Genomic DNA, 72,089 nt, shown 5'->3' with positions numbered 1-72,089 from the left:
TTTTTTTTATCTAAATTCCACAAAATTCAATTGAAGATGATGTGTTTCCATAATGTCATTTTCCATTTAATTTCTGATCAAAGTTTCCACTGATGCCAACACTAGCCATCTACCTGCCCTGTAGAGGGTATTCAATAGTTTTTCAAAAGTATGAGAGTACAGCAATACTGCTTATGCGTGTGAAATTCATGTCAGTAGTGAACAATAGCTGTATATTCTCTTATGTGTGGAATATTTTAAACAATATTCAAAAAGGTTCCATTAAATTTTCAACTTCTGACATATATATTTAGAGGAAAAATATAGCAAAAATATTCACTCAAACATAGGACATATCTGTGTCATAGAAGCATAGTAAACATTTAAAAATTTCTTTGATGATAGGTAATCATGTCATTGCACATGACAAGACAGTGTGCCATTTTTGATAGTTCCCTGGCCTGTAGGTAGTACTTAATTTAAAGAAACACAGCAAAGGTATGATTAAAAGCTCACTCATTCAACCATCACTTCATTTTCTGCCACATAAAAAACACACAAAAAAATACTGAAATTTTCAATGCAGCAAATGTGATCTGTGATCATTCTCTCTCCTGTAGCGTAGTTTGTAATACATACCTGTGACAATGCATCCATAACTGAAGTGACCGGTGACATCCCACAGGTCATACACGCCAACATAAAGCCATCCAAACCTATCCAACTCTGGAACCGTCCTCTCTGAAGCAAACAGTATCATCTGATACATCACTTTCTTACAATGGTAAAAGCTTAACTAAGAAGAAGAAAACATTTTGATATGAAATGATACTTATCAATTTTCTTTGTTTCTGCAGATAAAATGTAAGCCAGAGGGTGGCGATGAGAAAAATATATACATACATGGCATAAACATGAGTAATTGATTTAAAAAGTTGTAAATAAAAATACATTATACATGTAAAATGAACCTTTAAATATTTTCATCAATTACTTTTTTAAGGGCTGCTTTACAATAAACATAATTGCACAAAAGATTCCAGCAGGAAAATATATTACCAAGACAATTTAGTAAACAAGGACATAACGTGAACAAGAATGTTGCATCAACCATGATATTAACAAAACATTACATTAAACAGGAAATTACATTAAACAATATAATTCTAACATCATATGTGACATTACATTAAACAGGACATTACATTAAACAATATAATTCTAACATCATATGTGACATTACATTAAACAGGATGTTACATTAAACAGCATATTACATTAAACAGTATAATTCTAACATCAAATGTGACATTACATTAAACAGGATATTACATTAAAAAGGACTCAAATATGATATAATCAAGAATACTAGTACTGTGTTCAGACATCACATACCAAGCTGTCTTCCACAATTGTTTTGGCCACTACATCTGCTTGGAATACTCCTGAGGTCTCTGATATTAGGACAGTTTCTCTTGGCTGTATGGATCCAAAAATAAAAATATCTCTGATTTTTAAAGTATTTGAACAGAAAGTTGCAAGAAATTGATATTTCAATGATTTTTCACAAATTTATTTTTGGAGATAATTTCTATCATGTTGAAAGAATAACAACCGCAGTTATCATTATTGAGAAAAGCATTGAAAGAGAGTTTACAAAATGAAGTATATGGAAAGATGAAATGATTTAAAATAGAGGTAATGTGACATTACTCTCATTTTTCTTGTAATGTTATTGAAGTAATAACAGTATTTCCTCACCATAGATTTTTTTGGTGTGTATTTTCAAAATATCTATCAACCATGAGGTTAGGATCACAACTTCACAATGTAGGATATGTAGGATTGTCTTCTCTACAGAGAACTTCACACTCCATTAGGTCTTGTTGTGAATATTGATAGTATGAATAGTAAATATACTAACTATTTAAAGTGGAAAAATATTGTTTTCTCAAATAATACAGTGCCAACACTGATATGGAAACTGAATGGTGCTAAGCTGTATTGATTTTCAAAATCCTACCTTCCCCTCCAATTCAGCTTTATATCCAGGAGTCTCTGTGTCAGGAGGAAAGGATAATGTCACATGGATATTGTACGGCTTCACCTAAAAATAATCATCTCATTGACAATCAAACATAGTAAATGCTAACAATTTACATCTCCAAACATTGGCCAAACACTGACCTTATATTTTTATACAAATCTATCAAAATCAAAGGGGCATAACTCATAACTGTATGTGTAGTTACATGTATTTCCGATTTCAGTACATATGCATTCTTAGTGGGTCTCCAATGTAAAATTTCCATCGCAGAATATACAGTTCTTAACTTATGCCCAACAAAGTCCCACCAGGTCAACAGAGATCATATTATGGAATAGAAGCACGTATAATTTTATTTATTCAGTAAAGAAAATCATTCCAAATAGTGCTCCCTTGCAAAATGTATCACTTCATTATATATTTTATTCATACTTGCAGTAAAAATTGACTGTAGAAATACAATGTATATTTTGATAGGAACACTGTTTTATGAAAATCACAACATTTCAGAAATAAAGTTGGTCAAAACACTTGGAAAACTGAAATGTCCAAAGCAGTGTACCAGTGAAATGCATGTGTTTACTCAAAGAATCAAAGCTGCATTCAAGCACATTAGAAACAAATTCTAATGTGATTTATCTTACCTCCATTTGAAGAGCCTGTGCCAGCCCTGTGAGAGCAAACTTAGCAGGAGAGTAGCTGGTGTAACCAAACAGTCCTATCTGACCAGCCTGAGAGGAGAGAAAGACGATGCGGCCACAGCCAAGTGTCTTCATGGACTCCATCACAGCTTTGGTAGCGTAAACAGTCCCAAGATAGTTCACATCCATTTGGTTCTGTTAAAAATGTCATAGTATTTTAATCAGGCTAATTGATCATGCTGATGCCATATGATGTACAAGTATCGCAACATAATAAATGTCACACACTTTCACATTTGATTGTGATTTCACACTGGAGATCACAGATACAGAGGTCACCTTAAAATATTTTCTTTTTTTTTTACAAATTAGCTCCACAGCAAACAGGTGCTTTTCAAGAATAAGTAATAACTCAGACTCATTTCATAAATATCATGTGAAACAAAAACTCTCATCAGTTCCTCCTGATATAAGACAAATTATTAATTTTCACATTTAAAGATAATTGTATGGTTAATGGTTTGGTTGGGGTATTATAGTGAAGTTTCAAATTTTATGTTAAACAAGAGGCCCAATGGGTGTGTAGCACTTATCTGGTATACAGCCAAATATTATGCATCTAGGCTTATCAGTTCATGAACAATAGTTGTTTAGAGGTTTTAACAAATTTGACCCCTGTGACCTTGAATAAAAGTCAAGGTCATGTCTTTTTTGCAAACTTTGCCAAATATGCCAAAACATTTAAAGGTTTCAACAAATTTGATCCCTTAACCTTGAATATAGGTCAAGGTCATTTCTTTTCATAAACTTCATCCTGGGAACATACCAGCAAAATACCAAAACATTTGGTCCATTGGTTATTGAGAAGAAGTTGTTTAAAGGAAAAATTTGGCGAACAGGCCAGGTGAGCTAAAAATTCAGCTTGATGTATCATCAGTCATGAACATCATTCATTTTCACATTAAGGTGATAGAACTTTCATTTCATGGCTGATTATGAATATAAATATGATGGCAATAGGCATTAATTCAAAATGTTTCAATAAAACAATAGATTACAATAATGAAAGAAATTCAGAAATTTATGCCATGATTCAAATCTATTTTATCAGAAATATTTGAGCTTCCATTTGATAATCTCCATAGAGAACATTTGTACACTGGTAATAGATATATGTGATCCAAACTTACCTTAAAATCACTTGGTTTCAGATCATCAAATCTTCCACTGATGGAAAATCCAGCACAGTTTACCAACATCTGGACAGGCCCATTTTGCCTTTCTGCCTATGTAAATATTAAATTTTAACAGTTGGCATTATCAAACTACTGGAATTGTACACCCCTGTTGTAATGTTTGTTTATTGTCAAATTATGTCTTACTGACTGTAGTAACCATGCAGTTCTGAGTAATGAAAGTAGACAGAACTGATTAATGTAAAGTATCAAACTACCCAGTAAAACTGATTGAAATGTTGACAGAACACTGAGACATAACTCGCATGAAGCCGAAGACAGCTTGCCATGAACATAGATACTAGGTTTCTTCAAGAATAATCATATTTCATAAAGAGAAATTTATGGCTATAAAGAAAACACAAGCAAACAAGAGGCTTACAGGCCTTATCGGTCATTTGACTATTTAGATCTATTAATGACAGAGGTCAAACAGGTCTAAATAAATTGACCTTTATGTTATTGAGAAGAAGTTGTCTTAAGATTTTAACACATCTGATCTTTAAAAAAGAAAAAAAATGATCACATGAACAAATTGGTAACCCTTCATTCCAGTATGCTATGGACTGATTATCAGCACTCTGAGCCTTTTGGTTATTGAGAAGAAGTCGTTTAAAGATTTTAACGCATTTGAATCTTGTGACCTTGAAAATAGGTCAAGGTCATTCATTTGAATAAACTTGGTAGCCCTTTATCCCAGCATGCCAAACATGACTCTGGGCCATTTGGTTATTGAAAATAAGTTGAAAATATAAATTGTTTTCGACGCACAACAAGAGATGATGCACAGCACCAGAAAAAAGACAATCACAATAGGTCACATGAGACTTCGTTTCAGGTGACCTAAAAAGTTGTTCAAATATTTCAACTCATTTGACCCCTGTGACCTTGAAAGTTGGTCAAGGTCATCCATATAATTAAACTTGGTAGCCCTCAATCCCAACATCATACAGGTCCAATATCAGCACCCTGGGTCTTTTAGTTATCACAAAGAAGTTGTTTAAATATTTTGACATATTTGATCCCTGTGACCTTAAAAGCAAGTACAGCTTATTCATTTAACAAATCCATCCCATCATGCAACAGGACCATATTTGACCCTTGATCATACAGACCAATATCATCACCCAGGGCCTTATGTTTATTGATAAAAAGTGACTTTAGGTCATCCTGACTCTTCAGGTCAGATGATCTGAAAATGACTTGTCCATATTGCCTACCTCACAAACAGCATTTTCTACAAGTTCAGCATCTTTTGCCACATCTGCTACCACACAGACAACTTCCTGAAGAAGAAAATATTGGAAGGTTCACAAAAGGTCACAAAACTGATACAACTCAATGGGATATTTGGCTAAATATCATATTGGTCAATCTACATAGATGTATGCCTTATTTTTATTGCCAAAATGGGGGTCTAAGGTTATCTTTCAGGTTTAGTGTCAACAGAACAAAGACAACTAAAAATGGAAATTTCTATTTTACAAGATAAATATTCGAAATATTTTGATTTGAATTTTTGAACATATATTTAATATAATTTTGTACATATATATAATAAAGTTTTCTGAATAGGTAAGAATTTTATTTTCTATTTTCCATTATCAATTTTTTTTCAGAGAAAGAGATTGAAATATTAAAACAAAAGTTGGTAATATAAACTTATACTGAATGAGACGAAAATTTGAATGGCAATTTCTATCAAATCTTATTCATAAAAATAATCATGAGATTGTCTCAATATCTCTAGAGATTTACACATTGAAGTATATACTTGCCTCTGTACTCTCAGACTTCCTACATCTTTCAATTTCTTCCTTGGCTTCAGTAAGCTTTTTCTAAATGGAAATAAAAGCAATGAACTTAAAGTAGAAACAAATTTAATAAGATAAATTTTCCAATTTTTTCTGTTTCTGATAGACGTCTAAATTTGATTGATGGATGACCATAAGAAAACTTTCTGGACTCAAAATATAGTAGTGTTTGTACCTGATTGCGTGCCATTATGCTCACTTTAGCACCTCGACTGATCACCAACTTGGCTATCTCCTTCCCAATCCCACTGGAACCTCCTGTTATCTGAAATGAAATTCAAAATTTGATTAACAGAAATTTTAAGCAGGTTGATGCTCACAATTTTCACATCAGATATACATGTACAGTAATTAGATGAAATTGAATGCATCAGTCTTGAAATCATTTTAATGATCAACACATTTTAAGTATTGATTAGGTCAAATAAGTTAATGCCTAGTATAGCTAACACAGCATAATCCTGATTGGTTGACTTTCCAACCCTGCTGTTCAACTTTGATCTTGACAATGGAAGATTGACAGATGACAACAAAACACTGGCATCCGAGGATGGATTGATAGATTATTTCATCACATATATCTTGAAGGATGTTTGACATGCAAAAATGTATTAAGAAGAAATACATGTGTGTGTCGAGGAAATATTTACACATGATATTTTATGATGGATGGATCGAATCACAATTTTCCTTCTTCCTGAAAGCAACAAAAATCATGCACTTGCAAAGTCATGCATGTCAATAGTTTATGTGACATATTTCAACAAAAAAGGTCAGTCTGAAGTACAGAATGGTCCAGAACGGATGTTGAGAAGATACTGTATATGTTGCCATGTGCTGTGTGGGAGTAAATACCCGATACCTGTACTAGGAAATTAAGAAAGAGTTCATATCTCAAGAACAAATAATCAAATAAATCTACATAAATCTACTTAAATGATTTAAAGATCTGGCACATAGAATGAATTAATACAGATATCAAGATTTTTTCAATTGAGGATTAGTATTTCTCAGGGGGTGAAAACTTGTATGCTGCTTTTAACTGTGGAATTTTTTAAATTTTTTGCTGGTTACAGCTATTAAATAGTTTGATTTAAGATTTTTTTGAAATTCCAAACAATATTTATACCTATCTGATTGTAAATACATTAGTTTCACCCAGAAGCAGGGTGTTATTCATATCTAACCTTGCATTTATTATGATTGTGGGTCGTTTGTTTACACTTGACCCCCGGACCCATGCTAGGGGGAGGTCACTCCTCAAGTCTGATGCATGTTTGTTATAACGTGAAAAAATGTATGCAGGGCAACTAAAATTGTGGAAACAAACTTTTTACATAAGTGTGGGGAAGGGTGATACGAAAGGGCCAAAGAATTTTTAAAGTAGGATGTAAGTGTTAAAACAGGGGTCATTTATGTATAATCTTGTTCAGTATATAAGTGATGAAACTATTTTTGTTCCTAGAGTTCAGGGAAACGGTATATATCAGCATGATTACTTATTAGAGGATGATAGACAGCTTTTGCGATTGTGAAGGTGAGTTTAACAAATGGGGTTGATTGTGGGGTTTTTGCTATTGCTTACTTGGTAGAATTTCATTTCAATGGGGTTAATGGGAGACAAGAGTTGTATTTTGATAAAGATTGTATGAGACAGCATCTTGCTGAATGTATTTCAAAGGTATTTTTACAAAATTTCTTAAGAAAAAAATGAGTAAGTTTAAGAAAAAGAAAACTATTCAGAATTTACATTTCGATATTTTAATTGATTGTGAAGCAGAGGGATGTCATATTTCGAACTATTTTAGCGACATGGTAACACAGAATTACCAAACGTATCTAATAAATAATTATAAAAAAACGGACTTCGTGTAGAACTGTGTCCGCTTCGCTAAGCCCGGTAACATTCTTATTTCTTATACTATGAATAGGAAGGTTCTACACATTTTGCACATTATTCACGGGTCCGGAGATCGAGTGTCAACAAACGACCCACGATCATAATAAATGCAAGATTAGATGTAAATTATGCCTCTTTTCTGGGTCAAACTGGTTTGTTAACAATCTTAAATCAAACCGTATGATAGCTGTAATTTGACAAAAGTCGAAAAATGTCACGGTTGTGTGCTGCGTTTAAGTTTTCACTCCCTGAAAAAACAAATCGTCGATTTAAAATAATTTCAACGTTAACCTTATTTCATTCAATTTAAAAATTTTGAGAATATTAACGTACATTTATGTGCAAATTTTGAGATTTACTGTATTTTTTGTTCTCGAGATATTAATTATTTCTTAATTAACGGGTACGGGTATCTAGGCCGGGACCGGCCGGTGTACACAAATTCACCCCATCCATGTGCAGTGCCGTTTTCAGCAAGTGTTTATCATGTTGAGAGACTTACCAGCACGTGCGTTCCGTCAAGCTTCATTTTCTTTGGACATCTGATGTTCCAAATAAAGGTCAGTGTAAAAACTGACACGACAACGATTAAACTTATAGTACAGCAATCCATTCCTGTCATAAGTAATCTTACACCGGATGTTTAATTCAGAGATGTAAAATATGAAACGGTAACCGGAAGCCGTATTCAGAAATAAGCATACAAAGTTTAACATCAAGTAGATAATCAAAACTATAGTCATATGAACTGATGAATATGTAGAAGATTAATACAATGCACTACTTCTTCTTCAATAACGTCCATTTACCGTATCAGTATCGTTATGCTTTGGCCCGTAATCAAAATATTATTTATCGAACGCACCCAAATGAGTTTGGATCTTCTAAATGTTTATGGCAATGTGTATTACTTTATTATCAAAATATTTCATTAACGCTGATTCGTATATTGTTAAGACAAGGAAGATGAAACATGAACTGCGAGGGGAAATACCATCGAAATCTGGAAAGTACACTTGGATGTAGATGCTGATGTGTTCGAAATCTAAACATCAACAGAAGATGTGAAACAAATGGCATTTCTTTCAGAAACATACAAACTTGACAAAGATGACAAACCGGCCACAAAAAATCCGGTTCAACGATTGACAGAGGATTCCGAAATCGAAAATCAGCTTCCTGTGTTAGTGGTTGAAGAACCATCACCACATCTGAACTGTACTGTGTGTAAACGTTTGTACCACGATCCTGTGATTAGTGTTAAATGTGGTCACACTTTCTGTAGAAAATGTGCCTTCAAAGTCACCCGCTGTCCAATAGACAGTCAACTGTGCGACATAAAACAGCTTGTTGTCAACAGGTGAATTATTAGAACTTTATTTGTATACAGTACCGGCCAAAGAATTTCAGTTTACAAAACAACAGTGCCTTTGAGACTCGTATATTAATTTCCTGCACATTAGGCATACCCGCACGGCGCGATAGCCAGGCGGATGTACAGAAAAAAAAATTAAGTGTTTTGTAGAAAAATTTAATGTTACATGCACTGGTATATTATCCGAAGATAATACTTTGAATATATTCATGTAATGTAAGGGTATATATATGCACATATGCACTACATATATACATTAGTCTGAAGACTAAGATAAAAACAAAATAGCAGAGATAGAAATCTTCAGACTATATTTAGTTCTAAATTCGTCTGATGTTCTGTCATGATGAACTTTTTATATTCTCTGGAATCTATCAACATCAGAACTTGCAATCCTTTTGTATAAAAATAATTAAGAAAAAAAATCAGCATTCCAACAATGATATTAGAAATAGTCACTTTTTTTCAGAATGATGTCAAGACATTAAGAGTGCTTTGTTTAAAAATGAGAAAAAAAATAGCTATACAGGAAAATATTTATTTTTACCTTTTTTGTGACGTGAAACTTTTTTCCCCCAGAATTGTGGTTGGACAGATTGAAGACTTGTTAATCCATTGCCGATATGGGGTGACAGAAACTAATGGTGGTCACCATACTTTAGACCCAAGTGGCTGTCAGGAACACATTTTATTAGGTCAGTCTGTGTTAACTTTCTGCAGCTAGATACACTGTAATACACTTAATAGTGATTGGAAATTGATTAAAATCCATTATCAATTATTGGTAAAGATTGAATAGACTTTCCAATGAGGTGAACACAACTGCTCATTCAATAATGTATGTAGTCTACAGTATCCCATCTCTCTCGGCACACAGAAATGGTGAAAGCAGAATCTGCCCCCTTTAGCATAGTATTGTGAATGCGCATATTTTTAATTACTAGGCTCATAGCCATACTCTTATTTACATACTAAGAAACACTGCACAGAGATGTCTCTGTCCAAACAATCCCCTCCAGATAGATGACAGCAAAAATGAATGAAGATTATAACTTGCCGGGATACTGTTTGGCCTTTGTGTATGTAGTTAACCACAGGTGTTAAATGGCTGTTTTTTCTTTCATGAACTTGTTGTAACCACAATGTTAACAAAACAGAACATGTTACTTTTTTTAATATTTACAGCATGCCCCACTTCTGCACACACCCATACTATATCCATCTATATCAGCTGTATCATCCTGCTTCGGAGACAATCTTAATATTGTAAATTATGCATTAAAAATTCTTTCTTGTACTCTGACAAGTTCATGTACACCTAAATATCTGGACTTTTGTATGCAAATATTACTATTGCATCATTCCTGTACCACATATGGCCAATCAAAGCACATACTTGACATATACATGTACTTTCATATTGAAAAATTAAAGGAATCTCGAGGCTCAGAATCCCTCAAGTCAGTAATTTTATATGCTTTTACTGCTGAAGTGTTGCTGGGATTCATATATTTCATTAATTAGACAGGGATATTTGCATAATTCTCTTGCATATGTTATGATTCTTGACGCATTTACACATAGAGTAGAAATTCTTTATAACACAACCAGTAGGAGATTAAATGTGACGTTTCAACAACTAAATAGTAATCTTCATCAGACATTATGTCATTCACATTTAGTCTGATGAAAGTGACTGTGTAGTCATCGAAACGTCACACTCTAATCTACCAAATACTTCTAGTTGTGTTATAAGAATTTCTATTCTGTTGACATTACCAACCTGACGAAAATGTTCCAAAACATGTACATGTGTCATGTGTACGTGGGTAAATAGCTCTGTCGCAAAACAGTTTCATACCTCCAAAACTGAGGAGCCAAAATCATGAAAAATCTTGAGCACCTGTATAATCACATTCCATGTTATATACAAAAATGTTATAGAATAGCAGTAACAGCTGCTCTTACCACAATCATGTATTCTGAGATATACATCCATGTACAATTGAATATTTCTAACTCAAGATCCTTCAATACAGATTTTCCACTGATTTTATTTACTTTAAACAGTTTTATTTGCCCAAGTTTTTGTATATAGACATGTAGTGTTAAGTTAAAGTAGAATATCTTATTTTCAATCAAGGATATCATGAAAAAATGGGTTCATATGAAAAATGTCTGCCATCTTAGCTACTGTTTATGTGGCCAAATCATGGCCAAAACTCTTTAAATGGCCTGCCTATTTATAGGATGTAAAGTAACTATAAACTAAACCAATTTAATACAGATTAAATAATGTTATGTCTTTCATCAAGAAACTTGACAGTTGCGATCATTTTCTCTGCAAAGCATGTTGCATGTATTTACATACCAGGGTATGCATAATAAATGTACCTGAATTGAAAATTTTGCTGTCTGCATAGACTCCTGTATACTCCTTTTTCAGGTACAAAGTTGACTTGATCAACATACAATACACATATTTAATGGTAACTCCCAGCTGGTAAATCATGTTTAATGTGAAATGAAATTCATTCTAGATTTTTTAGTGTTTATTTCAAAGGATTCCTTCAAAGTGGCCAGACCATAGTGACAAGAGAAATATGTTGTTTAGGTTCCTCATTGTTTTGAAGTTTGAGTTATATAATTTCAAAGTTTTACAATTTTAATTTGTAGGTAAAAGAGAAGAACATGAGGCTAACTGTGTGTATGCCCCGGTACCATGTCCAAATAATTCTGGTCGATGTGGCAGATTTAGAAAGTCGGAACTTGATCAACATCTAGAGGTGTGTCATTTCACACCTTGTGGACACTGTAATAAAGGTACACTCTGTAATTATTAAGTCATCAAAAATAAACAAATATACTGTGTTAGTTATTTACATGCTGTTGCAGTATAATTTGATAAATATAGAAGTTGACACTATAGGTAAAAATGTATCCTTTAGGTTAAAATCAATCTGATATGGAATGGAATGGTTACATGTATAACTATTTTATTCACAATAAAGACAGCCTACATATTTGGTCATTAACCCACGTATCAATATTATTGCATTGTAATGTTGCCTTTGAGTGTGACCGTGAATTACATCATCCTGTATATACACTTTTTAGGCAATTGTTTAGCCCTAAATGATTCTCATTGACAATTGTCTATAAAATAATACAAACACATGGTAAAGTATGTTTGGTTTTGCAGGATGTGAGTTTGTGGGGACTGCTGAAGAAGTTCGTAATCATGAGGACACCACATGTGGATACCGAGGCCTCCAGAAAAGTGTTAGCATTAAAGATTTCCATCAACAGGTAAACAGTTCACTCTAAAAATAGTGATGAGCTGATATTGGAAAATAATTGAAATCAATATGAGGAAATTGTACCAATTAATTGATTCTAAAATTGAGCATACATTTAATTAGTTGAGATCAGGAATTAATCAGAGATTTCATATCTAAAGACAAGAGTTTTTCTTTGTGAATTTTTTAAAATTTAGAGTTAATTTACAATAAGCATTCTTGAAAGTTTGTATCACTTATATTCCATAGGTAGAAAATTGTATGCCTCTATCTAGAGAGAGGTTCAAAGCTTTTAACAACCATTGATTTCAAAAGGATGAGTGTCTATAACCCATTTTTCTTGGCCCTAGTATATTAAGATCACATCCTTATTTGTTGAAAATTGCCATACTAGAACTTAGTGAAAGTCTGACCGAAAATTAGTTTTAGGGTAACAGAAAGGGCAGGGAAAGTAGGTTTTAGGTGTACAAGAAAGGGCAGGAAATGTAGGTTTTAGGGGTACCAGAAAGGATGGGAAAAGTAGGTTTTAGGGGTACCAGAAAGGGCAGGGAAAGTAGGTTTTAGGGTACCAGAAAGGGTAGGTAAAGTAGGTTTTAGGGTACCAGAAAGGGCAGGTAAAGTAGGTTTTAGGGGTACCAGGTAAAGTAGGTTTTAGGTTTTAGGGTACCAGAAAGGGTAGGTAAAGTAGGTTTTAGGGTACCAGAAAGGGTAGGTAAAGTAGGTTTTAGGGTACCAGAAAGGATAGGAAAAGTAGGTTTAAGGGTACCAGAAAGGGCAGGGAAAAAAGTTTGTGGGGTAACAAAAAGGGCAGGGAAAGTAGGTTTTAGGGGTACCAGAAAGGTTAGGTAAAGTATGTTTTAGGGGTAACAGAAAGGGCAGGGAAAGTAGGTTTTAGGGTACCAGAAAGGGTAGGTAAAGTAGGTTTTAGGGTACCAGAAAGGGTAGGTAAAGTAGGTTTTAGGGTACCAGAAAGGGCAGGAAAAGTAGGTTTTAGGGTACCAGAAAGGATAGGAAAAGTAGGTTTAAGGGTACCAGAAAGGGCAGGGAAAAAAGTTTTTGGGGTAACAAAAAGGGCAGGGAAAGTAGGTTTTAGGGTACCAGAAAGGGCAGGGAAAGTAGGTTTTAGGGGTACCAGAAAGAGCAGGGAAAGTAGGTTTTAGGGTACCAGAAAGGGCAGGGAAAGAAGGTTTTAGGGTACCAGAAAGGGAAGGGAAAGTAGATTTTAGGGGTACCAGAAAGGGCAGGTAACGTAGGTTTTAGGTATACCAGAAAGAGCAGGGAAAGTAGGTTTTAGGGTACCAGAAAGGGCAGGGAAAGAAGGTTTTAGGGTACCGGGCAGGGAAAGTAGGTTTTAGGGGTACCAGAAAGAGCAGGGAAAGTAGGTTTTAGGGTACCAGAAAGGGCAGGGAAAGAAGGTTTTAGGGTACCAGAAAGGGAAGGGAAAGTAGGTTTTAGGATACCAGAAACGGCAGGGAAAGTAGGTTTTAGGATACCAGAAACGGCAGGGAAAGGAGGTTTTAGAGTACCAGAAAGGGCAGGGAAAGAAGGTTTTAGGGTACCAGAAAGGGAAGGGAAAGTAGGTTTTAGGATACCAGAAACGGCAGGGAAAGGAGGTTTTAGGGTACCAGAAACGGCAGGGAAAGAAGGTTTTAGGGGTACCAGAAAGGACATAGTAAATCACAAATGTAATTTTCAGTTTTCAAAATGAGCTAAAACAATTGTGATGATACAATTTGTATTTATGAAAACATATATGAATTAAACAGGAACATGTAAAAGAATGGAAATTTACAGAAATTCTTACTAAAAGTATCAATTTTAGTTGTTAAAGCTAATACATTTGCCTGTTTTTTTAAAACTCTCTGTATCTGTCATATCAATCTTATTATCATTTATATTTCTTATATTTATATTTCCAAAAAATAAATAAAGTAAATGATGATAGCTGAAGATGTTCTTGGAAACTGTTTTAGAGATAGGCTGAAGATTGCCTTTTATAGAATAGCTTATGTTTTGAGAATTTGGAAGGAAAAAGTTTATATACTGAATGTACTTCAAGTAAGTATCTGTAGTTTCTGGTAATTACTATTATAGGATACCCTCTATTGTCTTTTGATAAAGTCATTCTGTGTCATGGATTAGGATTTTAGACATTTTTTTTTCCAATGCTGCAGAACCGTATATTAGAGGAGAATAACAAAGAATTGAAGGAAGAAGTAGGTTTGCTGACACAGCGGATTGAGTTATTAGAAGGAGGAAGAGAAAATATGCAGAAACAGCTCTCAGCCTGCACAAGGTCTGTATATAATAGTTTGATGATTTCAGTCACATAAATAAATCAAAGTGCGTATTGTTCTTTAAATAGTTAAGGCTTTAACAGTTGGAACTATTATGCTTTTTCTTGTTCCGTTTCAAGATTGTCACAGTCCAATACAACGAACTATGTAAATAAATATAGTGGTAAGAACCAGAAGGTGTAATGACAAATTAAGTCATGAGATTGTTTAAATTCCAAGTCATACTTCAAATATTGGATTTGTTTATGTACAGTAATCTGCTGGCCCTACAGCAAAAGTATGAACAACTCCAAGGTCTGGTGGAACAGATGCTGAGTGGGGGACGAAATCGAAGGTCAACAGGGTCACCTGGTAACTCTCAGGAGGCAGCAGTCAGGCACCGCTTCAGTAGTTCAAGTAGGTCATTGTAGATAAAAGACATGATAATTATGTATTTGTTATGAACAGTTAAAGTCATGAAGATTAGAAATTAGGTAACACAGAGGATGTACTACTGAATTGCAAAATATAGACAATTCATTGCAAAATACAACATATATTTAGAAATTGTTTGCTGGTGTCTTATTTCTGTATTTTGAAATTTATTTTTACCACAACATGACAAATGAATAACATGTGAATGATGATTATTATGTTACAGATTCAGAGAAGGTTAGAAAGGTAATAACTGCATAATTGTATACTGGGATATTTTCTATTAAATGTCTAGGTGCTGCTCCCGTGATCAAATCCCCACCAGGGTCTCCGTTGAAGGCGGAGGATTGGGAGATGCCTTTCCAATTCAAGTGCATCGGGACCTTGAGGTAAGATTTGGTTCATATACCGATATACCCCACGACTATCAAAGTAACATGTTCTAAACCTGATCAGATTCTGGTTTGCATAAAAAAGAGTAAGGGCATTTTCAAAATTTTCCTGTTTTTAAAATTGAATGATGAACCATTTTGACGAGGAATTTAATACTTAATTACTGATGACTGATGATTGTATTGTGTTCCTTAAAGATTCTTTTCTAATGAAATACATAAGTTTGTTTTGATGCATAAACCATACATATACCAGGTATTAAGTTATTTCACTATATGTAGTAGGAAAAAGAGCTGATTTTGGTTTGAATTGCTATTATGCAGAGGACACAAGGATGTGGTATGGTGCCTTGCTACACAGCGACAGAAGTTGTGCAGCTCTGGAGCTGATGGTCTCGTGAAGGTTTGGGACATGGAGACTCTGTCCAAGGGCTGCATCAAAACCCTGGAGGGCCACAGCAAAGTGGTAAGGTTACTGAAAGTTAGAGTGATAGAAAATTTAGAAATTCCACAAATAGCTTCAAGATTGGCCTGCTCTTGAATCTAGTGGTCCATCAAATACATTAAAGTTTGGTTTTACTAGTTTATCACTGTGTTATTTTTGTAAATGAGGAAAAAAATCTTAATATTTGACCTAATCTGTTCAAATAAGTTAACTTAATATTAGTGATCTTAAATCAGAGAGAAACTTGTTAAGGTAGACTTATATACAGAGAATCTTTGGGTTACAGATAGATAGCTGATGTTGTATCACTAAAATCTTTTAGAATAATTCTTGTGATCCTCAATAAGATAGATTAGCCACATCCAAGGTTTTGTTTTCTGATGATTATGAATGACAAAAAAGAATTATTTACGCAAAATGCCAAATTCCCTTTCCCCACTCCAAACAAAATATAAAAACAATAAAAAGCTCCCAATTAATTCTAATATCTGTTTTTCTCAAATGAAAAAATAAGTAAAATGTTGACTTGATGATGTAATAAACTGTTGATGACAGGTCCACACTATGGTTGCTAGTGGAGACATGCTGTATACTGGTGGCAGTGACATGTCTATCAGGGCGTGGAATATGGAGTTACTCACAGAACATTCACATGTTGAGGTAAGAAAAAAAATCCAAACATGAGTTAATTATAGTGTAAATCATACCCACTAACCATTGTTTAACGATCATAACTGTTTATAGGATATTTAACAGTATACAACCAAAACCATATCCACCTAAGTAGGCCAGGAATGTTATTTAAATTTTTAGATTTAGATTTGAAGTATTGAGTCTCTCTAAGTATATCACTAATTTACTTTCGCTGTATACAATCAGGAGTATTATCACACTACAAATATGGTTACTCTTGCTATTCCAGAAAAGAGAAAAATCTATTTGGTCCCTTTTCAAATTAAATCAAATCTTCAAAATTAATGTCTTTGTTACTTTTGATAGAAAAAAACCTTTCAAAATGCTTGAAACATTGGATCATGAACCTTCAATTTAACATTGTGAATTATTGTCCTGAACTGAAGCTTGGATACAGTTTATCTTGAACTGCTTTGGAACCTATAGAATGTAGAACCAGTTCTCACCATAGCACTGATCTTGTTTAGGATTCTTGAAATGTCCAGACTATAGCCATCTACATGCTGGAAAATGAACAGCTTCTAGCTTCTCTTAAGGATAGACAGAAATGTTCTGAATTTAGTCAGAGAATGAAAAAGAAGTTGAGATGATCAGACCTTGGTATGCCAGGTATAAATGCTTTGTTTTTGTTTCACACACATGCGTACATGCCATATTCCCCAGCAGGGGACAAAACCTCACATATTTCCAATCCAGATTTTGTCCCATCGTGTGATAGCCCCATTACCGATATTTTACAATTACAAAAATGTACATAATTGTTTGTGTTATACATATGTAAACTGACCTAGTGGAGTACTGATTCACAGAAGGTTTCCATTACTTTCGTAATGATAGTGTAGCATCATGGTATTACATGCATCATGATGTCACCAAACAGAAAAGATATATAGCGTGAGAACAATAGACTTTGTGTAAGTTTCTTAAAATCTAAGATATATGATCAACAGAATGCTACATTTGTTTTCATTTTCTTTGAGATTTATGGAACTTGTCACCAGAGGCTTTGTAAAATGAAAATTCCAACTTGTTTCATAAATTTCATATGAAAGGAAACTACAATAAGATCGACTATATACACCCATAATTCCATACTATGATAGATATTTCTATTTCCAGAATGCTCATGATAATATTATCACAGCCATGGTACTGGTCGGTGACTACCTCTTCTCTTCATCACATTCTGTCATCAAGGTTTGTACATGTTTACTGACTCTGTAAAAATTATCACTCATAAAAGTTTTACCATTATCATGGTCAGCCAGAAAACTACCAGAAACACAATCTATATCAATATTATGCTATATTAAATGAAGCTGAGAAAATTAAGGCTCCTGGCTATTTCAACAGTGTACACAAAATGTAAAATCTATAGATAAGAATTGTTTCAGAAATAATTAAAGATTGGGGTTTTTTTTCATTGCATTAAAATTGAAATGCTACTCTGTGGTTGGTGGTAGAACCTTTAACAGACTGAAACGTACAGCTGTGGACTGGCAACAGGTTTCACAACATTATTCTCTATAATAATCTCACAACCTCAATTATTTGTATGTTGATTTGATATTGTTAGTAAACAATCTCTCCAGAATTATTTATTCTTCGCTTTGGTTCAAAGGAATTATTTACACTATTTCTTGTTGTTGTTGTTGTTGTATTATTATTATTTTCTGTTTGGACTCTTGTGTGCAGGTCTGGGAACCAAAGACACTGACTCATAAACACACAATATCAGGACTACACCACTGGGTGAGAGCTCTGTGCCTTAACAGGTCAAAGGTTAGTCATCCCCTTAAATATCTTGTACATGTAATACCACCAGTTTCACTCAAATATCTAAAGTCTTCTGATTTATGCCATATACAAAACACACCTTATGGTATGTTTAACACAATTGCAATTGTCAAAAAATTTGTAGTTTATTATGTTAGAAATAATGAAAACAGCAGAAATTCTTGGTCTCTCTTACGCTATATCTTCTTGTAATTCTTGAATTACTGTTTGTAGCGTGGCATCACAGAATAAAGAATGATAAAATGTATTTCTTGCCAAGGGAAATAATTCAGAAGTATAAAATCATTACACTTTTGTTAATTTATATACAGGATGAACTGATCCAAGTTAAAACAGATTTGTAGAGAATTTCTTCTCAGTGATTTTAACATTGTTAGTTTTATGTTTTGCCTTTAACAGATTTTATTTCTTTCGTTTGATTTACAAAACTCGATACAAATTCCTAACCCTGCTGTCTATATGCACGTATTATGACCTGTTGGACAAAGGGTCTGTGCCATGCCCGTATGTGACAAAGGCAAAAAAAGCAATATTATACACTGTAATATTTACATACTCACAGGACAGACTATACAGCGGGTCACACAACACAATAGATATATGGGACACAACTGGGACGTTTGATCTGAAGGGGAAGATTGACCACTCGTTTGGGTCAGTGTACTCTCTGGCCATCACACAGCAGTATGTTATAGCAGGTAAAGTCAGCACATAAACAGACATCTTTGTGAACATAGTCATTCTATATTTGTTTGTGTTACTTTCTGCTTAGTGGGACAGTATAGCTTTAAATGAACATAGGAATAAAGTCTCCTATGGCAAAATGTCTTGGGAAACAAAACACAAATATTTTGTTTCAATGATTTTGATAAAACTGTTGTGTCATGAAGTTTTTTGTGATGCTCAAAACTCATGGTTTTACAAAAAGCATGTATTTTCATTGGCACATGATTACATGGATATTTTACGAAATCCATTTGTACTTAAATTGATGTCAATTTTTATCTGGTTATTATCCTTATATATATGAATTTGTGGATGAAGATTAACCACAAAATTACAAACATAAATATCTCACAAAAGTTGATTATTTTACAGGATGTTAATGATTCACAATTATGTATTGATACATTTGTATTGATCTATAAAAAAACCATTTAGATACATATCTATTCATTTGTTGTTCTGTATGTTTGATACAAAAGAGTTTCACATTTTTAGTAAACTTGGCAAAATAGAAATGAAATTTGCAATTTATCTTGTTATCGTCATGGTTTAGTTATACATAATTTATAGCAGGATTTTTAACCTGTGTGTGTTTTATCATATCAATGTATTATAATCATTATATTAAGGTAAATATGATTCCTTATAACAGCTGGCTTTGAGGTTATGTTTACTTTGAAACATAATATTTTTACTGTCTCCTTATTATCAAAAATAGGATAAGGGTAAAGTTCATATCCTGGGGGTATATTAAAGACATACTGATGAGACATGTACAAAGAAAGCATTAATGTTAGGTTATGGTATAGTTGTTTCAAGGCAGTGCTTCAAAAGTACTGTTGTGTTTCTTTTACCAATATTTTTCATTAAAAATGCTTTGTTTTTTAATCAGATTTATTGATAACTTGTTTCATAAATCTTAACTTGACCACATCTACTGTAAGACAGATTACCTCCCTTACCTTGTTGTACTTGTGTAGAAGATTTTAATTTTCTTCTGATTTAATTATCTACTGTACAGTATTGGTGATCTAGACTCACGTATATATTCACTGCATTTTTTTAGTTTTTGAAAAATGACGATAAAACGTTAAATAAAATTGAAGAAATGAAAATTGCAGGTAAAACTGCTTTTTTAGACATATACAACCCCTGTTTACAAACATTCTACATCATCAGATGCCTGGGTAATGTCTTAAGAAACTGTTATGCTTTATGTTTTGTAGCTTTACTGCTTTTGAGACTAACAAGTGTTCTGTTTTCTATTAGCCCCAGTTTCCTTTATTGGAATATTGATTAGTGTTGGCATTTCATCAAATTTAAATCTTGTAAATTTAGATTAACATCAGTAAAATTGTTTTTTATTGATGACTCAGACCTTTTTATGATTTTACCAAAACTTTTTTCAAAAAGTGATGTCTATAAATTGGCTAATGTTTAACTTTAATTAATTTCCTTTTCTAGTTTACTGTTGAACATCGTTCAGTATCATCGTCAAAAATAATGAAAGATAGCACACCACCAAAATTGCCAACTTTTATAGTACTTGTACATCAGAATGGTCAGTACACTCTTCCTTATCAGCCAGACTACAGATACCGTCTGATATACCAGTTGGTCACGCAGTTTCTTAATTGAAACAACTTGTATAAAAACTTTAATTACTTGTACTTTTGAGTCCATATTAATGAGACAGTCCATATATACCAACTTTTCTTCAGGTACCTACAACCGGCTCATACAACTATTTCATATTGAGTCACATGACCATATAGGGTCGTTTAAAGGACACATTGGGACAATATGCAGTCTTTCAGCAACATCCTCGGGGAGATTTTTGTTTTCTTGCTCTACAGACCAGTCAATAATGGTGAGAGTTATCAGCATGCATCAATTGGCCAATCAGAATCACTTTGAGGGCTTGCCAATGGCTTCTTTGCTTTTCTGTGAGACAGCACTTCCTGAAATCTAACATATGACTAATAGTTTTATCTATGAGCACAAACTATTCATGTATGAACATATTTTAAAAACTTTTAGAAAATTTAATGTCTCTGTTTTAATTTTTGGTAGGGACTTACAACCACAACATTCAGGTGTTTGACATTGAAACCAAGCAGCATACGAGATCTTTCCAAGGTCACATCGGGACTATAAACAGTCTGATTTCCTCACGTTCAGGCCGTTTTCTCTTCTCGTGCTCCATTGATAAAGCCATACAGGTGATTCTGAGGCTACAGTTGAACATTCTATATCGATCATGTCTGATTTTCTTTCACAGTATAACACTGCAAGGAAATTTACATTTTAAAAGTCTTTGTTTGTTACAAAAATGTTAATTAAGAAATATGTCATAGAAAATAAAACCCATCACGCATAAATTTCTGATAAATGAATTGAATTTGAGTACTTAACAGAGTACATGGACTTACGATCATTATTGTGGCCACAGTTGAATTATTTCTGTTACAGATATGGAGTCTTGAGTTGATGCTGCCTATCCAGAACCTCAAACGTCATGAAGGCAGTGTTAACACCCTTACCCTGCTGGGGGACTACCTCATATCAGGCTCCGAGGACCACGAGATCAAGGTAGATATGTGTTACATTACAGACATATATTATACTTATTGATAACTTTAAAGACAACATAAACCAAAACTTCTGACTATCTGTTAGCTTTCTGATATATTTTTAATTTCTTTTTACAGGTTTTCAAATATTTCCAGATGCAGATGGGTTTTGCTTTGCAGACTTAAGAAAATAAAGGTCGTACAGTTCAAGGTCAAAACAGACTATATAATGATCAAAGTCTACTTATATTTATTATCAGAAGGTATGGTCTGTGTAATGTATCAGGGAACACTATTTGTGGACTTAAAAAAGTGTGTGGCTTGAATTTCATTTTGTTTGCTAGTTGAATGTTTGTAGTAGTGATACATGTATCATTTTCAGTCCCTGTAGGCTGGTAATGAGTAATAGAAATAATTCCAGGTGTGAGTGACTGCTAATGTATTATTATAACATGTATTTGGAGAGATTTTCTATGAAATAAATTTATTATCTACATCAGCATTGTTTTTCTGTACTAAGTACTTACAACTAAGTTTTTTATATATTCAGGGATATATTTCCATCTGAATACATTTCGTATTGTTAGTGTGATTTAGATATTATTATGATAACAAATCTAATATATGTTAATTCCTACATTAATAAAATGAGGTTTACTATCAAAGTGTTTCTTTATTATGAGATTTTTGCTATTTTCTCGATTTTTTATTCCATGCTTTAGTACAATCGTGGAAATTTTTTCACTGTATTTATTGTTGACACAGAAAATCAAAGGTTACAAATATGGTGGAACATACATGTATGTATAGGTATGTCCTGATTGTAGTATGATTGCACTTTCCTCAGATCAATCAAGATCTGATGATTGTTGAAACACATGGCTTTATTTATGGAATCATTGCATATTTGTCCTGTTCTTATGTCAATCTTTAAATTTGACATAAAATGTTAGTTTCACCAGATTGTTAGCAAATGGTATTTGACAATGTTTGAATCTTTTTTGTCTTCTGTGATATTCCAAATTTATTTGTCTCTTTGAAGATAATGAAGTTTATTTATGTGATCTATAACTACCAATTGTAGTTCATCTACTTATGATGACCTTATTTCCAGTTACTGTATAATGTGTAATTTTCATGAGTGTTTCCTTTAATGGTTGAAACGTTTCAAACGTAAAAACTATAAACTGTAAACACATATTTTAGCAGTACCAGGTATTGTTTATTTGTTGCAAATTTAGGTCACCTGAGACAAAGTCTCATGAAAGACATGAAATTTGGTCTGAAGCAAGCTTGGGTGAAGGAAAATCAGTTTTGTATAAATGGTTGGCCTTTGCCCTCTGGGGCTAAAGAGCAGAGCACAATAGCAAAAATCTATCGATTTCTTCAAAATCTATCATGTTTTCAGAAATTGTGGGATATTGTCCAAAATTGGTCTGAATGAAGCATGCTTGGGTGAAGAGAAATCAATTTTGTATAAATGATTGGTTTTGATGGTTTGTTGAAAGCCATAAAAACCAGAAAAAGACTTTTATGAAAAATTATTGATATTATACAACATAAGTGCAATATATATTGTTTGAGCTGTAGGTGTTGTTTGTCAGTAGTACTATATACATCAAACAATTGTCTGTAGTAGTGTAGGTCTAGGTTCAGCTGGGGGCAATTCCAGTGAAAGAGATTGCTGTCTCTTGGGTAAGATATGTCTTCCATCCATCAAATGTTAAGTTACTTATGTTAATGTCCAGGGTTTTAATGATGGACATGGTGCTTATGAAATGCGTGAAGACAAATCTAAATGAAAATGTTTTCTGTTGAAGAGTATCAACACAACTTACTCGGTAATAAAATTGTTTTATCTAAAATATGTATTATCCAGTTTGTTAAAACAATATAATTATAAAGAAAGGTATTTCTTGCCTTGATCATGTGTTTGGTAAAGCTACAAAATTGTTTTATTGGTGAATTCAATTTTAATGAACAAACTTTTGACTTGATAGTTGAAAGGAATGTTTTTTCATTAAGAGAGTTTCCTTTTGTAAGTATTCTTAGTGAGTATTACCAGCACTGATTATTGCTTGATTACTACATGTATATAATAACATTGAAAGTAAGCTGTGAGGTGGAGTTACAGTCAATATTCACAATATTTCTAATGATATCTTAATACATGTTACATCTATAATTATGGTAAACATTTCTTCTGAAATTGTTTGTTAGCTATGAATACAGACTAATCTTGTTACAAATGTGTGCCTTTAATATTATTCTATATAAAACTGTACATGCTGTTACATCTTTTATATTACCATCCTTTCTGTTTAATTCTTAGGACACATTTGTAGAAATGTAAAGTTTGATCCATTGTCCTCATTCCAACACTCCACATATACTTTTGTTGATGTCAAACTGTTGTTATGTGACAAAGGCTTCTTTTATGACCCAGATCCCCAAATTAAGAACAGATTTCAGAGATTACAACAGAGGTTTGATGCTTTCTTGTTTATTTTTGTTTTCATTACTGCTAACAAGCTACCTAGACATGTGATGTAATGATAAACAAAGGGGGAGGGAGAGAGAGAAGAGATTGGGAGAAAGAGAGGGAGAGAAGGGAAGAGAGGGGACAGAAACTGGAAAGAAGAAGAGAGGAAGGGAGAGAGAGAAGGAGAAAGCGGGGATGAGGGTGAGGAAGAGAGAGGGTAGTAATAGGGGAGACAGAATAGGACAGAAAGACAGGAAGGGGAAGAGTGAGAGAAAGAGGGTAGAGAGAGGAAGAGATGGAGAGGATGGGGAAAGGAGAGAAATAAAGGGAGAGAAGAGGTAGTGTTTAATGTTTAGTTGTTATGTTGTTAGTAATATATACAAATATATGTTTTAACTGTAAATTTTATCATTCCATGAACATGTTAGAAGTACGATTTAAATGTTCATAGCTTGTCATGATAGAAGCTTGTTTATATGTTTTTAGCCAAAATGATGTCTGTAAATGTTTTGTTTGAAAAAGTGATACTGCTTTTAATGAAGAAATTTGAATAAATTTTGTAATATACAGAATACCATTAAGAATTTTTCTTCATTGCCTATAAGTGATTTCATTTGCAAAACAGAAATGGTGCCTCGATTGATTTTAGGCAGTTTTAATACAATTTCATGTAGTATGGTCACAATGCTGAAAATTGGTTATGAAATTGGATTAATATGATAGAATGCTAAATATAACATGTACAAAATCAATAGAAAAGCCATTTTAGGCTAAAGTTTTATTAGATCCAGGATACTGATATTTGGCCTCCTGGTGCTTGGGATGATGTGCTTTAAAGCTCCTTCATATGAACGAATCTGACCGATTCAAGATCAAAGGGGTCAAATATATTTTTTAAAATCTTGATTACCAGATATTCTTCTCAAGTTTCTACAATACCCAGGATCCTGATGGAGTGCTACAAAATTTCCTCATGCAATAAAATTGATCTCACATTGGAAGTCACGGGTTGAAAAAAAATTCATAATTAAAAGAAGTAGTCATTCTTGGTTACACCAGCACTACTGCTTATGTATGTTATTGCTGATAAGAACAAAGCAAGCAGAGACAGACATAGATATACCCCTAACCCTCCTTTTTTTTTTTGAAGATCGAAATTTCTTGCGGGTATTACAGAATTCGTGAAATATCTTGTAAAAATGCTTTAAATTCCAAAAGTAAACAGTGACCTTTGACTTTTAACCTTGACCACAGACCACCAAAATCTAATCTGGGTAATGTTATGATGTGAACACAAAGAGTATTTCAGAGTGACCAAGGTTGACATTTAACCTGACAATGATGAAAAAGATCAGATCAGGTGTAATCCATGGTAGGGAGAAGCTATGTATGAATATGAAGTAAAACTTACACAAAGTTCACAAGATATCTTGTACATAATGTTTTAATCTTAGGAATGATCAAGGATGATCTTCAACTTTTAACCTTGAACTATGACCACAAAAATATCATTAGGTAAAGACATTAGCAAAGGCCACAGACGTAATTTTAGTGTGCTACACAATACCTCTAGGTGAAGCAGATACATTGTATGTAAAGTTTTACATTTGTATCAAGATATCTCAGGATTAAAAAGGTTATGGTACAAAAAAGAACATACCAGAAATTTTAAACTAATCTGACATTAGATGGTGGTCACATTGACCAAATTATAGTGCAATGAACATGTTTACATTTCAAGTTCATCCAGATGTTTCTCATAGTTCAAACTTTATGGCCTGAACAAGATATTGGAAAAAAACAAAAGACCAAGTCAGTTCAGTATTATCACATTACATTCATGATTCCAAGGGAAGACATAAGTACTCTGTAAAGGTAAGCTTCTTCTATTTCATTTACTGTCAAGTAAATCTCGTAACTTTTGGTAACAAGAGGCCAGTAGGGCCTGCATCACTCTGGCTGGAATTGCTTTATTCAGACTAAAGCAAGGAATTTTAAATTTCTGAGCACATTATACACAATAAATCCATTTCCCCCAAGGGTCCCACTTCTCTGTTCTTAAGAGTTCAGCCAAACAATTCCTGCTGTAACCAAAATAGGAATAGAATCCTGCCACTCCTACAGAAGAACTTTAGGGAATTTACTCTATTTCCCCTTGAATGGGTCTTGCCTTTCTCATCACAAGTGGCCTAAACCCATCGTTTATATAAAACTGATTTCCATTTTTCCAAATTTGGACAAAATCCAATCATTCTTCCATGAGTAGTAGGATTTTAAAGGATTTGTTCTATTTCTCTCATTGGGCTCCACCCGCCTGTCTCAGGGGGCTGAGGTCCACTATTTATACAAAATTGATTCACTTTTGCCTATGAAAGATTTAGACCAAATTTGTGTAAAAACAAGTCATTCCTACAGGAGAAGTAGAATTTAAAAGAATTTGCAAAAATTTCCCCTTTTGCCCCAGGAGGCAGAGATTTAGTGTTTATATAGCATTTGTTCCCCATCCCTCAAGGATGGAAAAGATGACAGACAGACAGATGCTACAGTATGGCATAAGCTCACTGGTCCTTCAGACCATGTTAGCTGAAAATGTGAAAATTTGAACCATTGAAAAAAAAAGAAAAAAGAAAACCGTTAGAGCATTTAATATCACAAACAAGCAAACACAACACCAATCACTGCTATCTTCTCTTTATTTTTGTTGAGATCAAATTATCCAATCCCTCCATTATTGTGTTACCCTCATGTACGAACATTGACAGATGATCTAACAGGATGTGTACAAAACACCGACAATAAATACAGTCACTAAAGAATATTGAAATAGTGATAAGTTAATTTTCTTGATGTCATTAAATTTTTGCCAGATCCTATTTTTGTAACCAAAATAATGCATTCAATTTTTGGTTGTAATTTTGCAAATTAAAAGAAATTTTCACATTTTAGAAATCTAAATTCTCTTCATGCAAAACTTTTATTGCAAAACCTTCATATACAATAAGTTCAGCACATCAGATCTGAACTGAAATAATAAGTTTTCAAAACATGCACAATATATTGATCACCTAATGCTATATTTACACTTAAAGCTATGTTTACAATTGAATATACTGTACATTTTTACAAGCAGTAAAAGACTATCTACTAGATGTAAAATGTTTTCTGTCAGTGTAAACAGGAGTTTGAATTTTAATTACATATGTACAAATTGTGACATTACACCTGGTAAACAAAATCATTGTCAAAAAAGGAAATGTTTCATACATTTTACCTATCAATGATACAGGACAGCCATCGGAGTCGTGTATATATATAGTAAGCAAATGAGAACTGTCAGTAACATTCTTCAAAGAACACAACAGTAACTTCAGGACTGAAAGATTGCATTAACTGTGCATGATATATGTAGGTCACACTGGAAACATCACCTTGAGACAAGACATGAAATTGGATATACTGTTTCTATTGGGCAACAAGTCTAGGAATGAACCAATCAACATGTAGGTATATGTTGTTAAGTAAAAACTTATAAACGAAATTAACTTATGCTATTCCATTGCCCTGCAACAAGCATCATCCTCTGACCTGAAGGAAAAAGATGTTGCTGACAACCCCTCTCCACCCCCCACCCTGAATTAGGATAGTCATATTGTCTTAATATCAACAAAGTTTGTCTTGTGTTTATAACTAATGGAAAGTCATCAGGTGAAAAATCTCACCAATACAGATATAAATGACATACAGTTAGTTACTTTTGCTGCCATCTTTCTACTTAAGTTTGAACAACAGAGCCTGAAGGGTTTTAATGTAATTGAAGCGTCAATTCAGAGGGGGAAAAAAGTCCAGTAACAATAATGAAAACTAAATCTTCATACTTACACCGGTATGGAATCCTATTGAATCATATACAAATAAGCTACCAGATATCTGAATACCACACATCCCTTCCATTCATAGTACCATGACAGTTTGTGCAAAACGAAACATGAAAATGGACAGAACAGCATTAAGTTAATAGTGACAATAAATTTTCTACTCATTCTACCATCTAAGATTATCAGGTACGTGCCGTTGACCAAATCACATTAAGAAAAAAACTTTTATAGCACGACAGACAAGTTTAAATGTCACTATCAGAGAATGCAAATTTTCTGTGTTTACAGTTATATGTAAATAATATAACAGTCAAATGTGCAGCAATCATTTTCATACAATGTGACTGTCTACTGAAAAACATGCAATGTCCTTATCTAAGTTCTATGTCAGAAAATGGAGACAATAGAAGTTGTATAAATGGGACTTTCTATAAATAAATATAATCTCAATATAATAAAGAAAACAACAATGGAATCCATTTTCCTTTCAGCAATATCCCTTGTGTAAGTTACAAGTTACAGTGTTATTTTCAAGAAGTTCTATTCTTCACTATTTTCGAGGATGGAATGAAATTGCAGTATTAGATATCTTGAAAATCAAAATGATGAAGGTCATAATAGTCATTTCCATGACCTCTTTGGAAAATAATTCTTTTTTTTTGTATAAAACTTTTGGTTAAACTGCAAAAATCCAAACAATCAAAAATAATGTATACAAACTTATTGATTTACATACATTATATTTTCCATATACTGGAGATCACTTTCAGGTTATGTTTTCAATTTCACTGAAAAGCTTTCTCTTTAAATAAGTATATCTATGATATATCCATTCGAATTAATACGGTATACGATAAATTGTCACAATAAATAATGAACTTGTTAGAATAAGAAAAAAATTAAAACAAAACAAATTTATTGTTGACATTTTTAAAGCAAGCATTTACAGTGGGCTTTAGAAACCATAATATTTACAAAGAAAAGAAAATGATTTAATAAAAGCAAAATGTCATGCTACTTTACATACATCTAAAAATTTTTTAAAAAAACTGCAAAAGCAATCTATTAACAAATTAAATTTTTTTCTAAAGTTCAATTCTATTATGAATTCATTTCTTTCAAAAGCATTTGCATCTTTGACAAATGGAGGAATAAAAACTTCTTAAATGTAAGATGCTATATCATGTTGCACAGCTAAAAATAGTCTTTCAAGAACAATTGTTTTTCACGTTATGTGAAAAGAATGACTAGTTGGATTGCTTTGTTACAATTGTATGTAAAATATCAAAGTGTTAAGAAATTGTATTTAAATTATCTAATTACATGCCAATTAAATACAAATTTGTACTAGAAAATACCATTTTTATCTACAGATATCCCAACTACTTATAGGTATTAAATTAAGAGAACACAAAATTGGTTCGACTAAAACAATGTCATTATGAATATCAACAATTTTTGCATTGCAGGCAAATTGTATTTGCTTTTTATTCAATAAATAAGTGAATATTAGATACTGGTATAAATTATAATATTGTTTGATAATAATCAAATATGTCATAAACCTTCAAAGCTTGAACATGTTTTGACTAAATAAATAAATTTGCATACACATCCTACATCACTAAACAGCTATATGATGGATAAGGTTATCTCTTGACTTCCTGGGTAATATGTGACATCAGTTAAATTCATTATTAAAAACAAAAGAACAATTCATCAAATCATTTGTATAAAAACACAAAATCTTCTGCATTGCAGATAGCGTGTTGGGTTTTATGCAAAGAAAACAGATATTAATAATATGTTAGGTTATTTCATTTAGGTGCCAAAACAAATTGTGTTTTGTCTAAAATATCTCTAATAAAGGTGACTGTCATCAAACGGATCACATCATAGTCATAAAAACATTCCAATACTTGACTGAATCATGGTACAGTTTTGATGTGACTTTTAGGAATGATTTCAAAACATATTGCCCAGGACTAATCAGATTACAAAATAATCCTTCAGTATTATACTAGTCAGATTACAAAATAATCTATCCTTCAGTATTATACTAGTCAGATTACAAAATAATCCTTCAGTATTATACTAGTCAGATTACAAAATAATCTCTCCTTCAGTATTATACTAGTCAGATTACAAAATAATCTTACAAAATAATCCTTCAGTATTATACTAGTCAGATTACAAAATAATCCCTTCAGTATTATACTAGTCAGATTACAAAATAATCTATCCTTCAGTATTATACTAGTAATCTATCCTTCAGTATTATACTAGTCAGATTACAAAATAATCCTTCAGTATTATACTAGTCAGATTACAAAATAATCCATCCTTCAGTATTATACTAGTCAGATTACAAAATAATCCTTCAGTATTATACTAGTCAGATTACAAAATAATCCTATCCTTCAGTATTATACTAGTCAGATTACAAAATAATCCTTTCAGTATTATACTAGTCAGATTACAGTCATTATACTCCTTCAGTCAGATTACAAAATAATCCTCCTTCAGTATTATACTAGTCAGATTACAAAATAATCCTCCTTCAGTATTATACTAGTCAGATTACAAAATAATCCCTTCAGTATTATACTAGTCAGATTACAAAATAATCTCTCCTTCAGTATTATACTAGTCAGATTACAAAATAATCCATCCTTCAGTATTATACTAGTCAGATTACAAAATAATCCTTCAGTATTATACTAGTCAGATTACAAAATAATTTATCCTTCAGTATTATACTAGTCAGATTACAAAATAATCCATATCCTTCAGTATTATACTAGTCAGATTACAAAATAATCCTTCAGTATTATACTAGTCAGATTACAAAATAATCCTCCTTCAGTATTATACTAGTCAGATTACAAAATAATCTATCCTTCAGTATTATACTAGTCAGATTACAAAATAATCATTCAGTATTATACTAGTCAGATTACAAAATAATCCATCCTTCAGTATTATACTAGTCAGATTACAAAATAATCTATCCTTCAGTATTATACTAGTCAGATTACAAAATAATCTCTCCTTCAGTATTATACTAGTCAGATTACAGAATAATCTATCCTTCAGTATTATACTAGTCAGATTACAAAATAATCCTTCAGTATTATACTAGTCAGATTACAAAATAATCCATCCTTCAGTATTATACTAGTCAGATTACAAAATAATCCATCCTTCAGTATTATACTAGTCAGATTACAAAATAATCCATCCTTCAGTATTATACTAGTCAGATTACAAAATAATCCTTCAGTATTATACTAGTCAGATTACAGAATAATCCATCCTTCAGTATTATACTAGTCAGATTACAAAATAATCCATCCTTCAGTATTATACTAGTCAGATTACAAAATAATCCTCCTTCAGTATTATACTAGTCAGATTACAAAATAATTTATCCTTCAATCCTTCAGTATTATACTAGTCAGATTACAAAATAATCCATCCTTCAGTATTATACTAGTCAGATTACAAAATAATCCATCCTTCAGTATTATACTAGTCAGATTACAAAATAATCTATCCTTCAGCATTATACTAGTCAGATTACAAAATAATCCTTCAGTATTATACTAGTCAGATTACAAAATAATCCTTCAGTATTATACTTGTCAGATTACAAAATAATCCTTCAGTATTATACTAGTCAGATTACAAAATAATTTATCCTTCAGTATTATACTAGTCAGATTACAAAATAATCTATCCTTCAGTATTATACTAGTCAGATTACAAAATAATCCTTCAGTATTATACTAGTCAGATTACAAAATAATCCTTCAGTATTATACTTGTCAGAGTACAAAATAATCTATCCTTCAGTATTATACTAGTCAGATTACAAAATAATCCTTCAGTATTATACTAGTCAGATTACAAAATAATCTATCCTTCAGCATTATACTAGTCAGATTACAAAATAATCCTTCAGTATTATACTAGTCAGATTACAAAATAATCCTTCAGTATTATACTAGTCAGATTACAAAATAATCCTTCAGTATTATACTAGTCAGATTACAAAATAATCCTTCAGTATTATACTAGTCAGATTACAAAATAATCTATCCTTCAGTATTATACTAGTCAGATTACAAAATAATCCTTCAGTATTATACTTGTCAGATTACAAAATAATCTATCCTTCAGTATTATACTAGTCAGATTACAAAATAATCTATCCTTCAGTATTATACTAGTCAGATTACAAAATAATCCTTCAGTATTATACTAGTCAGATTACAAAATAATCTATCCTTCAGTATTATACTAGTCAGATTACAGAATAATCCATCCTTCAGTATTATACTAGTCAGATTACAAAATAATTTATCCTTCAGTATTATACTAGTCAGATTACAAAATAATCCTTCAGTATTATACTAGTCAGATTACAAAATAATCCATCCTTCAGTATTATACTAGTCAGATTACAAAATAATTTATCCTTTAGTATTATACTAGGTAAGAGGAAGGTGTTGTTATAGTAGTGTACTAAACATATTGTCCGGAAACAACAGGAAAGCGTTGTTACAATTATTTTTATCAAAACTCCTTATTTGATAAAATATAGAACTCAGATGCACAAATGATTGAAGTGGTTGATATAAGATAAATAATTAAAATAATGTGCATCCGTAATGTGATGTTTGCAGATACTTAACATGATATTGAATATTTAAATAATCAGGTTATGATTATTGCACAAACCAATATACTTGTTTGTTACAGGTAGTAATATATATATACCTATAATTATTTGATAATTTAAAGCAGTAAGCCTTATCATGCTTCTTGGAGTACAAGATAATCTCTTGCTTAATGGGTTTCTTCACCATTACCGAGTAATATGGCAACATTTCCTCTCCATTAACAACCTTTATCAGAGTACAAGTTTGTCAGCTGATTTTCACAACTTCTACTTATTTTTTTGTTAATACTTGTTCCTACCCAACATATATATTTCAATTGTTAAAACCTGCTAATTCATAAGACCTTGTATGGCTGTAAAACTGCAAACAAGAAAACCTGGACAATTTGATGACAAATAAATGCAATACACATGTGGCAGTGTAACAGTGGTTGTGAAAATTAATCCCATATGTTCTTTACAAAATTGACACATGTACCAGATAAAGCTGGATGAATTGTAACTTATAGATTAATTCAAAATTTCGACAATATCTGTATCTTTTAACAAAGAAAAAAAACTGATGTTAATGTTACATTCCAATGTGCTGTGTTAAAAATATTCCCATTTAATGTTTTTTTAATTCCATTTTCAAGTCACTCCATTTCAATAAATATTTAAAAAATCTATTTCAATATTTTAATAAATATTGCATTCTCATTTGTGGAAAATCATTCTTACATGATTTTGAAGATATATATATATTTATATATAATTTTTTTCTTCAAAAAAGACTAAATAACACCAGATAATTTTCTTCTAGAAATACAATATGTGATACAAGAAAGATTGCAAGTTAGTATGGCAAATCTAAAAAGCTTGAGGTACATTCTGATTCAGCCCTAGGTTCAGCCTGTTTGATTTTTTGTTATAGCAGTACATGTTATTCAATACAAAATGACCCAGTTTAAAACATTTGTCACATCATGTGTGATTTTAAAATTTAATGAAAAACCTGAGATATATAATTATAGCATATCATTGTCTATATTTGAAAATAGGAAAAGTATAATCCAATATGCCGGAAACTAATATAGAAAGCATTTTTCCTTTCAAGCATATATAATACATTATTAACAGAAATATTCATAAAATTCTGAAAAAATACTCTACAGTATAAATATGTTTTGATAATAAACAATGTTTATGTTTATATTCCAATGATGTGTTTGTAGATAAATTTTGCTGCACACAAACATTATATTATGTAAAATGGTATAAATAAATTTCTGTAAATTCAGCTGCTAGTACAATCCTGTACTGAGGTATTACAAAGGTTTTCCCTGAAATCAGTCAGTTGTTTGTCAAGTGATGAAGAAAGTCGTCCCATAGCAATGCGTTATTTCTTCCATTGATGTATCCACAAAGAAAACATTCTATATGAATTTATGAAATGCATGCTGCCAAGAAATGTCCCAGACTCATACATTCATTGCTCAATATTACCATGCACACCCTACTTTAAAATCCATCTTGGTTTTAAAAAGTTGTTTTCACTAAAAGAATTCACATATTTTAAGACTATGGTCATCCTATTCTCAGAATTATAATATCTCAAACAAAATCTCTTTGATTAATTGAAATCATAAATAGTAACATCATTCTACATTTTACTACACCCTATGACACTTTGTCATCATGTACTTATGAAGTTCTTCTCGTTACTGAGGTAACTTTCGATGGCCTTCTGCGTTTCAAATGACGGCCATCTTTCCAGGAGGAGATTACTCTCAGATTCATTTGTTAACTCTAATTTTGTTCGTTGATGACTGCGAATGAGAAGCTTGGTTGTTTCGAGGGCCTGTACCAAAGAATCATTACAATTGCGTATAAATATTAGGTAGATATTCAGAAAATTCCATGTTAATTAAGCATTGATCTAGTATACTAGTAATGCCTCAACAGTCTTCGGTCATCATTTTGATAAAATACAAGCATTTTAGAATTTTTTTGCTCAAACTGTCAACCTTTGAAATACCTGAGAGTTCAACAACATAGTCTATATTCAAATTCTATAGACTGAAGTGTGTTTTTCTTAATTCCAACTCTGAACATGATAAAATTTGATTTGATGAAAGACCTTACACTATTGATCTCTAATACAAGGATTACTATGGTTAATAATTATAGTACCTTGCCAGACATGCTCGCCATGTTCTGGATCCTTGGAATGACCTCCTGCATGATACTGGTTGGCCAAAATACCTGAGAAACCAAGCCCAGCTGACATGCTTCAATGGCAGTGATTTTCCGTCCTGCGATAAGCAGTTCATTGGCCTGAAAGGGTATATCAATTCATTTACAGTACAATGGCTATAAAAATGTAACATAAATTATTGTATTAATTAATAATAGCTGCAAAAACACCAAATAGAATTCATTCACATCATGAAAGTGAAACTATGTTAATTGAGCATTTAATACACTATTTGTTTATCTTTCATGCAAAGCTTGCATAAAATATTATCCTGAATACAATTAACACTTGTAAAGCTTGCAGTAAAATGAGAGTACTAACCATCGCCATGCCTATTGCTGACGGAAGAGAGAAGGTGGCCCCTCCTTCTGGTGTTTGTGCAAGTTGAGCATATGGTAGATGGAATGTGGCCTTGTCACTGGCATACACCACATCACATAGTGGCAACATGGTCATACCAAGGCCCACAGCAGGTCCAGTTACCACAGCAACAATCGGTTTAGGAAATGTTATCAAGGATTTAGTGAAATCTCTATAGATGAAAAAAAATTAAACCAAATAGAAATATGTCACTTAAACACTAAATGGAATAAATGTATTGTTAAGTATGTGCCTGAATAGAGAATGCTCTAATGAATTAGAAACTGAAGGTTACAGGATATTGATTCCAAAACATTTGAGATATCTTTTATTACTAACCTTTCTTTTGCCAGATGAATATTTAAATAGTATATCGTTTATTCTGAAAGGAATAATTTAAAGTTTGATAAATCAAAAACAGAATGCTACATCCTAGCCCTCATGAATTTATTTCCAACTACAAATTTAATAAAATTTAGCATTGAAATGCCAACTTAGAAAATGTTAAACATACACAAAATGTAAGTACTCTATGATTAGATATAATTAACTCACCTCAAAGCATCCACCATTTGGCGTGATGCAACACGCTTGTCTCCCCTGACAAGGTAATGAAGGTCAAGACCCTGACAAAAGACATTGCCAAGCCCACTGAACATGACCAAGTTACTGTCATCATACTTGGCAGAGTTCAAAGCTGAGCATATCTCCTGAATGACCTGTGTGTGGAATAAGAAGAGAGGATATATGACATACTTTAACTGCAATAAATAAATTTGTGGATAAATTTTAAAACCATTTGTTATTATTTTTGGTTTAAAATGTACAGAAAGACAGTTTTCATTTGAAAATACAAGAGCTTAAGTTAACAAAATCATATTTTAGCACAATTTTTATCATGATCAACGCTTAAAACAGATTGCTGCTAAAATATGTATGTTAATACTAACTTCTTTTTTCAAATATACACAATCTAATGTTATACTTTGTTGGTAAGTGGTAAACTCCAGTAATATATCATGAAGTGTACCTGTGGATTTAGAGCATTCTTCATCTTGGTGTGCGTGTTCATCCAGATCTGAGTGTACTTGGAACATTTCTTCACTACGATATCCTTGTAGCGAAAAGCACATTCACTTTGTCTAACGCTGATCCTTCTTTCCATTTCCTCTGGAGGTGAGTCACCGTTCTCAACACGCTTGCCTCCTTTTTGTTTCAGTTGCTGGGGTAGATTGTCCAAGAACATTCGGTATGACATTGAAGATGGACTCACAGGAATCACAGCCGGGAAATACTGGTAAGCAGGAACGTCTCCACACAATGTCTCCATGGTAGCTGAGGAAGTGGTGGCTGTAGGAGCCATCTTTATAACACTTGCTTTGCTCATAGGTTTGACAGTGGTAAAAAGGGGTGTAGGCGACACAGGCCTCGCTACTGAGAAAATTCAAAGGTTAAAAAATCTATAAATTGTCTACCTAGAGGAAAGGAAATTTTTAAGATGTAACTATTATTGTGGTATAAACAAATCTTGAATAGTATTGTATGGTCACGATAAGGAAATTATTTAGATGATAATTTTTCTTTCAATTTTAATTATTATTTTTGTTCATAAATACTGGTCTTATATTCACTGTTCTTAAATGAGAAAAGTAATGTGCAAATTTAAATATATGTTTATTTATCAATCATATTTAATTCCAAAATAAAATGTAGGGGGACAGAGTATTTTTTGGCACATTTTAGATGCCTCATTCTTTCATACTTACAGGGCAACATCACTTTTTTAGACTTGATACTGTCTATCAAGTGAAGCTTCTTCCTTGGGACTTCCTGGGGACTCCTGAGAGGGCTGATCTTAACCTGTAGAGTTCGCTGGCGTTCAGGTGTTGTAATAAGGGTACTGTCCTTAGCAGTATAGACATTTGAATTCCCTGCTATGGCCTTTATACTGACGCCCCCATCATTCTTGTTATTGGGAACTGATTTATTAGCACCACATTTCCAGGAAATGTCTGTGGATTTAGGATACACTTTTTTAGGAGACAGACATCCTTCATCACCCGAGGAATCAGATTTTTCATCAGAGTCCATATCTATTACTTCAACATCATTCAGTTTATCTTTCAAGCTTTTCTGCAGTTTTTTCATTGCTCTTAGTTTCCTCAGATGTTCCTCCAACTCTGCTGTACCAGTACCCTTGTCATTTGACTTTTTTGTTTCCTTCTGTTTTGGAACCTGAGATTTACTTTTAGGAGATAAAGATTTTAACTTGATTTTCATTGTGAAGTTTTTATTTGACTTTGATTGTTTTGAATCTAAACTTTTAGTCTTTATCAAACTTGGCATTTTCTTCAAACCTTGAGATTCTTGCTTACTAACAGTTTTGTTGTCTTTCTTTTTCACAGTTTGCTTTTTTTTAGGATTTGGAGCTCCTTTTGTTGTTAGTTTCTTGACAGTATTCTTAGTCTTTACTTTGTCTTGAGCAATTTTCTTGCTTTTATTCAGCACTTTCTTCGCTGCATTTGAAGACTGCTCCTTTTTACTTGTAGACTTGCTTACTCCCTTCACTATTACTCCCGTCAATGAGGTAGCTGCTTTGGGTTTTTTTGTATCTTTTTTATCTGTTGTTGAAAGAGAGGTACTTGGCCTCTTGATCGCTTTCTTCTCTGTTATTTTTTTAGAACCTGTAGACTTTTTCTTTTCTTGGTCATTGCTCTCTGTTATCGAGGATGCCAATTCTGACTTCTTTATCGACTTTTTCTTTGGAGATTCCGATGAATTTCCTTTCCCTTTGACAGAAATTTTTGAAACTTTTGCCTTTCCCGATTCTGGCGACATTGATTTCCCATTGCTAACGTTAACTTTTTTCTTTGCAGATTCTTGTGACGCAAGTTTTCCTTCTGTGGAAAGCTTTTTCTTTTTTACAGTGGGTTGTTGTGGACTTGAATCTACATCATCAGCCTTTCTTTTCATTGCAACTTTTTTCACAGGTTTCTTATTAGGGGATTGACTTGATTTTCTGTCCTTTGAAACACATACATTTTTAGCTTTCTCTGGAGATTTTGAAGATTTTGCTGATTTAGGAGTCTTAACTTGCTGGTTATTACTTTGTTTAAGGGATGGTGTTTTGGATTTTGCTTCCAATTTCTTATGATGGATACTCTTGTTGATGAGTTCCATTGCAAAAATATGAGCTTCATCTTTCTGTTCTGAAGTTGAAGATTTCTGTGCTTTTCCACTATTTTTGTCTTCGAAGTCTCTGAGAAGATGGAGACAGTCTAGCAAGTTATCAAGTGGTTCCCATGTATCCCAGTCTTCAGTGAATCCCTTCCACCTGATCAGATATTCCAATGTTGAATCGTTAACTCGTCTATCTAACGCTCGTTCAACCTATAAGCAATACAATAAAGCTATAAAATTCATGTTTAATCCAGCTTCAGAACAGAAAGTACAAGTTACAATATATATATATACCCTGCAGCTGGAATTTGATAAATATGATTCTCACATCCATACCTACACTAAAATGCATGTATCTTAATTGTAACACAGATGTGGAAAGGTATGGAGTCACCTCCACAGCAATTGAGGGTACCACAATTTCCTCTCATAGCAAGATCGCCTCCACAGTTTTATCCAAGCCAACATAGAGATTGATGTAACATAAATATAATGTTTGTTGTAAAAGAATTATAGCTTGTATATCTTATCCATATAACAAACGCATTGAATTCTGATGGGACTCACAGAATTTCTGGTGCTACCTAAATTTTACATCGTGAGACCCATCGTTATAGCAATAAAATAGCTCAGAAGGTCTTTGACAAGATTATTATAAATAAACAAATATCCACATTTAAAGCTTCATGATATCTGTAATATCCCCTTATCTAAAATTTGCTACATAAGCATTTATAATTATTACCTTTCTTTTTAAAGTTATTTTATCAAACCAATTAAGAAATTAGAAGAAAGAAAATACCAACATGTCAACAAAATTGTAATCAAAACTCAAAGATGATGAAACTATGGCAAAATATCAACAACAGAAAGATTTACATAGGGGTGCCTGAAATATACAAGGAAAACAGACCAGGTGATCTGGAATGGTAAGCATCTTTAGCTGCATCAACAAGATTTCTCTGTAAATCTTTCATAATGAGATCATTATGACAACAATAAAACTTCACTGTAATCTTCATAAAAAAAATACTGCACTTTCAAAACCCTGTTTTATGAGTTTATCGGTTACTTGTTGTATGGAAATTGTGATATTGCATTGGGAATGAGCCCTTGAATATGAAGACAACCGTGCCATGTTAACACCATAGGTTTGGGAAGCAGGATTGTTGCTTACCAGAAATGGAACTTCAGAATACGGAAATAATTGAAATCAGCATGTCTATCGTATAGCCTCATCAAAACCTGTTCCTGTTTATTATTATTTTTTTTGGTTAATTATTGTTTGTTTTTTTAGATACAATGCTTTAAGTCACCACTGACGATGTAAAAGAGTAGGTCATATGTCCTTTATTTGCCATCATGGTGGGTATACAATTGACATCAACATGGTCAATATTTTTTTTTAATTTAAAGGCAAGAAATAAAATATGAAAGTGGGTGATGTGTAATGATAATCTCTGTCTTTTATTAAAGTAAATTATTCAATCACGGAAAATCATTCGTTGACAAAAACTTTATGTCGTGATTTGCTTTTTATATTTCATGTATTTAAATTTAAGTGAAACTGATATGATTTATAATATATGAGCCAGGAAGTTTACATAATGAATTGTCTATCTTAAAGTTTTAAACTTTTTGTTCAGTATTATCAATCTTACCTAGCACTTAACGCTTTCACTTAATTTATTTTAATAAACCAGTGCAGATGCACGTTCTTCGATCAATACAAGACACAGAGTATTGTCTTTCTTGCGTGTGCGCCATATTTCATTATTTCGAAATAGTTAACGTACTTTAGATTAGACAAAACAGATGAAAACATAACGTGTTAATGTCAGCCTCTTGACAAAGATAACGAACCGGTGAACCCATCTGGTGATATATAACAGTTCGTCAACAATTAGGAAATACATATTTGCTGACATCAAGATCAACCTTACATAACTTTCGTCAAGATTCTCTGGTTTAAATACCATTTCATGCATCACTGCACTCGAGTAATCATACTGTTGCTGTATAACCATCAGTCATCATTCGATATGAGCACAAACAAAAACAGGCCGAAATTGATCGAAACAGCACAGTGGTGTAAGAACATCGTCGGCATGCATGGAGCTTAGAAGGATGTATTCGTCTGCACCACAACCTGTTTTTAATATGACGCTAGGTTACTTACATTCAATATACAGATAATCATGTCAACGAAAAAATCTTTTTACCTCATAAATTCCGTTGTCCGCCATTGCCCGCAAATATTGAGCGCTCCCCTGAATCGGCGGAGGACGCTAGGGGGCGCTACTCTGTAAAATGGCTGCCTCTATTCTGAAACGCTGCATAACAACCGGCATCTGTCAAAGGTGTTTTATTGTAGATTCCTGATAGATTTTGCTTATTGAATGTGTGCACGGAATGGTCTGATTGGTAATTTAACCCAATGACTAATTTCGTTGTTAGTTTTTCTTTGCTTTTACCTCTTCGCATTATATAAACATTTAGCTTGACCAAAGTCCGTTCAGCCGTGACTGAGGAAAAAAAATGACCTGAAACTCTTTGTGGCGAGATAGAAATATTACGACACATATGTGATGGAACTGAGATTTCGGCCATAGCACTAATCTCAAACCGATAAATGTGCAATCAAGTTTGCATTTATTGTCTTGCATACAAGCTCAAGAAAGTCCGAACGTTCTATCGACATTTTTATAGATAAATAGATAGAATGTCAGAATAATTCGGACAGAGGCATTCTTTCTGAGTAAGAATGCATATTTCATAATGTATACAATACAGATGCCTGTGTATGATGAAAGAATAAACAATAATTAGGATAAACACGTTTGTAAAAGGAGCGAGTCGGTTTTGCTTCTACTTAATTGTGTTAAATACGCACACAGTCTGTACCACTCAGGTGATTGAGCATACGTCTTTGATTCGGTTGGTCGAGCCAGTTGATTGTCATACCGGAGACCTATGCTCAATTCCTGGTTAGGTCACTTGACAGGAATGTGCGGTTTTCCTTGTTCTTTCACATTTGCATCCAACAAATTCTCACAGATTGTGGTATTTGAAGTCTCATAGTGAGATTTAAGAAATTTCAAGAAAAACAGGAGGAGGAGTAAAAAAGGAGCAGGTCATTGTGTCTTATACATATTGTTAGATATGGTCTCTGTCACTTAGATGAGCATGCTCCTTTGGCTCAGTTGGTGAAGCCAGTTGAGTATCATACCTGATATACCTGACGTGAGATACCTGGATTTTATTCCTGGTCTTGCCTCTCAACAGAAAAGTTTTTTTTTCTGTTATTTCACATATCAAATGGCCAAAATTAAGTTCCTAAAATGATATGTAAATGTAGTCCTGCATCAAAAAGATTTCCAAGCTTGTATGTTTTTTTTTCTAAATACAATCCTTTTCATTTTATTTTATGGACAAATTTCAACTGTTTTATTCACTTGACTCACTCTGAAATACTGAGCATTAACATTATTGTTAATCTTAATTAAATGCTTATTTTACCAATAACTACAAATTAATTCATTTGGAAATTATGATCTAGTTTTCAAAAACTTATTAGGGACAAAGAAAATGAAATTGCTCAATAAATCAATGCCTTTCTCAGACATTAAAGATTGGATTTTATTAGGCAGTTAACATTTTGGTTAAAGAGATAAGTATATGAAAATCAGCATTTGAAAATGATAAATTTTTACTATGAATACATGTATTTATCAAAATATTGAAGTGGAAAATACTTTTGTCCATTGCACTATACTTTTACTACCTTTTACAGGTGTCATAACATTGTTTGTCAGGTTTATGGACTCGGGAATGGCCATAGTGAGATGGTGGTTACCATCACCACTGGTCCATCTGTTCGCAACTGACAGCTTGATGCCTAGAAAATTAACAGTTTCACCTATCAAGTTAATGTAATTGCTACTCAAATAGATTCCTTTACATAATGCATGTAAATGTATAAAGTGATAATTTCTCCTTGGATATAGGCTTGCTGTGAATGCAACCAGGAGTCTCCATAGAACTGTTCCAGCTATGGCAGCAATTGATGATAAATTCAGTCAAGCTAAAGACAGACTCAATACACTGAAGGAAGACCCTGGCAATGCTGTTAAATTACAGATGTATGCTCTCTTTAAACAGGTACAGCCCATTTAATTTGACTTTTATATGCTCTTTATTGAAATTACCTTTTATAAATGTAGTGTCTTTCAGAACAATTTGATAATGAGGAATATTAGTCTTTATATATCTTGTTCTAAAAATTTTTCTTCATTCAGTCAGTATGCTGAAGTTTCATCATAATTTAAGATAACATTTGTAGTATATTTGACATAAGAGCAGAAAGAGATTTGTACAGATAAATGCTTTTTTTTTGTCTAAAGTTTGATTTAAAAGAAATACATTCATTTTTTACTTAATCATGATCCTGGCCAGTTGTTATTAAGGTTATTTTTGTCAAATCATTGTCTTCAAATTGTCTAGATTAAACTTTCCTTGGCAGGCAACAGTAGGAAACTGCAATGCTCCTAAACCTGGAATGATGGACTTTGTTGGAAAAGCAAAATGGGATGCATGGAATGGTCTAGCAGATATGACACAGGTTTGTTGAGTAACTAAGTGATTAGAAAATATAAAAAAGTCCATTTGTTTTATATTATTTTGGAATCTGACCTTTCAACTGATTACAATGTTGGGTTATTTAAGGTGCCACTACAGTAACAGAAGTTGGAATTGAGAATTATGCATATTAGTCCCAAGGAAGGGAAATAAAAAATCCATTAATTAGTTGAATGTTTTACTTATTCAAAGTTTCAAATTGATGTTTTGTAGGATGAAGCAAAACAGAAGTATGTGGACATTGTTGATGACTTAGCAGGAAAGGAAACACCTGCACCTGAACCTTCTAGTGGTGAAAAAAAACAAGCACCAAAGTTCCAAACCATTGATGTGACCGTTGCCGAGGGTGTTTGCAAAATAATGCTGAATAGGCCAGAGAAGAAAAATGCTATCAATTTTGAGGTGATCATGTCAGTCATCTTGAGAAAATATTTTAAAATTGCTAATTGAAAGAGAAGATCACTGAAGTTTGATTCTGTTATTTTTTTCAGATGGTTCTTCATCCATGGTTCCAGGTCCGTCCATAAACAATTTTTGTTATCACTATTGCTTGAGAAGTCCTGTTTGATCTTTCTGAAATTGCTTATGTAGGTTCCCCTTGGTCCCTAGATGTGCCTGTTTGATTTTGGGACTGATAAAAACAAAAATGGCCGACAGGCAGCCATCTTGGATTTTTTCAATGAAGATTGTTATGGCTATTTCTTGAAAAGTGAGAGATGGATCTCTCTTTAATTTCATTTGTAGGTTTCCCTTGCTCTATAGATTTGTCCATTTGATTTTTGGTCTGATCAAAAAAACAAAATAGCTGATAGGCGGCCATCTTGGATTTTAACTTTTAAAGTTTGTTATCACTATTTCTTGAGAACTACTCTATAGATCTTTTCAAATGTATAGGTTTCTTTAGGCCCCTACTTGTGCCTGTTTGAGTTTTGGACTGATCAGAAAAACAAAATTGGCCGACAGGCAGCCATCTTGGATTTTGCCTAGTAAAGATTGTTATTGTTATTTCTAAAGAAGTATTCAATGGATATCTCTCAAATTTCATCTGTACGTTCCCTTTGGTTTCTCCTTGTGCTCGTTTGATTTTGAGAATGATCAGAAGAAAAAAACTGGCTTCCAGACAGCCATTTAGGTTTTGGCAGTTACAGGAATGTTCAAATGTTTTATCATTAAAAGCAAAATCAGAGAAGAGATCAGAAGAGAAAAAATCCAACTTTCAAAGAGCATATAAAGATCAAACAATGGTGGGTGCCAAGATCCCTCTGGAATATCTTGTTTTTTTCTCTGCTGTCAGTTTTTCTCAAATTAGATTTAGGAGTATAATATACATTTTACATCAATTGTATATTTTTGTGGTTTTACCATCTTTACACAACAATAAGCTTAGTAAAAACACCCAGCAGTTTTGTAGACATGTCACTATATCCCGAAATAGGTCTATCTCCCTACTTTTTGTGAAAGGATACTGTTCCCTTGGCTTATCACATGACAAATACACATGTGGTTATGATAAGTACTGTCAGTTAAATGTGAACTGCACATATTTCAGATGTATGAAGAGGTTGGCAATGCCCTGAAAGAGGCTGGACAGGATGATCGTGTTGTTCTGGCTGTGCTCACAGGTATATCATAATTCTACAACAAGTGTATGGGGGGGATGTCTGCTCTTCCTGGTCACATATTGTAACTTGATCTCGGCTTCTGACCACACATTGAATTATTACTTAACAAATATTCTCTTTCAAGACTATCACTCTCTGATTCTTCAGAGAAGAACTTATTAAATTCAATACACCAATTTTGTGTCAATTATCTGAATTTAATAATGCCTGATACAATAAACTTACAGAAAATCCATGCTGCTTGAACATTATTCTCTTCCCATGTTTTTATTTGTGGACTTAAAACACTTAATTGTATCATTTTTTAAAAATTGCACTCCCATATTGAATACATTGTAAATTGTTCACATCTGTGTAGACATTGTATCTTACTCTCCTATGACTACACAACAGGAGAATTAGATACAGTCGGTGATAAAATGTGACTCCATGGACAGTTAATGTTACAGGGGAAATATCAGGGAAATGCTGAATGGAATGTGTATTTCTGTACTTATTTCTTTAATCTCAATTGTGATTTAATGATACATTTATGATCTGATTTGAAATATTACTGACAGGCACTGGAGACTATTACTGCAGCGGAAATGATCTCGGAAATTTTATGAATGTCCCTCAAGATGGTATAGCAGATATGGCAAAGAGAGGGGGACTTATTTTAGAGTAAGAATGAAGCACTTTTTACTTGGTTTGAAAACCAACTATAACTTTTATCAGAAAATTATGTTGTTTTCTCATGATTGTTCTGCATATCCTAAACTGACTGTGCCATATGCAAATGTAATGCAGGTATCAGATATTTTCTTTTATGTAAGATGTAAAGGGTTTCTTTGTAAAGTCTTGATTTTTTATTTCAATATGAATCTGAAAACTTCTTCAAGCATTTGTGATACTATGTTTCATATTCATACATATACCTGTTGTGTCCACTTAAGTATGCATGCAAAGAGTTTTTGCATTTACGAAATTTATTTCACATTATTTTTCTGACCCTTGTCTTTTGTAACCTGCCTTACAGATTTTTTTTTTACCTTTTAATACTGTTATTTGATCTAAGGTTTATTTGTACATATTTTCGAATGTAGGATAGTAATGCAAATAAAATGTTTATGATTAGTGTTTTTCCACAGATATTCTGTCATCGTGGGGTATTTATAAATTTTTGTTTTATGAATTTTTGTACAGGAAGTTTGTGAGGTCATTTATAGATTTCCCCAAGCCTCTGATAGGCCTCATCAATGGTCCAGCTGTGGGTGTGTCAGTGACCGTTCTTGGACTCTTTGATGCTGTGTTTGCTTCAGATAAGGTAACCAACTATCATATTTAGATGAATATGCTTCCGACCATCTTGTCACTTTTACGGTATATTTGACGTAATGTTAAGAACCAATTTAAATGTAAAACTTTGGAATATTTACATGGTGATATTTACACAATAATATTTACATTGCAATACATACTGATTTACTATTGATTTATAATTTCTTTGAATAAATAAAGTATTTAACTTTTTTACCTCTCATCAATCTATTACTACTGTCTTTCACATTTTTTTTCATTTGGTTTCTATAGTTCAAAGTTGTTTTACAGGGATGTGTTCAGTTTCTACCCTAGGATCTGCAGAGCAATTGTAGTCACAGTTAGATTTTCATTTAAGCACTCTACATACTTATTCTAGTTGTCCCATCATCTGAGATGGTTTTGAGTGGTGTCCAAAATAGCAGAGAATATTGTCTGATAGTTTCTGTTAAACTATAGCTCATAAAAATCAATCTAGCCATCTCTCATAAAGTCACCAATCAAATGCCAGATTTCACACCACATTTTCATTTTGTAAGATGAATGCGGAGAGTTAGGGTTAGTTATTCTTTTCATTGATTTCATTTTTAGGGGATCTGCTATTTTTAACAAGATCAATTTGTTTTGGGAACACCTGTAAGTTCCTGTATAAAACATTGATTTTAATTTGATTTCTTTAGGTCAGTGAAGATTGAGAATGCTTAGGAGTTCTTGACATCAAGCACATCTTATTTATCTAAACACACCTTGCTATTTTATGCTTGTAGTTACTGTTTCTGGTTTTGTAATTTTTCCTCATCAGTCTCTGACACCAAATTCCAGTAAGTTGATGTATCATTATATTCTACAGGCAACTTTTCACACGCCATTCACAGCACTGGGACAGTCACCAGAGGGCTGCTCTTCCTACACATTCCCTAGGTTAATGGGCACACCCAAGGTAAGTTACTCTCATTTACCTTTTCAACAGTCACATATTCTAATCTTGTATTCAAAAAGACAAAACTTAAATAATTCTGCATTAAATTGGTTTTGAACCAGAGTTAGTGCAATAGCTGTATAATGATTTCTCGTTTGTTATTGTCAGGGTCAACAGGAATAATTAATAGAAATTTCAGTCACATTACTAATATATGATGTATAACACACATTTATTTACATGTAGTCATTTCTGATTTGCTTTAGGTTTCAAAGTTGTAATTAAAGGTGCTATTCCTTTGTTGTGTGTCTTTTGTTCAACCTTCTATTTGCTACAATTAATTCATAAATTTAAAGCCAATATTTTTTATTTGGAAGCTCACCATAAAAAGTGTCATTTTTGTGAATACATTTGCCAGAATCTTAGTTAAAAACAAACAGAACATAATATTTTGTTTTATTTTTAAATGAGATTTCTGAATTTGTAACAGTTTTTAAGCTTACTTCACCATAGGTCCACTTGAGGTTAACATTTAGAACTTATTGTTTAAGTTTTGGGATAAACAAGGGTGTCCCCTTTAAGATTCTTGTTATTTTTCTAAATTTAAATAATTGTTTTATACAAATATTATGAAACATCAAAATTCAGCCAATATGGAAGAAACTCATAATTTATGTTTTTATAATATTATGTGTTTTCTGATATTTTAGGCAAGTGAATTGCTGATATTCAACAGGAAAATAACGGCTGTAGAAGCTATGGAGAGGAACCTTGTTACAGAGGTTATCCCTGACCATGCTTTCCAACAGGAAACCTCAGCAAAAGTGGCAAAGTTCGCTAAACTCCCTAAAAATGTAAGATCAGTTGGATTTTAGCCCACCATCATCAGATGGTAGGGTGTTCAAATCGTCCTGCATCATTGCATCCTTTCAACCTGAAACGATTTTGTTATCATTTTTTCTTGAGTACTATATAGATCACTTTCAGACTCATATATAGGTTCCTCTTGGTCCCTAGTTGAGCATGTTCAGTTGTGGGACTGATTGGTAAAACAATTTGGCAGACAAGGTGTCATCTTGGATTTCCAGTCATAGATTGTTATCACTATTTCTGAACAAGTACTGGATAGATCACTCTCAAATTTCATATGTAGATTCCCCATGGTCCTTAGTTGTGCATAGCCCATTTTGGAAGTGATTGGAAAAATGAGTTGGCTGGCAGAGATAGCCTTCTTGGATTTTTTTATCCAACAAATTTTATTGCTATTTCTGGAGAAGCATTGTGTGGTTCATTTTCAAATTTCATGTAGGTTTCCATTGGTCCCTAGTTGTACTAAGTTCATTTTGAAAAAAAGAATATGGCTGACAGGTGGCCATTTACATATTTTTTTAGTTTTGAATAAGTTATGCTTCATGTTAAAATGTTCTACCAACTTGTTCAATTTTTTTTCAGAGTCTGCAAAAGGCCCGAAACCTTACGCGAGACCAACAAAGAGAGACATTACATCGCGTAAACAAACAGGAGTGTGATGTACTTGTGGAGAGGTGGCAGTCCGAGGAGTGTCTCATGGCTATCATGAACTTTTTCTCTTCTAAAGGATCCAAACTTTAATTAAAAATCTTCATGTATCCAAGGTTTTTTCATTACCTTAATTACTTAAACAGAGAAAGAGATTGAATTTTTGCTATGTTTGTAAATAAAGAAAACAAATGATCAACTTGGATATTTAGTGTGATATTGTTTTGGGATACGTAATGAATCATTTTAAATTCTTTATTTATTTAGAATGATCTCAATTAAAAACTTTTCAAGTGGTACGTTTAACTCCATGTCTGTCCAAGCTGGTGGACAAGCTCCTCCATGGTGATGTATTAAAAACTGTCTGTAATGGGTGAAATTGTGGTACCTGGTACATGTACTGTCCGGCTGTGATTTAGTTAAAACAAAGGGTGTAATAATGTTGATATTTTTTTTAGTTATGATTATACCAGATTTATATAGCAAACCAGCCTACTGAATCTGATAAGGGTCTTTGTATATTTGAATTTATTTCATTCATTTCACTGAAATATCTGGGTGGTTTAATTTAGTTGGTTTCAGCATTTGTGAAATCAGAAAGTTGATGAAGTGTGATATTCACAGATGATTTTCAAGATGAACATACATTACTGGTTACATATGTGTGATATTGGAACAAATTACCATCTCATTAATATTCATATTACGTCATTGTATTGTCTCTTTACAAGATTCCAAATATCAGGAGTTTGATATTTGAAAAAAAACTGCTGAAGGATGATATCAAATGTGATTGATGTGGAAAGAAATACAATGTATTGGAACATTGGAATCCCAATCTTTGTTAACAAAATCAAATTGAAGTATTGAGTATTTGAAAGTTCACCGTGATCTTGCAAACTTTAACAATTGAGAAACCAGTGAAAATGTATATATTTTGCATTTTACTACACAAACTGGTATTGCATCAATAATGTGATTTTATTGTCAAGAACATTTTTGTGTATACTCCAAGTATATACTTTCAATGTAAGGTTGATTTTCAGATGAATAAAGTGCTATATTTATATATATTGGTGTTGGTGTAAGAATTGTTGTCTTTGAAACACTGAACGAAAATGGTAATCACAACAAAGTAATATTTCATTTATGATGGAATATAATGTCCAAAGAAACCAGAAATAACTACACACCTAGAAAAGAAAATTTTCCCAGAGTTCGAAGAGAGCTGTGTCGTATCGTTGTCAGAAGACTAATCACCACTTTTTGTACGTACACACTAGGTAATGCTTCCTATCCAATCTATTTAGGATATATATCCATACTCTCGGTGCATCTGTTTGTTATGCTTGGGATTTCCTGCTTTTACACCAATTTTCATTTTAACATAATGATACTTGAACGTAGTATTCAATTACGTAAGAGAGACACGTCTCTTTGCACAAAACATTAATCAAACATTTTATGTGTTTTAGTACCTAATAAGTATTTCTAGCCTTTTAAACCCAATTGTCTGGCGCAAAATGACCCTGGCTGTCTACGAACTGTAAAATGCCAGTCAAATCCAATCAAACCTTATTACCGTCGGCGTGTAGCTGTCCGGTTAGACATTGTTTCAGTGTAATGGCCGAAGTAAGCGTTACTACCGTCGATATCTAGCCGGCCTGTTAGACATCGCTTCAGTATAATAGCCAAGTATTTGAATAATGTCAAAAGAACTGCAGGTCAAACTTGGACATACACCGTTAAAAAAAGTTCTATCGATATCGACGAGAACCCTAATTTGGGTTGGGGTTGGTACGGTTGTCGTCGATAGAACAGTTCAATCCCACCATTTTGCATGTACTTCCCAAATTGAAAATATTTTCTTTTCGTCGAAATAAAGATCTTCCAACAGATTTACGTTATACCATTGGAAACCTCTGACAATATCTTGCTTAAGATAAGGATTTTGTTGACTTTTCCATACATACATAATCTAGAATTTTAATTCAATGACACAGCAAACTCTTCTAAGAAAGCCGCTTCAATTTTCATTTTTATGGGGGCTGGTAGAGGGTCATTTAGGTAGGGCGACAGAACGAGGCTAACCTCGCTCTGTCGTGGTCGTAATATCGCGATCTCGCTCTGTTGACCTAGCGAAATGATTCTAACTGGTCATCATAATAGAGTTAGCCTGGAAATCTTAACGCAAACAAACGGGGGAGAGGTTTTCACCAATGCCGTGTGTATATGATACACGCCGGGATTTTCGAGTGGTTTTCCTTGTGTCATGTGCAGTTAGATGTTAGATCATTAGTATGCATCATATCTTTGTTATCAATATCCCGTTTATCATTACCATTCTCAATACTTGAATCGATATGCGTTTATAAGGCAGGTGTACATGTAGTCGATGAAACCCAGAAGCTGCGTTTTTATTATCTTTTCAAAGGTCTCAGTGTAACCGTTTGATTTATTCAAATTTTCTTTTGTTTAAACATTTGTCAGTTACATTTTATTTAAACTGTTTCCAAGATATATATATGTTTGAGAACAATAGAATATTGCACAAGTTGAAAATAATGTAAATATTGGAGAAAATCTAACTGTATTTGTACCTCCCGATGACGAATCAAGGTGCCACAACCTTTCGGCTATGTGTACCTAACATTCCAAATAAGTTTAGAAATTGAAAATTTTCAACTATGGACCACGGCGGACCTTTCAATAGAAATTATTGTTTTGGCAGCTTGTTCAATGATAAAGTTTCTCTGAATCTGTTCGAATATGGTAGAATTTATACAAGGCAGTTAAAAATAACAATATGAACTGTACTCGGCAAAGTGCTGGCTGACCACGTGTGTGTCCCCTATGCCGTTCTCCTTCCCCTGCTCAAAGGGTCTCAGTAATTTGCGGAATATATATCATCACCACCAGCTTTGAGAACCTTTGGCATATCTGATGAAAATCAGACAAGGAAGTAATTGATATATTAGATTTGAAAATGCATTACGTGGCCTATATTTTAGGTGCCGTGACCAGACCCTCCTGGTCACCCTTATTGGTGGTCATGTTAATGTCAATTAATGGAATTTTAGGTCTTGCCAACTTTAAAACTATTTGTTGCGAAAATAGACAAGTTACAAATGTTGTAACCTTCTTTATCACGTTTAAAGTTTGTTTTTGAATTATGTTTTAAAATCTGACACTTTTTCAGCAGAAATCTACAATGGCATGTTTTGTTTGTTAGAATTTTAACAATAACACCTTCATTTCACGTCACCCATCTCGGCCCCTATATTGTCCGAGCCCACACCATATACATACGATGTTTTCAATTACATACTATAAGCAGTTGACCTTCTTGCAAACAAAATTGAGCTTATAACTATGTGGAAAATATTCTCACAGTACTTCTCAAAAACCAAAAGAACAGCATACGTTCAGTGTTAAATTTTCCCGATTATTTTCGAAATCGAATGTGAACAGCGAATATACGACTGGCGAATTTCAAGAAAGATCAATTTTGTATTTCTAAAGAAGTTCATGTAAGTTACTTCCGAAATTCAAAATGGCCTCAGAACGAACAACGTTTGTCTACCACGTGATCATTTGGCGATGATAGGCTTGAACGATTCGCCAAAAATCTAACAAATTCAGAAATATTTCTGAGAACATAATGCGGGTCCCATTTCATCATATTGTTCTTTTGAAACACACAATTTTTCGAATGTTGATAAATTTCCAACTATTGAACCACCTAACCATGCCGCACAATCACGGTTCTTATTTGCAACAACATTCACTTTAGCCTTCACAGACAGATCGCTTTGTAACTCTTTCGTCAGGCGTTCAGCAATACCGGGAAACATTGTTGTTCCGCCGGACAATACAATGTTGTTGTACATGTCTTTATGCAAGTCTAGATCTGATTTTTGGATGGTCATGTTAATAAGCTCATGAATTCCAGGAAATTCGATTCCAGCTGTCTTTGGAGTGAAGAGAATTTCTGGACACAGAAAGCGTTCGCTACTAATATCTATTTTGGTACCATCTGGCAGTTCGTATATCGAGTCTGGACCAGGAGTGGACAACTCTTTCTCAGCGTCGTCAGAGATGCAACAGAGTGTCTTTTTGATGTCGCGTATGACATCATATTCTGTTCCCTTTTTGAAAGTATAACCCCTCGCCTGTAGTTTTCGCAAGAGATAGGACGTAAGGTCTCTTCCAGCGTAATCAACGCGATCACATCGAACAGAAACGCAATATCCGTCGACAATCCGCATAGCATGTGTCGCAGTCTCCCCGGAGTCCAACACTAGACCTGTAGTTCCCTTTCCAGTAGATACCAGAGAAAGTACACCGGTGATTGCTATGTAAAGTGAAGGAGTGTTAAACGTCTCGAACATTATCTCAGTCGTTTTTTCTGTGACCCCTCTGGGGTTGTGCGGGGGTCTTGTTAACAAAATGGGGTGTTCATCCGGAGATACTCGGAGTTGTTCATTAAATATGTACTGCCACAGTTTCTCCATTTCGTCCCAACTATTGATGATGCCGAATTCTATTGGAAATCTTACGGCCAACATCTCTTTCATATCTTTGACTTCATCGCCAACGAAGCAATCCTTTTCCCGCGCTCCCTTTATTCCGTCGTGTGGCCGACCAACGATAGAAGGTGTGACAGCACGAGGAGAATTTTCGTCAGAAAAACCGGATTTACAAGAATATGATCCATTATCAACTACCAAAGTGACTGGCTCCTTCGCCATGACCAGATTTGGTTGTTCCTGAAATAAAGTGAAAGACTTTAAAATGGAAAAGTTGTGGTGATTGGAATTGATCCAAATATTGAAGCACTGTAAAAGACACACAAGAGAAGAACACATTCCAAAGACGCCGTCTCGTTCTCTATGACATGTTAGTGATGTTACAGGCCTGGAGGCGAATTGCACCAATTATTTGAATAATGACATTTCAATAAGATGTTTAGATTTAATAAAGATAATTCAATTATAAACTGTATTTCCATTTAGAAACATAATTGACATGATACTGCAAACTACGTTATAAAGACATATCAACAGAATGCGATTATAAGTTATGATAACGCTGCATCGTACAGCTGTTTTATCTCCTGCTATTCTAGATGCCAATCAAGCGATTTCGTGACGGTTTACTAAACTCTAGACACCAGGAAACTTCTTATATGGTTTGTAGATAAACAGCTTGCCAGCATTCAAAGTAAACGTACGGAAGTAATATCGAAAAGTTTTGAAAGCGAAAACAGACAAAAGATTTTAACAAATATTAATCAAAGAGCGTTTATATCAGTCTTTATCCTACAACTGGCACTGCCGTTGTCAGAATCCGCCTGCCATATATATTTTTGCTGTATTCGACAGTGATGGAAAACAGTTGTATTTAGCGCGTGCGGTAATCAACAGAATTATTCTCTGAATTTACTTAAATATTACGTTTAGAAATATAAAAAGTTGTTGAAATAAGCGATTTTACATGTTATAATGAACCAAATGATTAATGAAAACTCATAAAATCGCTGTTAATATCCGATGGAGTTTTGGAACTATATTTCCGAGTGGAGCAATTATTTTGGCGTCTGTCATCAGGCAAAATTCAGCGTAGCGTCAATGTCAAGTAAACACAGATTGAACAACAAATCAGTTTGTTTCAACAGTCTTGATTTTCAATCGGTGTTGCAGGAAAAATAGAATACATACCGTGGGCAGTGTCTTTAAGATATATGCTGTATTCTAAAACACTGATCGTGTATTCTCTGTTTATCTGTACCTTTAAAAGAAACACACCTTTAAAATCTTCAAACCCTCTTCCAGCTCATGGAAGTACTTTATATAGATAAAATAAAAATCTTCTATCACTCATTATACAGCGTTTCTTTAAATAAGGCCCATTTCCGCACATCGCGCCCGTCCAAGCTAAATATTAGTATGCTCCATATGTGTCTACCGAATGAAATATATATAAATAGAAACACACAGATCTTATTGGTGTGAATCTCTGTCATTTAAAACTCAAATTTATTTGATGAGCCCTGTATTATTTTGGTCGATATATGTACAATGTCTGTTGGACATTACCTGTTTTGTGGAGGTAAAGCCACTCACTAACCGAAATAAACAGCTATATACTAGCCTAGGTACCAGCATACAGCGTACATGTGATTAATTGTGCAAGCTTCCCAGGTGATGCGTGTCTTTGTTAATTGAAGGAAAGCTGGTGTGAATACATACTGTTCATCTACCAAAAAGTCCTTTTTCAAAACACCTGGATATGATGTGTTGCTTGGGACCACAGTGGTAGGTTAAATTTGTATACATCCTACATCTCGGTAAGAGTATAAGTGGAGAAACGAAAGGCGGGTCTGTAAGTCGGATAGTTCGAGCGGAAACCAGCCAACAGATAACAAACATTCAGAATATTACTTTCGGTGTAAATTATACAATACGTTAAATCTGAATTCTGATTAATGGAATAATTCACCTTTGTGTGATGTATAGACAAATTCAGGTAAATAAATCGGCAAACAGAGGTACAAAGTCAACATGAAATAACAACCGGGTAAGCTGAAGTGGTACAACCTAGTGGTGGTGAGTACGTATTACTATGAGTATCGTGGAACTTTCACCTTAAATTGTTCTAAAACTAAGTTACATAAGGTTTAAAAGCCAATCTCACGGTGTTTTCAGTAGTAACACACATACTTTTTCAAAGTCGCTCATATTTTGGTATTTCTCATGAGTGTGTAGCCTGAGTGAAGGTACCTAATCGGAAAAGTGAATCAAATACAATTTTTGTTACCGGAAACACTGTTAAATATTCTGTTATTACATATTCAATTTTGCATAATTTTGTATCGGGTTTTTTTTATTGGTCCAAATATACAAGACGAAAAGTGTTCTTTGTTTCATCGTTTAATATTACAATGAATTGCAAATTTAAAAACAAATGGCATTTGTGAATTTTCGATTCAAATCTTTTATAGTGCTTTTTATGTGTGAATTTTTAACTTATTCGTAAACGAGTATTTAACATAAATTTCCTTTGTTTCAGAATAAAAGTGAGACAAGTAAAAACAGAAATCCAATTTTTCTTCTATAATATGTCTTTAGAAGAGAGCCATGCGGTATCGACAGCATCATGACATATCCCATCTAACCAGAGAGACACGGGAACTTTTGTTCTCTACAGAGGTAAAGCACAGGAATATGATGATGTGGTTTGAACAAAAATGATTAACCTGTGGTCATATAAGTCACCATGTCTTCGATTTTAATGGTTAGATAACGGAGGAAATTCACAGCGTTGTAGACGATACAGAAAGAAGCAGATTTCCATAATTTAAGAGAGACATTCAAAGTAATATTGATGAACTGGAAGGAAACATCATTCACTTTAAAAATCTTGTATCAGAAACAATATATCACACTGATAGTCTGGGGCAAGGATCGATGTTATGACGGCCGTACTACCAGCGCCTCCTTTCGGAGATTGCTTGAGCAAGGCCCTCTTATATGACCAATATCAGGTGAGCTGTTCAGTGATCAAGAATCCTGGCGAAATCATACCATCTTCAGTAAGATTCGGTCAGACACAAGACACAAACATCCGTTCTCAATGTACGTTGTGAAAAATAATTCATTATGCATGTATTATTACCAGCAAGAAGACGACTCTTTCTTTATCAACAAAAAAAAAAAAAAAAGATTTATATTTGCTTCTATTTAGTCAACATGACCCTGTTATAGATGTAAAGTAAATAATACAATGAAGCATTGTAAGACAACTAACATCTAAATGAAACACACTGCTAAACACCGCGGCGTTGAGACGCTTCATCACCTAGGTAAACATTTGTTAACACCCACAGAAACGTAACTTTTGGATGAAAAAAACCTTTGCATATCATAAAAAAAATAATATTAACTGGAAATAAAACTTCAACGGTGTTTAACTATCCGTTCGATTATATTTTAAGTGCACGTTGTGTTATATTAGAAAATCTAGAAGAAGCAAAATAAAACAATGATTTGAGAGATAAAAAACAAAAACAAAAACAAAAAAAAAACTCAGGAAAGTTTCATTCGCCGTGGTATGTGCTTCATAAATCTAGGAATTAGTCACATGCTACCTGTGGCAACTGTAGTCCAACGGTGTTTTGGTATGTCCTGAGATTGGGAATTCAATCAATTTACAAGTTACAAGTTCTTTATTACCTTGAGTCGTGTGACTCATTGGTTAAAGCAAACAACACATAGACGATTTACAAACATATAACAATATACAAAAAACACAGAAACAACACAAACCCGGAGAGAGTAAACTAGGCTATCAATTGCGGTTTTCTCTTAAAATGTAAGCTGCCTTGATATATTTAGACAAGTTTGTTATTTCTTTTGTATTGTTTGCATTTAAGAATTCTATCAATTTAAACATACTAGGTTTTTTATAATAGTATCTTTTCAAAAATTTTCTTCTGAGGTTCGAATAACAGGGACATTTCAATATAAAATGGAATTCGTCTTCGATATCATTCAAATCACAATTAGAACATATTCTTAAATTTCTTGATATATTTTGATATCGGCCTTTTTCTACTTTTAGATTATGAGAAGATAGTCTTATTTTTGTAATTTCTCTCAACAATTCCCTAGGTATTGATTTTTTCAGATAGCTTTGTAAATCATTATCATGATAAAGATGAGTATAAATTTGTCCTTTCGAGGAAGTTCTGATTTTTTCTTTACAATCTTGTCTAAACATATCAAACATTCTTTCTCTGATTATATTATAATGAACATCTGTATTGTTTTCTGACTCCCAAATATAACCTAAACCTAGATGATACAGCTCATTTTTAATATTTAAAACCCATTTGTCTTTCTTCTCCAACATATCATCGTAGCATGATTTCAATATACAATTTTCGGTCTTTTTCAATTTCATCCAGTACTTAATTATACGCAATTTTCTAGATACCATCAGTGGGAACCTACCAAGTTCCAAATAAACCATATTATTACAAGTATTTTTCCGCAAACCTAAAAGTCTTTTACAAAACATCATGTGAATTTTTTCAACATCAGGTGCCTTATGAAAACCCCATATTTCTGACCCATAACTCAAAATACTATTAACGTATGCATCAAAGACGGACAATTGGGTTTCAATATTAAAATAATTTTTACGACATACTTCTGTAACTGCAAATAAAGCTTTGCGTCCTTGCTCTGCAATTTTTTGTTGTGTTTTTCTAAAAGTTCCATTGTAATTAATTAACAGACCCAAATAGGTAAATTCATTTACAATTTCTAATTGACAACCGTCATAGTTCCAAATCTCGTCATTTCTCAGAATGCCACCATTTCTAAAAACCATGATTTTTGTTTTACTTGTATTAACAGTTACATCCCATTTTCTTGTATACGTATTTAAAGAATTAAGCATTTCTTGTAACCAATTCGGCGTCTCCGAAAATATCACCATGTCATCTGCATACATTAATAGAAATAAATTTAAGGTCTGTATTTCAATGGAAGGACAGTTGTCAGTTAAAAAATGCATTTCGCAATCATTTACATAAAGAGGAAACAATATAGGTGATAAGATTTCCCCTTGGAACAATCCGTTTTCACAATCAAAGTAATTAGATAATGAGCCATTATGCTTCACACAACATTTAACTCTACTATACAACGATCTTATTAACTTTAATAATTTTCCATCAATGCCTTCCTTTATTAATTTATACCAAAGATTCTGACGATTAACGAAATCAAACGCTTTAGCATAATCTACAAAGCAGCAGTACAATCTTTTCTTATTTCTCAAAGTACGATTAATTATTGATTGTAATGCAAAAATAGCGTCAACAGTGGAGTGATTCTGCTTGAAGCCAAATTGAGCATCGGTAATTTTACTATATTTTAAGTCAAACGTCACCAGCCTATTATTAATTATAGACTTAAATAGTTTCCCCAGACAACTGACAATAGTAATTCCCCTATAATTATTTACATCATTAGCATCCCCCTTTTTTAATACAGGAACAATATAACCTTTTGACCAACTTTCTGGAAAATGTCCATATTTAAGTATACTGTTGAATAAACTGATAAAGCAAGGCATTAGCACGGATTTACAATTGATTAAAAATTCACATGCCTTATTATTTAATTTTCTAATTGCACTTAATATTTCACACTCTGTTATATCTACATCCAACTCTCCAAATAATACAGGAACAATCGTCATGATCTTGTATCAAGTCTATAACCTTTTTGACAGTTGAGGCAACTTTCTGGAAAAAAAATGTCACTTAAATATTTCAAATGTGTATAAAAACTCTTTGTTGAATAATTCAACTGTTATATTTGTATTCCTTTTTGAGCAAAACATTACTTTTGCGGGCAAAGTTATCACTGTGTGTGAAATAATGTAATGCAGTTTTATGCATTGATATATATATATATATATATATATATATATATATATATATATATATATATAAGATAATTACGAGAGAGACAACTAGTTTTGCATAAAGTAACCAAGTAGATTACAATTTTGTAAACAACAAAATCAGCTAATGTCTTACATGCAACATAAAATATTGTACTAAAATTCTTTTACTTCGCAAAAAGAAAATAAAAGTATTCGTAATAATGATCGATAATTTATTTTCCTACACTTCTGATCCCGGATACTGTAACATTAATTGTAAGAAGTATATAGCACGTGTAGAAGAATTAAAAGTCACTTCAGAATGTCCTTTTTTCAAATACTGGGTATTTACACTAACTTTAGGTAGTCGTATTTATTCTTACGTAATTTCTGAATATTTGTCTAAACAGCTCTATTGTACAAACCGTATAGTTAGCTTCTTTATTGTCAATCGAGATGAACAATCTGCCATTACAGAAATAATTTCTGAGAAAAAAAAGTTAAGTAACATCTGTACGCAATTGAATTGACTCTTAGGCAGGGAAAATAGACTGTGGGTTCGGTTTGGCAATATCTGTAGAGAATATTTGACGAAATGCCAAGCTGACAAATCGTCAAAAGATAGGGGAAGGATCTTGATTAAAACAAATAAAGAAGGATTAAGGATGCCATATATTTCTGATAAAAGTTGATTTAACACACAGATTTCAGTAGTGTTCTAATAAAGACTTGACAGAACTCACAATCTATAGTCCAGTTGTCGGTCTACACGAAGACACTGGGGGACAAACTGGGGCAGACTGTGTTTTTGTATTATGAGAATAAGTCTTATAACTGTAAGTATTAAGAAATATCATGAAATAGTGTTTTGTAAATAGCTGAAACACTAATTAATTTTGTCAGTTATCTGCTATTGTGAGAACGTATTGATTTTTACGTCATTTGTTTACGTGGGAGTATTACGACGTTTTCTTATGACGTTTCTCTCATAAACAAATGACGTAACAAGCAATGCCTTTGCGCAAGAGCACATAACGTTATTTTACAAAAAAGCTGGATTAAGTGAAATACTATTGTACAGATATAGATTTTTCTGATTTATTTTTCAATGTCATACAGTTTTGTATTTCCTGTGCCTATCCATGTTACCAAATGATGTTATGACGGTAACAAACTCTATACTGCACCGATTTTGATGCATTGATGAATGTACAACTTGACAGGCGATGTGTTTTAAAATCTGATCAGTTAAATACTAATTTAGGTTTTGGAGTCTTAGTGACAGATATATGCCTTGAAATCATATATCTGATAAGTTTACGTACTTTAATCCGCGACACTATTTGGTATTGTTTCAAATAACAGCATCTTGTGTTATAGATATGTTGAAGTTAAAGATAGATTATTTACCACGATCGAGTATATAATTTATGAAGAAAATATTTTGATAAACTGGTGTTACTTAAGAATTGTTATAATTAGTGTTTAGTGTAATTAGTGTATATTTTCTATACAGTAGTGTGTCCGTTTAAACATAATCAGTTAACAACCCTATACAGATCAATCTATATTGTGCATACTGAACAATCCTACCTTAAATTCTGAACTGATCTTTTGTACATATTAAAAGACTCAGAATAAGGATTACAAATAAGAAACATTAACCAGGAATATTGCACGATTATCTTCTTTTCCTGATCAGATGTTTATTGATTAGAAGTATCTTACATTTAGTACATACCACTACATGGCTGTTGGTAGGTAATTCGATGAAACTGGGGCAAATATGAAAAAAAATATATAGTACATACCACTACATGGCTGTTGGTAGGTAATTCGATGAAACTGGGGCAAATATGAAAAAAATATATAGTACATACCACTACATGGCTGTTGGTAGGTAATTCGATGAAACTGGGACAAATATGAAAAAAATATATAGTACATACCACTACATGGCTGTTGGTAGGTAATTCGATGAAACTGGGGCAAATATGAAAAAAAATATATAGTACATACCACTACATGGCTGTTGGTAGGTAATTCAAACTCAAATTCGATGAAACTGGGGCAAATATGAAAAAAAATATATAGTACATACCACTACATGGCTGTTGGTAGGTAATTCAAACTCAAATTTGATTAAACTGGGGCAAATATGAAAAAAAATATATAGTACATACCACTACATGGCTGTTGGTAGGTAATTCAAACTCAAATTCGATTAAACTGGGGCAAATATGAAAAAAAAATACATATAGTACATACCACTACATGGCTGTTGGTAGGTAATTCAAACTCAAATTCGATTAAACTGGGGCAAATATGAAAAAAATACATATAGTACATACCACTACATGGCTGTTGGTAGGTAATTCAAACTCAAATTCGATTAAACTGGGGCAAATATGAAAAAAAATAGAGTACACACCACTACATGGCTGTTGGTAGGTAATTCAAACTCAAATTCGATAAAACAGGGGCAAATTTGAAAAAAAGAAAGATTTTTCATAATTTACATTAACCTGCATCTAGAAATTATGTGCTGTGAGCATGCTGGCAGTTACCGACACCTTGCAGAAAATCGTGATATTGAGAACATACCCTTAAACATCGAATCCACTGAGACATGTACATGATTTAAACACCATAGGATGATGATGCAGGGATATTGCTGTCCAGAAATGGAACATTCACAGTAGGGATATTGAAAACACCATTATCATTTTATAGCTAAAATACACATGAGAATTGATTGCCAAACCAATGCTTAAAAATGGGAAGTAAGTTCTCTAGGCAGAGTATGATATCTCTCAATTGTTGATATTTCTGCAGAGAAATTTTATTTACTTTAATAAGGAAATGACATTTTGCCAAATTCAAATTAAATAAAATTCTTATATAGAAGTGAAATATATCAATAACACTACGAAATTATCTCTAACGTGTGTAAATACAAATAACCTTTGTCGAATCTTCCTCTTGAATATTTTTTTTAATTTTCGACTAAAGCAACATAAAATAAGACTTAGGGGTCAATAACAAACTATATTGGTATATTGTTGAAAGTTTTTATCCTTTTTGTCATTCTTTCTTTAGCATGACATCATGGTAAGTGGAGACGACAATTGAGATTTATATTTCTGAACGCAGTTGTTGGAATAAAGCAATCCTACAATGGCTAAATCAGGGCAGATCGCAGTGCGTCAAGAGGAACAGAGCACGTGTGTTCACCATACAGGTAAAACACTGGAATTTTTCTGTGAGGAATGTGAGGACGTGGTGTGTTCCAAGTGTATAACCTCCGTTCATAAAGGTCACAATATGCGTGACCTTAGTGATGTCACTGTTGGAATAAAAGAGGAAATACGGAGGATTGTAGAGGACACGGAACGAAACAAGCTTCCTCAAAGCCAGAAAAACATCCAAAGTATCGTTGATGAACTGAAGAAAAATGCCGAGTGTTTCGATAACCTTGCCGCAGAAACAAAGAAGCAAGCTGATAGACTGAAACAAGATATTGATGTGATGACAGTGGAATCAATGGCGTTCTACCAGCGAATCAAAGAAGAGAATGCCCGGTTGCTGACTGCCTATCAATGTGAACTGGACAACGGACACACGGAATTACGCAAGCGATTACAAGAGTGTAAACGACTTCTACAGAAAGCTTCTGATATAACTTTTTTTGACTCACGAGACAAAATCAAGGAGTTTGCCAGACAACCTTTACTCTCAGGCAAGCCTATTCTACGTACTGCGATATTTGACCCAGCAAAATCTTTCCGTGGATTCCTTGAGCAGGCGTTTGGTAGGCGATCAGCTTCAGGTCAATCAGGACATCTGCCATCTGTTGACACTGACCAGACAGTGGCCATGTCAGGCAAAACTACGTCGGAGACGAGAGGTGCAAATCTGTCCGTTACGCTCGAACTTCTACCTGAAGTCAAGGTTTTAGAAGAAGACTCTCTAGGATTTATAGCCAATCATATACGTTGCAGCCAACCTAATGAGGCATACCTATGTTATTCTTCCGGGTCGAAGTCTAAATTACAAGTGTTGGACACGGCATTCAAGAATAAAAAGAAGATAAACGTTGATACGTGTATCACAGATATAAGTATCGCACGAGATACAAACCATATTTGGGCAGCGGATGGAAAGAACAAAAGTATCATGGAGTATACAGCCGATTCCTTCAAAGTTAGGTTCCATACAGAGGCGAAACCCGAGTGCTTATGTGTGACAACCATTGGCAACCATGTCCTCGTCGGAACCACAGAATGTGTAATGAAGTTCTCTTTCGATGGTAAAGTTGTCCTCACCTCAGACCAGTTCAAATCAAGAAAGTCGACATTTGGTACCACGCGAAGAATTCGTGAATGTCGTGTAACGCATAATGTGGCAGTGGCAGAAATCCAAGTCGACAAAACTGGTGACGTATCAGGTGGAAAACTATTATTGCTGAATGAAGACCTGGAACAGCTGTTCTGTTGTTCTGGGGCCACGCTTGAAGGGCAACAACACAACAGAAAGCCATTTTACCCACGTGATCTGGCTTTTGACAGCGCAGGGAATATTGTCATCGCTGACTTGCATCAGAATGGCATCCTTTTTCTTGATATCAGAGGTATTTCAATGAAGGTTGTTTATACAAGCAAATATCGGCCAACAGCTATCGATATCGACGACAACAATATCATTTGGGCTGTATACAGAGATCAAATAATCAAAAGGCTACAGTACTGTACATGCTAACTGTCCATAGCGATACAAGGGTGTTAGTGATGGATTTCTATCATTACATCTCACTGTACTACTACAGGACGTATACACAACTCGTTTATAAATATGTGTGTTAAAGTAGATTAGCTCTCTCAGTAAGTACATGATAATGAAAAGTTATTCATAACACAACTCGATTCCATCTGATTTGAAGTTAGAAGCATTGAGTGGTGTTCTGAAAGAAGTGAGATAATCACCGGTCTTCAGGAAACATACAGGAAAGGTAGATACCAAGTAAAATATAAGTAAAATAGGTAAGGATATGTATCCAAATAGCAACCGAAATAAACAACAAATGACAAATTAGTCATCACCTGACGAAACCAGGTGTTCAAACTGGGACAAACTGTATGAATTTTTAAAATTAAACATCTTGTCTAGGTGGTTTTCGTACTGTTCGACAAAACATCTTATTTCATCAGAATAACAGTTATACTGATGTATGTAAAAGCAAGACATTTTTTTTTGTTTTGTTTTTGTTTTTGTTTTTTTTTGTTGAAAGTATTATTTCTTTATTATTATTTGTATCAATACTACAATGTTTAGTAGGAATCAGGTTGGGAGTAATCGGATTATTTCACAAGCAATGTTTTACCAAATCTACGGGAATGTCCCATGGCCCTTGACATTCTTTTAATATCCTAATACTACATTTTCCTTTTCATCTGAGAGATTGGTTTTAACAGTCATTTTTATAGTTTATACGCTCAAAAACAAGAAAGGAAAAGATTTACTCTTTTTTAAATTTTGAATAAAAACCTTGGTATTTAGTTTTAAAATTTACGAATTTGGTGGTTATAACAAACTAAGTACCATGCTTAATAGTTTATATTCTTTATGAGTTTCTTTAATATTCATAAAAATAACATTTTATTATGTTATCATTCATACAATAAGTGGTAAAACATTTTTCATTGCGGAATGTAGTTTTTACCGTCAATCAACAAAAACTAACTATAACAGTTAATTGATTCGTCTTTCCACGAAAGGAACGAAAATAAATCATCCATGAAAATCAAGGATTTCACAAAAAAGTCAGTATGTTTGTTTTATTCCCTCCTAGTATTCTAGAAAATGCTGAAACGTTGAATTTAGAATATTTTTCATTTACAATACCTATTTTTATGCTTTGTTTTGATAGCTGATTCCTCAGTTAGGTAATGACTTGTGGATGTTGTTCGGCTTAATGACTTTGTGGTTGAAGAATTTCTTTTATACCCATCTTTATTGTCATAATGCTGGAAATGTTAATCTTATAAAACTTGTGTTGAGCGTCTCACGACATGTACATTTTCTATAGAATACTCGATAAAATATTTTTCACGGTAATGAGGAATTTTCTGAATCTATAAGACAGATTCAATGTTTTCTAAAACAAACATTTCGTAATGATAAAGGTTAAAATTTGTAGTATCTGCTTGAGAGATGTAATTACTTTGGTCAACGTTAAGTCCACGAGTTACATTTTTCGTTACCATTGCTTGAGAATCATTTTCCCCATTTTTGCGACTGAGTAACTGAGTGATGCAACAGGGGACATTTAGCAGAAAAGGCGATGATAAAAATATTGAAGTACAAAGACGTAAGACCGTAATGATGAAAAGTGAAATGCTGCTATTGATATTTCTAATTCTTATTGATGATATAATTACTTAAGAAGATAAGAAGATATAGCTTTATTATCACGCAATGCGAAGGATGTTGATGTGCGATGTTTCGTGTCCACATAGCAATGTGTTGGTATCGTGTCCGATTGAAGGATTTTTTTTTGGCTGAACTCGCAAAGCAAGAAAGATAACTCTTGCGTTCAATCCTTCTTATCGATTAATCTCAGCTGCAGTGTTGGAGTTCTGTTTTCTCATCATTTCTTTTTTGTGATTTTGTGATAATATAGATATATGGAATGTCATGAATAAGAGTTATTGACATGTGTTACTATAAATATGTAATGATGACGTCAGAAGTACACCGTTCTCAGTCTCATTCAACTATTACAGACGTGGCTTCAGATGGATATGATATAATAATTCAAACTAAATTTCCATATAACTAGGGCAAAATATGAACAAAGGAAAGAGTTAAACGGACACTCCTGAAAAAGTACAGGGATTATAAGACGACGTGTTCCGGAAGAGTAAGAGTATTCTGCTTCATTGACAACACCCGCCATATAAACCTTGGTCAGTCCAAGTAAGTAATGTCACGTTCTCAAATGAGGACAAGGTATACAACAACCGATTCAACAGGCAAACTAATGAGCATCAAATACGTCCAGCTTCATGTCAAACAAAGAGGTTATCACGCAAATTATTACAACTTATCAATGTGCTATAATACAAGTTTACAAATGCAAAGCATAGCAATGACCTTACAATGACCAGTACATATTATATTTTACAAAATTATAGAACAGAAAAAAAAACAGAAAAATAAAAAGGAAGTCAGAAATTTAAATGGAAATATTTAAGAGTCTACAACGAGACAGATGACACTACATATGTCATATATTTCCTAGATACACGCCCCCTGGACATCACTGATTCATTTTGATCTATTTATCCTGATGTAAACGTCAGACCGTACAACAAGTAAAATGTGTTACTATATAATATCAAGCATTTTAACACCTATCGGAGATGGGATTTACCTGTCATTTTCATGATTTATGTATTTATGACGTCAAAATAGGTAGCAAGCGTTTATATTATCACAAAATTCCAATTGTATATTTTTGACCATAGAATAGTTTAAAATATATTTATTATTTTCGAGTAAAATTGAGTCTAAGAAAATGTTTGATTTAATATTTACAACAATGCAAAACGTTGCGACATCGGTCTTCCTTTCAACGAAATTTCAATACCAAAACACATTAGATAGGTAACACATGGATTTTAATGTAAATTTTAAAAGGTCTTGATAAATTTAATGTATTTTCTAATTTTTTTTTATTGGAAAACAAATTTTTGAATTGTATGTGAAATAAAGTTGCGTATTTATTTTTACGGGAACACATTTTTAATTCATTATTTGGCAATACTGTATTTATAAGTAAAAATTGTGTATCTAATTGTGTTATTTAGTTATGTGTCCTTTATACAACCCATTGACCCGGTTAAGTCATACCTAGGATAAAAGCCGAATTTGCTAAAATACATTTTACATAGCAATAAATGTCAATCTCCTCGCGTCCTTCTACTTTTCTCAAGGGAAACTAGCTCTATCCGATAAAAGCAGTTTGACAATCCTTCCGAAAATTGATGTTAAACAATCGGTGTTACAGAATGTGATGGTATGTTTCTGGGTTGACATATCGAGATAACACTTGTTCCAAGTTTTATCAGTAATGCCAAACTTGTTCCGAACGGCCTTCCGAGACATCGAGAATGACAGGTTTGAAAGGAAGAAGATACCATTAACAGCGATATTGTTGCCATCATTTCATGATGTCTTAACTGATATGTAAAAGGAGTGACATATCTTATACTTTCATATATTCAGAAATCTCTCGTAAAGAGGTCGCAGTTTGATTTATGAGAACAATCTGGGGTGCTGTGTGTTATATATATAAACAGAAGGATGTCATAGCCACTCTGGTTGTTATTACATATCCACCAGTTAAGTACATTTATTACATCTGTAACGTATATACAAATATAGTTCATTTCATGTCACGAATGCTTCATTTTGTCTGACCGGGAGTTCGATATAATGGTTTAATGTGTTTCGTAAATATTATTTTAAGTAGAACATATTGTAAGATGCTGTTGATCACGTAACTAAGGTAGATTTTTGGAGAACCGGTTTTAATCATCTTAATAACCTTTCAGATGAAAACTCTTCTGCTGTCTGTTTCTCCATTGGCCACATTCTGCTTGCCTCGTGTGACATCAGCAGATCCTGTGGGGCTTTTGCCTATTTCTTTAATCTGTTATTTGTTGGTTCCTATCTCTTTAATCTGTTATCTGTTGGTTCCTGTATCTTTAATCTGTTATCTACTGGTTCCTATTTCTTTAATCTGTTATCTGTTGGTTCCTATTTCTTTAATCTGTTATCTACTGGTTCCTATTTCTTTAATCTGTTATCTGTTGGTTCCTATTTCTTTAATCTGTTATCTACTGGTTCCTATCTCTTTAATCTGTTATCTGTTGGTTCCTATTTCTTTAATCTGTTATCTACTGGTTCCTATCTCTTTAATCTATTATCTACTGGTTCCTGTTTCTTTAATCTGTTATCTACTGGTTCCTATCTCTTTAATCTGTTATCTACTGGTTCCTATTTCTTTAATCTGTTATCTGTTGGTTCCTGTATCTTCTGTTAATCTGTTCCTATTTCTTTAATCTGTTATCTACTGGTTCCTGTTTCTTTAATCTGTTATCTGTTGGTTCCTGTATCTTTAATCTGTTATCTACTGGTTCCTATCTCTTTAATCTGTTATCTACTGGTTCCTATTTCTTTAATCTGTTATGTGTTTGTTCCTATCTCTTTAATCTGTTATCTGTTGGTTCCTGTATCTTTAATCTGTTATCTACTGGTTCCTATTTCTTTAATCTGTTATCTACTGGTTCCTGTTTCTTTAATCTGTTATCTGTTGGTTCCTATTTCTTTAATCTGTTATCTACTGGTTCCTGTTTCTTTAATCTGTTATCTGTTTGTTCCTGTATCTTTAATCTGTTATCTACTGGTTCCTATTTCTTTAATCTGTTATCTACTGGTTCCTATCTCTTTAATCTGTTATCTGTTGGTTCCTATTTCTTTAATCTGTTATCTACTGGTTCCTATTTCTTTAATCTGTTATCTACTGGTTCCTATTTCTTTAATCTGTTATCTACTGTTTCCTATCTCTTTAATATGTTATCTACTGGTTCCTATCTCTTTAATCTGTTATCTACTGGTTCCTATTTCTTTAATCTGTTATCTACTGGTTCCTATTTCTTTAATCTGTTATCTACTGGTTCCTATTTCTTTAATCTGTTATCTGTTTGTTCCTGTATCTTTAATCTGTTATCTACTGGTTCCTATTTCTTTAATCTGTTATCTACTGGTTCCTATTTCTTTAATCTGTTATCTGTTCTTTAATCTGTTATCTGTTATCTGTTGGTTCCTATTTCTTTAATCTGTTATCTACTGGTTCCTATTTCTTTAATCTGTTATCTACTGGTTCCTATTTCTTTAATCTGTTATCTACTGGTTCCTATTTGTTCCTGTGTCTTTAATCTGTTATCTACTGGTTCCTATTTCTTTAATCTGTTATCTACTGGTTCCTATTTCTTTAATCTGTTATCTACTGGTTCCTATTTCTTTTATCTGTTATCTACTGGTTCCTATTTCTTTAATCTGTTATCTACTGGTTCCTATTTCTTTAATCTGTTATCTACTGGTTCCTATCTTCTTTAATCTGTTATCTACTGGTTCCTATTTCTTTAATCTGTTATCTCTTTAATCTGTTATCTACTGGTTCCTATCTTTAATCTGTTATCTACTGGTTCCTATTTCTTTAATGTGTTATCTACTGGTTCCTATCTCTTTAATCTGTTATCTACTGGTTCCTATTTCTTTAATCTGTTATCTACTGGTTCCTATTTCTTTAATCTGTTATCTACTGGTTCCTATCTCTTTAATCTGTTATCTGTTGGTTCCTATTTCTTTAATCTGTTATCTGTTTGTTCCTATCTCTTTAATCTGTTATCTACTGGTTCCTATTTCTTTAATCTGTTATCTGTTTGTTCCTGTATCTTTAATCTGTTATCTACTGGTTCCTATTTCTTTAATCTGTTATCTACTGGTTCCTATTTCTTTAATCTGTTATCTACTGGTTCCTATCTCTTTAATCTGTTATCTACTGGTTCCTGTATCTTTAATCTGTTATCTGTTGGCTCCTATCTCTTTCATCAGCTATCTGTTGGCTCCTATCTCTTTCATCAGCTATCTGCTTGTTGGATCATCTGGTTTCCAATATCAAAGCATTCTCTTTTCTGCTCTTAACACGAACTAAAATAGATACACATTAAACAGTCATTTCATTTCAAATATTGAAAAATATCAAACAATTATAAATATAGCGTAATCTCTTTTCCAGATCGTTAAGATGTTCGATATAGTATATAAGGTGATTGCTTCTGTAGACTGTATTAGTAGTTGTCCAACTAATTAAAACATTCGCTTAGAAATAGCTCTAAATCAGTTGTACTCCTCATATTTCTTTGTCAATTATTCGTGCCCGTAAGTACTTATATCAACTAAATTCAATAATGCACAAGCACTTTATATAGAAATCAGTTTGTTTGAAATTAAGAGATAAATTGATAATATGTCTGTCTTCAGAAAAACAAAACAAAACACACAGGCACTTTGACATCATGTTGATATTTCAATACTATTCAAAGCAATACTTTGATGTAAATATGTTTGGAAAGTTTATGTTTATTTCTAAAGATTGACATGTATCACATTTTACCTCTGTTTTATGGTATCAGGAAACAGGCAGATACTACTTCGCAATGCAGATCTTATTTATTCATTTATCAAAAAAGAATTAACTAAATGTTACCTTCCACTATTGTACCTGCATGCCACGTTTTAATTCATACGAATTGTGGCAAAGTTAAGAATATACACATGCACTTAACTTTTCTTTGATCATCAGACGATTACTAAATTTATTGAACATAGTGTAAATGCACCTCCCCGCTGGGTTTTTAAATTTTAGGCCCTTAGCATTACTGATTTATGACAAAACATAGTGCTTGTTTATCTCATTGTTTGGTTCTACAGTATCTAGTTCTCAATTTGTATTGAAATGTACTATTCACTAGCATGCCTTTAGTCTGATCTTTTGAACACAGTCGATATAAAGAAACCCTCATATTTCCTTTGAAGGTATCCCGAACCTTTCGCGATCAAATTACAGAATGCCAAACATACAAAAATTTAACCAACATAACGCAAATATGCAGTATTATGTCTTAAAATATCACACAAAGATGACATTTTATCATATTACTAACTAGAGAATTTATCTCTAAACTCAAATTGTTCTTCACATATGACAGTAGCTCAATGTCACGTGACAGTCAGCTCTAATTTGTTTCCAAATGAGAAAGGATTTGTTTACCGTTGAGGGACTCCCTAGGGGCTGATAACAATCTAGTGGTCCTCTGCGGTCTAGGGTCATGTGTGTCTGAAACCGATAACCTTCAGAAAAACGTGAGGTTAAGTCAGTATGACATCTGAGGTCAACTCTGTCGTATCGTCTTGGAAGGTTAATGTTCCACAGAGAAAACATTACGTGAGTGAGGATTAAGCAGTGTAATTCTTTGCTGAATATATAAGTTGCTTAAGTGCATCCAATATCGTACTTGGTTTATGTTTCGTGAGAAACAATCACATAACAATTATACGTGTAACGCATCATTGTTGAATAAGAAAATTATATACTATTCCTTTTTAAAATTATAACTTTATAGAAACAATGCACATGAAGGTAATATGTTGCAGATTTTCCAGACGGAAAATGATGGGTCTTAAATGAGTCTGCGTCTCGTATGATATTTATGGAACAATTATCTTCAAATTACCGATCCACGATTGAGATTAGAAAAACAAAAGAAGAATTATAGGAGTTAATGAAAAATAATTTTAAATGACTGGTATAAGACCAACTTTATCATAAAACATCACAAAACAGATAGTGCCCTTATGCTATGACGCCACAATGAAACAATGGATTTCGTCAGCATTACTGTTAGGTTTAACCTAGCGTTTGAAAATAATTTGTCTTATCGGTTTATTACACTGATGTGATCAACATAGAATCTTTCATGATCTCGCAACTATTATGTAATTCATAAAAGAAATGTTACGTGTTTTTTTAAAAATAATATTTAATATTTTAAGTTCAGATAATTTTTATCGCATGATTAATCAATTTGGCAATATTGCAGAATTTGTTGAGTGTTAATACATCAAAGTACGTGATATAGAAACAAACATACTATCCTCATTCTAAGATAATTTGAGCCTTAGCCAATCCAAACTGCACCTTTCAATTATCGATAACGTAGAGTCCCGCCCATTTCCTGTCAAGTTGTCAATAGTTTCGGGTCAGGATGTTGGTCGAGGAATTTGTGTGGGTAATCTGTCTATTTTTTGTAAATATTGATTCCTTGTATGCATCCCTGAAATTTGTCTTGTCTCTCTCTGAATGGTAAAGGCATTTATTCACTGGAGTAGATCGATAAAAACAACAGAAATTGGGGAGAAGCATCGACAAGAGATCATGACAGGAAACTTATCCGAAGTTGTCAGTGCGTTTCTTTTAAATGGAGATTTGGATATATGTATCATTCACTATAGAATTATCCAGTAAAGGAAGGAGAAACTAACATGTAATATCATTCAATT

The 72,089-nt window shown here is 33.1% G+C and overlaps 5 protein-coding genes and 1 pseudogene across 5 annotated transcripts in view; 3 read left to right on the top strand and 3 right to left on the bottom strand.

Moving 5' to 3' along the window:
- Positions 1-8,229, bottom strand: part of LOC132555023 (3-ketodihydrosphingosine reductase-like) — a 9,394-nt gene extending 1,165 nt beyond the window's left edge. The window contains exons 1-9 of the mRNA XM_060219359.1: positions 8,119-8,229; positions 5,892-5,981; positions 5,677-5,740; positions 5,123-5,184; positions 3,858-3,953; positions 2,671-2,862; positions 2,003-2,086; positions 1,375-1,458; positions 619-720 (exon numbers count right to left, since the gene is read on the bottom strand). Of these exons, the coding sequence (XP_060075342.1) occupies positions 619-720; positions 1,375-1,458; positions 2,003-2,086; positions 2,671-2,862; positions 3,858-3,953; positions 5,123-5,184; positions 5,677-5,740; positions 5,892-5,981; positions 8,119-8,229 (885 nt within the window). The remainder of the gene's footprint in view (positions 1-618; positions 721-1,374; positions 1,459-2,002; positions 2,087-2,670; positions 2,863-3,857; positions 3,954-5,122; positions 5,185-5,676; positions 5,741-5,891; positions 5,982-8,118) is intronic.
- A 371-nt stretch (positions 8,230-8,600) lies between these two features.
- Positions 8,601-22,172, top strand: LOC132555027 (E3 ubiquitin-protein ligase TRAF7-like; annotated as a pseudogene).
- Positions 22,173-33,950: 11,778 nt separating this feature from the next.
- LOC132555034 (chromodomain Y-like protein) lies at positions 33,951-40,690 on the bottom strand. Its single transcript, XM_060219372.1, has 7 exons — positions 40,667-40,690; positions 37,031-38,654; positions 36,295-36,698; positions 35,820-35,983; positions 35,226-35,436; positions 34,841-34,984; positions 33,951-34,508 (listed from the first exon to the last, which is right to left on the bottom strand). The coding sequence occupies exons 1-7, from the start codon at positions 40,688-40,690 to the stop codon at positions 34,344-34,346; spliced, it is 2,736 nt and encodes a 911-aa protein (XP_060075355.1). The 3' UTR covers positions 33,951-34,343.
- A 64-nt stretch (positions 40,691-40,754) lies between these two features.
- On the top strand, positions 40,755-49,494 carry LOC132555007 (enoyl-CoA delta isomerase 2-like). The gene is made up of 10 exons (XM_060219337.1): positions 40,755-40,804; positions 42,452-42,605; positions 42,967-43,065; positions 43,296-43,484; positions 44,632-44,704; positions 45,265-45,367; positions 45,890-46,010; positions 46,854-46,943; positions 47,633-47,776; positions 48,375-49,494. The coding sequence occupies exons 1-10, from the start codon at positions 40,755-40,757 to the stop codon at positions 48,531-48,533; spliced, it is 1,182 nt and encodes a 393-aa protein (XP_060075320.1). The 3' UTR covers positions 48,534-49,494.
- Positions 49,495-52,007: 2,513 nt separating this feature from the next.
- On the bottom strand, positions 52,008-54,582 carry LOC132555056 (uncharacterized). Its single transcript, XM_060219397.1, has 2 exons — positions 54,539-54,582; positions 52,008-53,209 (listed from the first exon to the last, which is right to left on the bottom strand). The coding sequence occupies exon 2, from the start codon at positions 53,189-53,191 to the stop codon at positions 52,079-52,081; it is 1,113 nt and encodes a 370-aa protein (XP_060075380.1). The 5' UTR covers positions 53,192-53,209; positions 54,539-54,582; the 3' UTR covers positions 52,008-52,078.
- A 7,496-nt stretch (positions 54,583-62,078) lies between these two features.
- On the top strand, positions 62,079-66,080 carry LOC132554955 (uncharacterized; the record flags this gene model as incomplete). The annotated part of the gene is made up of 2 exons (XM_060219284.1): positions 62,079-63,611; positions 66,027-66,080. Coding segments are annotated over exons 1-2 (1,587 nt in total), but the record flags the coding sequence as incomplete, so codon positions are not given.
- Between the last annotated feature and the right edge of the window lie 6,009 nt (positions 66,081-72,089).

The sequence above is a fragment of the Ylistrum balloti genome, unplaced genomic scaffold, assembly GCF_031769215.1.
Source record: "Ylistrum balloti isolate Yb309-2 unplaced genomic scaffold, AGI_CSIRO_Ybal_v1 Utg370450, whole genome shotgun sequence".
NCBI classification, from domain to species: domain Eukaryota; kingdom Metazoa; phylum Mollusca; class Bivalvia; order Pectinida; family Pectinidae; genus Ylistrum; species Ylistrum balloti.
This window is presented reverse-complemented; position numbering and strand designations above follow the sequence as displayed.

Bases quoted from the DNA above. Each gene is read 5' to 3' on its own strand.
- LOC132555034 (XM_060219372.1), bottom strand. From the start codon at position 40,690: ATGGCGGACAACGGAATTTATGAG. The intron at 36,699-37,030 runs GTAAGTATGAAA...GAATTTTCTCAG, and splicing joins TAAAAAAGTGATGTTGCCCT to TAGCGAGGCCTGTGTCGCCT. The intron at 35,984-36,294 runs GTACACTTCATG...TTCCACACACAG, and splicing joins AGAATGCTCTAAATCCACAG to GTCATTCAGGAGATATGCTC.
- LOC132555007 (XM_060219337.1), top strand. From the start codon at position 40,755: ATGGCTGCCTCTATTCTGAAACGCTGCATAACAACCGGCATCTGTCAA. The intron at 43,066-43,295 runs GTTTGTTGAGTA...GATGTTTTGTAG, and splicing joins GTCTAGCAGATATGACACAG to GATGAAGCAAAACAGAAGTA. The intron at 46,944-47,632 runs GTAAGTTACTCT...CTGATATTTTAG, and splicing joins GGTTAATGGGCACACCCAAG to GCAAGTGAATTGCTGATATT.
- LOC132555056 (XM_060219397.1), bottom strand. From the start codon at position 53,191: ATGGCGAAGGAGCCAGTCACTTTGGTAGTTGATAATGGATCATATTCT.